Genomic DNA, 72,089 nt, shown 5'->3' on the forward strand with positions numbered 1-72,089 from the left:
TTCAAGACACTATCCATTCCATGCAACTGCTCTTCCAAGTCCTTTCCTGTCTCTGACAGAATAACAATGTCATCGGCGAACCTCAAAGATTTTATTTCTCCTCCATGGATTTTAATACCTACTCCAAATGTTTCTTTTGTTTCCTTTACTGCTTGCTCGATATACAGATTGAATAACATCGAGGAGAAGCTACAACACTGTCTCACTCCCTTCCCAACCACTGCTTCCCTTTCGTGCCCCTCGACTCTTATAACTGCCATCTGGTTTCTGTACAAATTGTAAATAGCCTTTCGCTCCCTGTGTTATACTCCTGCCACCTCCAGAATTTGAAAGAGAGTATTCCAGTCAACATTGTCAAAAGCTTTCTCTAAGTCTACGAATGCTAGAAACGTAGGTTTGCCTTTCCTTAATCTTTCTTCTAAGATAAGTCGTAAGGTCAGTATTGCCTCACGTGTTCCAACATTTCTATGGAATCCAAACTGATCTTCCCCGAGGTCGGCTTCTACTAGTTTTTCCATACGTCTGTAGAGAATTCGTGTTAGTATTTTGCAGCTGTGACTTATTAAACTGATTGTTCGGTAATTTTCACATCTGTCAACACCTGCTTTCTTTGGGATTGGAATTATTATATTCTATTGACGTCTGAGGGTATTTCGCCTGTTTCATACATCTTGCTCACCAGATGGTAGAGTTTTGTCAGGTCTGGCTCTCCCAAGGCCGTCAGTAGTTCCAATGGAATGTTGTCAACTCCGGGGGCCTTGTTTCGACTCAGGTCTTTCAGTGCTCTGTCAAACTCTTCACGCAGTATCTTGTCTCCCATTTCATCTTCACCTACATCCTCTTCCATTTCTATAATATTGTCCTCAAGTACATCGCCCTTGTATAGACCCTCTATATGCTCCTTCCACCTTTCTGCTTTCCCTTCTTTGTTTAGAACTGGGTTTCCATCTGAGTTCTTGATGATCATACAGGTGGTTCTCTTATCTCCAAAGGTCTCTTTAATTTTCATGTTGGCAGTTTCTATCTTACCCTTAGAGAGATAAGCCTCTACATCCTTACATTTGTCCTCTAGCCATCCCTGCTTAGCCATTTTGCAATTTCTGTCGATCTCATTTTTGAGACGTTTGTATTCCTTTTTGCCTGCTTCATTTACTGCATTTTTATATTTTCTCCTTTCATCAATTAAATTCAATATTTCTTCTGTTACTCAAGGATTTCTACTAGCCCTCGTCTTTTTACCTACTTGATCCTCTGATGCCTTCACTACTTCATCCCTCAAAGCTGCCCATTCTTCTTCTACTGTATTTCTTTCCCCCATTCCTGTCAATTGTTCCTTATGGTCTCCCTGAAACTTTGTACAACCTCTGGTTCTTTCAGTTTATACAGGTCCCACCTCCTTAAGTTCCGACCTTTTTGCAGTTTCTTCAGTTTTAATCTACAGGTCATAACCAATAGATTGTGGTCAGAGTCAACATCTGCCCCTGGAAATATCTTACAATTTAAAACCTGGTTCCTAAATCTCTGTCTTACCATTATATAGTCTATCTGATACCTTTTAGTATCTCCAGGGTTCTTCCATGTATACAACCTTCTTTCATGGTTCTTAAACTAAGTGTTAGCTATGATTAAGTTATGCTCTGTGCAAAATTCTACCAGACGGCTTCCTCTTTCATTTCTCTCCCCCAATCCATATTCACCCACTACGTTTCCTTCTCTCCCTTTTAGGCTGGAGGATTTAGTGTATTGCAGAGTGGCTGACTCCTCCCAGTTTTTCCTTGCAGTCAGCCAGCCACTTCCATCTGCTACATTGTTTTAGCTCCCTCTCCCTTTTTCTTCCTGTGTTGTCCATGTTTTACTGCTGACGCCCTGCTTCATCCCACGCTTCAGTGTGGGTGTGCACATATTTTCCAATGATTGTTCCCCGTGTTTTTGGTTCCGTTTTATGTAAATGTTCTGAGTTTTTTTCTTGACACCCGTCTCACTATGATACCGAACGGGCGCTGAAGACCTTGCTGTCGTGCGCCCATAAACCCCTCTTCTACTACTACTACTTCTCTCCCTTTTCCTACTCTCGAATTCCAGTCACCCATGACTATTAAATTTTCGTCACCCTTCACTATCTGAATAATTTCTTTTATCTCATCATACATTTCTTCAATTTCTTCGTCATCCGCAGAGATAGTTGGCATATAAACTTGTACTACTGTAGTAGGTGTGGGGTTCGTATCTATCTTGGCCACAATAATGCGTTCACTATGCTGTTTGTAGTAGCTTACCCGCATTCCTATTTTCCTATTTATTATTAAACCTAGTCCTGCATTACCCCTATTTGATTTTGTGTTTATAACCCTGTAGTCACCTGACCAGAAGTCTTGTTCCTCCTGCCACCGAACTTCACTAATTCCCACTATATCTAACTTCAACCTATCCATTTCCCTTTTTAAATTTTCTAACCTACCTGCCCGATTAAGTGATCTGACATTCCACGCTCCAATCCGTAGAACGCCAGTTTTCTTTCTCGTGATAACGACATCCTCTTGAGTAGTCCCCGCCCGGAGATCCGAAAGGGGGACTATTTTACCTCCGGAATATTTTACCCAAGAGGACGCCATCATCATTTAATCATACAGTAAAGCTGCATGCCCTCGGGAAAAATTACGGCCGTAGTTTCCCCTTGCTTTCAGCCGTTCGCAGTACCAGCACAGCAAGGCCGTTTTGGTTATTGTTACAAGGCCAGATCTGTCAATCATCCAGACTGTTGCCCTTGCAACTACTGAAAAGGCTGCTGCCCCTCTTCAGGAACCACAAGTTTGTCTGGCCTCTCAACAGATACCCCTCCGTTGTGGTTGCACCTACGGTACGCCTATCTTTATCGCTGAGGCACGCAATCCTCCCCACCAACGGCAAGGTCCATGGTTCATGAGGGGAGGAAAGAATATGACATATATCATCAATAGTAACATATCATCGCATATTGGGAAGCCATTAGTTAAACAATCGTATTATTGCATCCTGTTTTCAAAATTCTAAACTTACTCATTCCTTTCTCAGAGTTCTCCTATATTAAAATATTCATACAGCACGCATACTACAGTGAGAGATCCTCATTTATACTGACAGATATAGAATAGTAATAGATAGATAGTAGCACTGAAAGCAGAAAATCGGGAACAAGGCTACTAACAGCAGGAGACCTGCGTTTGCCAGACCCATAATACCCACAGATTGGATACTCCCCTGTGTTTTGCATTAATTCAACATAGATCTTGCTTCCCTCAGGAGCAGCTCTTTTCAATTTACATTAAAAAACCATAAACAGCATTTCACTCGTTCACAAAGAAACCTTTCCTCTTCACATTTGAATCAACCTAAATCCTAACTGCACAAGGAGAGAAAAAAAAACTGCAAACATCACTTCAATCAATCACACAGAAACATCTCTATGATTATTTTTATCAACATATTCAAAATGCATGTGTCACAAATTTAAACTAATCAATTCTTTCTCCTCGCCGTCCTCTCTACTTCTCACTGCCCTTTCTACCAATTTGCCATGTCGCTCATTTGTTCCGATTGGGTGCCTTGTGCGCTGATCATTTGTCATTGCCGGTTATGTTCATTTCCATTTGCTGGATTATGTCTAGGGTTAGCCGGGCGAATTTCAAAATCATGTGGTGCTCCACCTACAATGCTATTCCCACCGTGTTCATCGTAGTATCGATTCTGGTTACCGTAACTGTTGCGTTCATTATCATGTCCACGTCCTCGATCATTTCTGTTTTTCAACCTGTGTTCGCGACTGTTACCCCAGTTTCTATACGGCCGGTCCCGATTATTGTTCCGTTCGCTTCGCGACGACCAGTCACGCCGTTGATTAGTACTACGGCCACGACTGCGATCGCGCTGCTGTGCCGCGTAATAACTTTGTGCCTGATTAGGCGGGCATTCTGCTGTATTATATTCCAACTCTTGGAGAAGTGTCTTAAACGTTTCCACCTCCTCTTTGCATCTTCCGCAAGAATGACGTGGCGCAAGTGCATCGGCAATTTGGTGATGCATATCCTAATTAGTTCCTCTGGTCCATATGGATCGTATAGAAATTGATTTGCCTGCAGCATGTGGTCGAATAGGCGTGCTGGGTTGCCAAAACGAGACTGGTTCAAATTTGGCAGCATAATTATGCCATGCGTGACCTAACTTGTGCCGCTTCCGACCAATAGACGGACAGAAAAGCTTGTCGAAACTCCCGAGTGGAGTTGCAGTGTCGCGCTGCCGACCTCATGCGAATCACCAGTTCGCCTTCCAAATAGCCACACATATATTCTATCTTATGTGAACTTGACCAGTCGGGGGGAAGACAGAATTCAAATTGCTCGAGCCATGCTCATGGATGTATTTCTTTTTGCGAATTTCTAAATATCTCAAACTTTCTCACCATAAGGAAATGTTTGAAATCAAATCCCCGCATCTCCTCCCGTCGAGGCCCTTGAATGTTTCTATTTTTCTCGTGCCTGCCCCTCAAAATACATTCTTCCCTGTCGTCAAAATCTTCCTCGTGGCTGGAGTACCTCTCTGCACTGTTCGTACGGCTCTTTTTAGTGCTATCGGCGAGTTCGGAATCACTCCACATGAGGCTTTCCGGATGCGCCACGCGTTCTTGTAATTCGCCTGTTACAGTTTTGTGCCGCCTGTTCACTTCGAACTGTCCCTTCTGAAATTTAAGAAGCGAACGCACTTCTTCGGTCACGGTGACCACTACTGGTGTAGTATTGTTATCGCTCTCCGTCACCTTCATCGTGCCTACGATGTTCGCTAATGCCGCAATCTTATCATGTATTTGTCTGTTGTCCTCCGCCCCAGTCGGCTTCAATTGTTCTACTTGCTGTTCGAGTGAGTGAATCTTTTGACTGTTGTCCGTTACTGTGTTGTTAACAGATGCAGGCCAATGCGTTTCAGCCTCCTGGACCCTGGAGAGTACCTGCTCATGTTCCCTTTGGCATTCTTCTCTCAGTGCTTGGAAATTCCTAAGCTGTTCCTCGCTCTCTTTCGATTCCGCATTGCGACTTCTCTTGTCCTGTTCTAAGGCTTGCAGACGATCATCAATATGTTCAAATACACGGCCTAATTCTTTCATAATATCACTTTTTATTTCACTTGCTAGATGGTTTATTGTTTGTGAGATATCATCGGACACTCTCTACATCGACTTGTCGACTTTATTTGTCTGCTGGATTAGTTTTTCGTCTATTTGTTCGCCTAGCCCGTGGATCGATTTTTCAGATTTCTGCGTCATTTGTTTGCCTAGCTGTCGGATCGATTTTTCAGATTTCTCCGCTTTTTCTTTATTTTGTTGCAATAAGGCTTTCATGAGTTCTGCCAAATCAATTTGGTTAGTTGGAGGCAATTTAATTTCTGGCTCTGCTGTGAGCCCGTTCGTCCTGTTTTGCATTTCGTCTGAAGTATTTCCCATAGCATTACCGGAACCGTCTGACGCGTTAATATTCGAAATCAAATTATCTTCTTGGTCCATGTTGCTTAAGTTGTTGGACCGCCTACTTTTAGCTTGGTTACGTGTCTGCATTAGTTGAATTTCTACCCGGTATGCAACACACTAATCAGAATAAATATATCCCCCAAAAATAACGACAGTCACACGAAAGGTACCCAACCTAGTATGCACTTTTTCACACGCAAAACAATTATATATCTTTGATCGAAGTCAGTGCAATTTACAAGCGAGAAAAAACACACACACACACACACACACACATATATATAAAACACACAAATAAAAAACACACACACATATAAAACACACAAATATAGAAAACAAAACAACAAGACAAACAACACAACGGGACTCAACAACGCCGTGAATCTTTTGAAAGTCTGTTCAGAAACAACGCAGAAGTTGTTCGAGCGCTGCAGAGAAAAAAATTAATATTATCAACGTTCGCAATCTAACGCTTCAGAGATTCCAGAGTCTAGCGGACTCACAGAACTGGGTCGCCATGTGTAATGTGGTTGCATTAAGTTGTTCTGAAGGCGGCGCTGATATGCAAGACAGTAAAAACGGGTTGAAAGCTCTGAGCTATCTGGGGAAGTTAACATTGCATTATTGAGCAACTGTTTCACTAGGTATCCAGTCTAGCTTACCAAATTCCGAACCAGACTAACATTAATTATAATCTTTTAATAGTCATCTTACGACAACCGGTGACTATATATATATATATATATATATATATATATATATATATATATATATATATATATATATATAAGAGAATTTAAATAAAAAGAAATAAATCAGTTTATATTTGGACATTTGTTTTAACATTAATCATTGTTCCGTTAAAATTTCAGCATATTAAACTTGATTCATAGCTTAACTGATGCCTTATTTATGATTGTGGAAATGTGAGTTTGTAATCTTACAGAACACATTAAATATGGAGCCAAGATTGGGAGACTGCATACAACACTGCATTCATAAAATAACACACGGAGAATGTTGAAACATATGCAAGAGGAAATTAACCACAACCAACCGATTCAATTTTCACCCAAAGAAGTTACGTTAATAGCGCAATCCTGTCCGTCATGAAATTACCACACACTGGTATACTAAATTCATACTAACTCTCTGTGAAATCTTCCCAAAAAGAATAGCTGAGGGCTACTTTGAAGATTACACCACATGCTTCACGTGGTCAGCTTGGTTTACACAAAGAGTGTAACTCCACAATAACTTTGATAATTAAAATAAATTACATCGAAACGCAATTTACAAAAGAAAAAACTCGAACTGGTTACTATCGTCTTACTATTAACCTGATGGGTCAAACGATTGTATAAGCACGTGGTACTGGTCTCACAAATTACAGCCAATGTGGGTTGAACATAAAGAAAAGTTGCTATACTGAAAAATATTGTCTAGACAAGACGTTATAATCTCACGCACATTCACATTTAAGATTGATGATCTTAGTTAGAGTTACGGATCATCAACATGTGGTTCCACTTTACTCACAAAGTAGTGACAAAGCAACTACTGGAAGATATTCTGAACTTCGCACTCGAATTACACTGCTTTGCAATTTAAGATAACATAAGATATTTCGGATCTAAACCTGAAATAAAGGTGATTAAATTTTCAGTTAGGCTGGACTTAAGAAATCCATTGTCCTGCTGACTTAGCAGAGACGCGCTAAGTCTTACCACTTCAGACGCTCGCCGCGGACAGACAGACCTGGGCCCCTATCGAGGGTGCTTCACAGATACAAACGAAAGTGACCAGAGAGGCAGCTTCCTATACCAACATGACAAGGGATGGACAGGAACATACCAAGAATAGAAACCTCTTTGCTTTTAGAATGCGTAGCTACCTGTTCCGACGTTGGTCCTACTGTTGTCTAGCAGACAGACTTGTCTGCTACCATCAAGCATGCAACTAGAAATACATTTGCTCATTCATCCTTTCACACAGAAGGGAAGGGGGATGACAGTATTTTATCATATACAGTACATAAAAGAAAGCGGATGTAGGTTCCGAATGAGACTGTGTGACATGAATTACATATAAGCTGTGTTTCAAAGTGTAGTAGTGTGACAGATTGTTCTTGTTTATGTGTAAAAGTAACACTTTCCACTGCTCAGTCTCCTCCCAGATAGAGTCAGACACACCACAGTAAATTTAGAAGTGGAATTTATGCCGTAAGTGACAACAGAGTTCAGAAATTAACATGAAAGGAGTCCAACAGAGAGCTTTCACAACGTTCACACAGAGTATCTCCCATGAATCGGAATCTGTGTCAGTGTGGGTTAAAGGTGTTGAGAACTGTAAGAAAATTAAACTCGTTGGTGATCTCACCCATTATTATAGAAATTAAATAAAATCTTTCCTTTTTATTATCCTTGCCAAACAAAATATACTAAACAAAGAAAAATAATTGATTAGCCTATTGCATCAGCCACATGGGAGAGATACTCTGTGTGGGCTTTGGCCTATGTTCGCGGTTGTCAGAGCCAAGCAGCAGTCGACGTCGCAGAATGCTGACGTTCACATTGCGGCTGAAGATCGCTGTGTCATCACCGTAAGCGCTCGGTTCGTTACGAGTGTGGCCCGTATACGGTCCCTATGAGACGACATCACAGATGCCTTCATGCAATATTAACGCGGTTTGCGTGCGATCACGGAATACACCATTTTTACTTTTTGGATGATCTGAGAATAGGGTTCTTATCCCCGAAACCTGTCATGAGTTAAGTAAAAGGAACTTACTTTCGCCACTTTGGCTGTTTCCACGTCAAACATGTTGGCACAGATTGCTCCAAATCCAAACGTAGCTATGCGACTCCATCGTTCATACTGGATGAGACTGAAGCCATTATCAGTACATCTGGCATCCCCTAGGCGACGTACTCTGCCAGTGGCTGAAAATCGACATTGTTTTTCAAGAATCTCTAGTTTCTTCCCAGCAGTGATGTCAATTTCAATCGTATTATTTAGGAGCCGTAAACTAGAAACATTGAAGGGGAAGTCCAAGAATGTAACATTTGAATGAGATTATGTAAAATTTTGTGCGTACTAGGAACTATAGACAAAAATATTAGGGAAACTAAAAGGTACATATTAGGAGAAATGTTTATGAAAGTTGTTAATGTCATGAGAAATATCAATTTGTTTTTATATTTGATAATCTGTTCGAAAAGTCAACCGCTATGAGCATCTTTTCTTGACTGAGTACTTGAGTGATCCGCATTCTTTGGCTAGCAGAGGTTGTTTTATTGAACAGAGCTCGGGGGAGCGACAGAGTCAGCAATTGTCAGCCACAATGCGAGAGAGAGTGTTGTGCCACGGCAGAGTGAGCAGTTCGGATGGCTACTGTATCGCACAGAGAACTGAGATGCTACCTAATGGGTGATTGACGATAGAGGATGACATAAGACGATTTTACAGAGAGATGGCTCATTTGGAAAAAAAGGTAACTTGCATAAAGTCTTATTTGCTGCAAGCGCTATTCAGGAGGTATTGTAGTGTAAAGATTTCACTGTATCTAACAATAACTACGTGTTGGTATCCAGGGCGAATTATCAGTCATGTACTGAGTTTTCTAATTAATTTTCCCCTCCACTGTCAGTTAAAGTACTTCATCAAGAAGGGGGAAGAGTGAATATTACGTCATGTATAGATCGTGTAAAAAAAGTAAATTTGACAGCGTATGACAATACTAAGGGAAAGTCAGAAGTTAGGTTCGGACGAGCTGTTTCTTCGTCGTTTAAAACGATTCAATAAAATTTGTAATATCACCTTTCGCCTTTTATAGATATTACATGAAGTTTGTTCCCACAACTAGATGAAAGACAGATTTGGCAAAACCTACACTGTAACAGATTGCACAACCACATGAAAGTTAATCATATCGCCGGAAAGAGAATAAAATTTTAATTTACGGAAGTAAAAATAAAATAAGACAATTTGCCGTGCAGTGATAAATTTAAGACATATGCAGCTAACTGTGTAGACAGTGCAGAGCCAGGTTATCCGTTGCATGGTAAGAGTCTATTGTAGAGCCTAAACGTTTTGAAAGAATGTAAGGAACAATGTTTATTAACAAATTTCATTTTTCTAACAGGGCACATTTTTTTAAGCACCAGTGAACCATTGCTATTTGATCCACATTGGATCTTTTGAAGCCCGTCACCATTAATGGTGGTTGGTGACTGATACAACCAGTCAATACTTTTTAAGTGTTCCAGTTTAGTGCGGTAACCAGTTCCGCGCCACCATGCCTTTTCTAAGATGGCCCATATTTTCATTTACATAGATGATCAACAATGAAACTCTCATCATTCCAATCACAATCCTCATCTTATTCAATATTCTCCTTATTACGTTCTTCCATCACTTATACCCTTGTATTCTCTTCCTGCTAACTAATACTACTATCTTCTTGTTTCTTATTGTTCTCATCTTGATTTCGATCACTGCTTAGCACGCCTTTTACAAGTAAGTACCCTTGTACTTTTTGTACTAAGCTGTCTGCTCCTATACTGCGCAACAATATTAGAATATTTAGTGCCACTTTATAAGCTGTTTGATTATTAAAAAGATGCTGAAGTGCTTGCAGTTCAGGGTACATCGACCCGGAAAAACACAAGAACCACAACAAAACAAATCGCCGTCTACAGGCACTTAATCAGTTAATACAACTATTCCACATTATTCCTAAGCAAATGCAAGCAATTTAGCGTGTTTTTATTGATTATAAAGAGGGAGTAAATATTGAAATGTTCTTGTGCAGTGTAGGAGCAGACGATATGCTGTTGCTCAAAACTTTTATGTAACTGAAAATATTTGACAACTGTAGAGGGCGCGGAAGCCCGAAACCGGTTTTGCTACTAAAATAAAACTTTTAAAAGTATTGTGGCAGGTTGCGTCATTCACGAACTAGAAAGTGTGTGTGACTGTTCCATGAGAAAGTTATTCAGAGTGTTATTAATGATCATTGTTTACTTCCAATTTAGTTTACATATAGTCAGATGCAGTTTAGATTAATTGATGTCGCAGCAAGAGAACACGCACAGCTATGTTCTTGCTTAAAACTAGGGTAGCAAATGGGGTTCTAGATCAGAATACGAGCACAATTCCGTAATCGGAATTCAATGTACTTCCTTTCACTTTATTAGCAAGAGGTTTTGGTGCGCAAAGTTTTCCGTACAAGAAGTTTCAACCCCTATCTATGTTTCACCTGGAGAGGTTGCCAGGATCCGACCTTTTTGATAGTTTTCTGGTTTTACAGTAGATGGAAGGTACTGCTCTGCACTGCATTTACAGTGAAAGATAATCGAGTTGCTACTATCTTCTGATGCACTAATAATATGTGTTTGGGCTATGCAGTATATTATAAGTGAACAGGAAAATTTTTGTGCAACAACATTGAACCAAATTTTTTTTGGTTTACTTGATTTTTTTGGAGAAGGTGTTAATTTTTTTAAGTTTTTATTTCCATTGAACACTATTTTTTGCGCCAAGATGACACATAGCTAAGCAGTGAATTACGTTGGATGTTGTATTAAATATTCATTTTTGTAGTACTGACATTCTGGAGAATAAATGCCAATTTTAGTTGGAAATTTATATTTTGAGATAGAGGTGTTGTTAACATTCTTCTGTGCTCTTGTTACTTCTTAGACTTATTGTGGAGTTAGTGTGAGAATTCTTTTGGGTAATTTTTAGTTTCTGTGTTCCTTAGTATTCAATCCATTTTTCTTTCTTGTTACCGTGGGTGAAACTCCTCAGCCTGTGCATAGCGATCAGAAACGTTCTTATGGAACTTGGCTAATGACAAATCGAGATATGTATACAAAGTTAACTGAAGCTGAAATAACATTATAACTGAAAGGAAACATGTGGGGGTTGGGATATGGGGTAAGGAAGGACATTGCCAACTTGAGGCGAAGAATTAGTGATTTGAGTGAGGGTATTACCGGAGCAGTTCTTTCAGAGAAAAAAATATATGAAGATGCGTAACAAATATGAAATGATTTGAATAGCAGCTTAGTACAAAAAGTACAAGGGTACTTACTTGTAAAAGGCGTGCTAAGCAGTGATCGAAATCAAGATGAGAACAATAAGAAACAAGAAGATAATAGTATTAGTTAGCAAGAAGAGAATACAAGGGTATAAGTGATGGAAGAGCGTAATAAGGAGAATATTGAATAAGATGAGGATTGTGATTGGAATGATGAGAGTTTCATTGTTGATTAATTTGATTAAAGAGTGTACGAAGAGATTAGGGAAATAGTAGCTGAGGGTACCAATAGATATGATGAGAGAAGATCGGGAATATTATTGATTTTACTAATAAGCTAGAGAACAAAAAAGTCTTGAGAGTATTGAACCAACACCTAGCTAAGACCTGAGATACCTGACTATAGTTGTCAGGTAGTATACGTAAATAAATCAGGAACCACTCCAACAGAGGTTGAAATTGTTGATACAATGGTAAGCGAAAATGTAGAGCAGAATGAGAACATTGAGTACAGCTATCAGCTAACGATCACGAACTAATCTGGAAATTCTCCTGCTGAAAGTGAAAAAACTTATACAGTGATAGGTCAGGAGCTCGGACCCAATGAAAATAATGAGAACAGTTGTCAGGCAATGATGGAAGACCAGTTAGTAACCACTCTAGTAGTACGCAAAAGTACCAGTGCATTGGCAGATCAAAAACATGGGGCGAAGTCCGTCAGTGAATGATGATACAAACACAATACAAGATGAAACTTCACCAAAAACAGATATTACAGCTGTAGGAATTTGCCAAGAGGTGTGTGTAGAGTTGGAGGCTGACACAAGTAGTATAAAGATTAGACCTGAAAATGTAGTTGTAGTAACAGTTAAACGAAACACAGTATTCACAGATAGACACAGGTTAGTGGAACAAACTGGCAAGGAAGTGATTTTTGTGAAAAAACGTAATAATGTGTTACCACTTGAACAGAAAGGCTCGGTTTCTGCTAATTGGCCGTAGCTATAACGGTTCTACGGACGAGTTCGCCTCCCCTTCGGGGCACACTGTTGGTGCTGTGGATTTGTATTTGGCAAGCCATTGTTGCACCTTTATTTTATATGAGGAGTGTGCTCTCGTTATTCTTGTGCGATTCATATACAGTAATATTATTTCCAGAAGATGCGAAGATGGCAGCTAAGATCTGTCGAAACCGATCACCCAGGAAATATTCAAACAGGTGATATCAGCTGCAAAAATTCTTATTGTATATTAAGAAAGGCGTTTAACAAGTAGATTTTCGCAAGTTTGGTAAGTGAAGCAGTTTCTTTTTGCATACCTCAATGCACACTTACACTCTCTCTTTTTCATTGAGAAAGTGCAGATTATTACGAAACAATGATATAGGCTATAGGGCACATTTTTAGAGCGTCCATTTCAGATAAAATGAAACATTTTTAATGCGACAGATATATCAGCGGTGCACCGTTTCATGGCTAGGGATCCATGAAAGTTTTGACACTGCTGATGTCCAGAGACGGTGTTCGAGATGCTGTGTGATGAATAGGGTTTTAGAGATTTTGTTGACTTTGCTCTGGATTTCTGTACGAGACATCGACAGACTCTCCAGAAGAGCTAGTCTGGTTGAACCTGCAGCCAGTATTCGAGAAACGCTTGGTTGCTTTGAGTGTGGTAGACAACCACTTGCACCTAGCGAGATGGCGCAGTTATTAGCACACTGCACTCGTATTCGGGACGACGATGGTTCAGACCCGCGTCGGACCCTCCTGACTTAGGTTTTCCGCGATTTCCCTAAATCGCTTCAGGCAAATGCTGGGATGGATGCTTTGAAAGGACACGGCCGATTTCCTACCCTAATCCGATGGCACCGATGACCTGGCTGTTTGGTCCCCTACCCAAACCAACCACCAGTCATTAGTAAACAGATGCCAGTTGCTGATTAATGGAAACGGACGATTTTCATCACTAGCGTCATAACTTCCATGACTATAAGTGTAACATGTTTGTCACATAACAAAGTGTTTATTTCTGTCTCCTTTCAACGCATTGAAACTGTGTACACAGTTTTTCAACACCCTTCATACATGCCTAAATAAATTCCTCGAAGGTTTCAGACCCTTAAAAAATGCCAAATGAGAAGTGCAACCGGAATACGAAACTGCAGAGAAAAGTCAAGAAGGAAAGAGATTTAGAATGATATAAAAAGAAAAAAAATAATAGCAAAAAAAAAAAGAAACCTGAGTGGAATCTCAAATTACTGAATCATAAAGCTTTTCCTATTTCAACAGGGTCCTGTCGCAGTTAAAAATAATAACAGCAATAATAATAGTAACAGTAATATAATGTGATATATAGAGATAAAATTGGCCAGCATGAAGTTGTTCGAGCGTTGTCTGTACAGTTCGATTTGTACGGCTTCCTGCAGGGAGGAAAGAGCTACCTTGTAGATCAAAATCATCGTAATATAATAATGGCAACAAAATAATTAAAAATATTTGTTCATCATGTTTCCGTAAATGTCACTTCCTAGAAGCCGGAATACCTCCTTTATTTCGTTGTTATTTGCATTTCAGTGGCATAACAGAGAACGAAAATGCGTGATATCTGTATTTGCAGTTTTTCATTCCACGCGAGTCAACAAACACAGCCTGGTGGGTGGATGTAATAAACGTGCGGATTTTCGCATATAGGACGTTTCATGTTTCATGGAAACATTATTTCTGACAAGAAGGTGCAATGTTACGAATGAAATTAGAGTTCAAATACTGTGTTGCAGATGTGGAAACAGATATAATTGTTTGCATGAGCGCACCACGCCGTTTTTCACCTCTCCGCAAGCAGGTGTTAGCAGTTGCAATTACCACTCGCTCGCAGTTACGCACCTCCCTAAATGAAATACAATAAATTTCCACCGTGGGAGCGAGAGAGGAGAAATTAGTACGTGAATGCGCAGTTTAATTGGTTTCAGTGATCAGAGTCGTTCCCAAACGGCTGTCCATTTCAATGATTTCAATTATTTACCAGCGGACGCTTTGCCTTAATCTAAATTTCTGTGAGAGGGAGCGCTTTTGGAACTCTGTCATACTCATAGGATATCCCATGATTTGTAAAAAAAATGTCTGTGTCGTGTGCCATACATGTTATAAAAATCGGCTAGCCCGTGTTGCTGCAGAAAAAGATGTATACGCTGAGGACATACTAAATATTAAGACCATGAAAAAGAGTTTGCGTACATTAATTTTTTGATGTCCTTCTGGATAAAACTACGTCTTCACTGTTCAAGTGAAGGAACTAAAATTACGTCAGGGATTCAAACACATTCCGTAAGCATCACCTGCGGCATTCGGGAATACCTAAAACAAACCGTCAGTTTCTTAATTCCATGATTAAATCAACAAATGATTACTATTTGTAATAACTATGCTGTCAGCTAATAAAGTGGTAGAAAGACAAAGTACTTTGAAGTATTAACTAAATTAATTTCTCGTCTTCCCCGATGAAATAAAATGAAAACACATACATGGTTAACAACAGATTACAGCGTTCCCTCCTTGCATGAAACATACACTGATCAGCCAAAACATTACCCACTGCCCACCGTGAAGTTGGAAGCCGCCTGGTGCGTTGCGAGCAAGTGACGCATTAACGAAGGTACGTAAGCGGAGCAGGCACGGACGGGGAATCACCCTAACGAAGATAGGGGCGGCAAATCGGGAAATCCATTTATCTAGGCAGACTATTATCATGCAGAGCCGGTGAACGAGTATCCCGAAAACAGCAAAGCTGGTCAAACGTTCACGTGCTACTGTCGTGGGCATCTACGGAAAGTGGTAGAATGAGAACGAAACCACCACTAGGCGCTAAATGGTTGGACATATACGATTCTTCACAGAAAGTGGGGTTCGGAGGTTTGTCTGCTCTCTAAAGTAGGGTAGATGGTGAGCTGTGGCATCTCTGCCGGAAGAGCACATTGTTGGTACACGCACAAGTGTTTCAGAGCACCCCGTTCATCGTAAATTAACATGGAGCTCCGCAACAGACCACGCATACTTGTTCACACGTTGACCCAACGGCATCATCAATAACGATTGCAGTGGACACAGAACTATCGGGATTCGACGGTCACTCGATGGAAACGGGTGGGGTCTTCGGGTGAATCACATATTTGCTACTCTAGGTAGACGTTCGTCTCCACAAACGCCGTCATCGAGGTGAACGGCGGCTCGAAACGTACAGAGTGCGACGGTGCGACGGACCCAGGCTGGTGGGAGCTGTATTGTGCTTTGGGAGACATTCTCTTGCGCTTGCATGGGACCTGTGGTAGTAATCCAAGACATTCTGATTGCTGCAAACGACATGCATGCCTTCATGCTTGATGTCGTCACCGACGGCGATTTCTTTTTTCAGCGACATAGTTGTCGATGTCCCGGAGCCCGAACGTGCTACAGTGATTGAGGAGCATTATAGTGAACTCACGTTAATGTCTTTGCGCCCAAATTCGCCTGATGTAAATCCTATGGCACCCACCTGGGTCGCTATGGGGCACCGTTACCACGTACACAAATCAGCAGCCCGACTTACGTTACCTGTGCATAGGCATCTAATGCTACATACCTACCAACAAAACGTCGAATCCCTGATACTGAGAATCTATGATGTATTTCGTTCCGAAGATTGGCAAATAAGGCATTAAAAAGGAGACCAAAATGTTTTAGCTCATCAGTGTATATGCCATTGATGACTCCTTTGATATACACAAATAACATGATACACATCAATAGGTGATGGAATCGTACCTACACGTAGATTTACACGTGTATCCTTCGGTTCAGATGGTAATGGCGAAGTGAAATGTCGTGTCAAACCAAGCGCTAACTGCTTCACAACAATTTGACATTCATCCTGTTCGAAAGTCATAAAATCGAAGTATTCACTGTGTGCCTCGTCTTACACACACTAAAATCTAAGAGATACTACAGTTAGATGATGTGTGGCCTAAAAAATAGATAAATATATGGGCAGACAATATTTAGCAGCTTCAGGCTGGGTTGATTGGAAGTACTAGCTTCTGTTTGCACGAAGATTAAACATATAAGAAAACGTATTGTGGTAGTGCAGAAAATGGACATTAACGTGAGACTCTGGACCATATGACTTCGATCTGAAACCAGTTTTGCGAAAACTGAATCTTATTTTCGTTCTGTCTGGAGGAGCCTTCAAAAATCTGTCACCCCTTTATTTCTCTTGTCATTCGAAAGTCTCGCCACACAAAAGCACGGTACATAAAATCTTCCGAGTATTACCGTATCAATACATGCCTTGATGGCTGCACATCACAAGGGCAAGGTAGGTGCTGCTACAGGAAAGAAGCTAACATGAAATTGAATCAGTTATTACGTAGCAGAAGAGGATCTGCCTACTGGAATGAGCAGTCTAATGAGTACACAATAATGTTTGAGAGCAAATAGAAGAAAGGTGGAAGTATTGAGAAGTAGCAGATGTGAGAACAGCGAGAAACTTAACTTCAGGAGTGATGGTCACGAAGTAGATGAAGTTTAAGAACTCTTCTTCTATGGCAGCAAGGTAACCAACAACGGACAGAGCAATGGGGACATCAAAAGCAGACTTCCAATGCCAAAAAAGGGCATTCTAGGCCAAGAAAAGTGTACCATATATTAATATCGGTAGGTATATTATTAAAAAATTGTTGTGTTAAACTCACAATACTTTTGCATAGTTTTGGACGTTGTGGAATTAGGGGAAAAGTTGAAGAATGATTTATCTAATATGTGCAAGGTAGGAAGGAGAGCGTTGTCCTCCAGTATCAAAAAACAGGGAAGATTTTTTAATTCGACTATTGTCTTGTGAAGTGTGGGGTGACACAGTGCTCCATTGTGAAACCACTGGTTTCGTGCCACACATCAATGATCTGCCGCAACATGACAGATGATACAAATATCATTCTCTTTGCAGATGACATGTTTTTGTAAGAAACGTCAATCGTAAAATAAATAATTAACCCAACAGGGTAGTCAGCATCATCGTTAATTAGGTTTCAGAGGAAAGATTAACATTTTTTGACGCGGAATAGTTGTAAAACTAAATTTTGCTGTCGAAACGTGGTTAAACAGTCAGTGATGTGGATCAATTTAAATTCTTACTAGTGAGACTAGATGGAAGGCTTTTTTGTAAGTAATGCGTCCAGGATCTTTTGCAGCAAGTGAATGTTGCTATTTTAACTAAAAGAATATTCTCCGATGTCGCTGAGACGCTAAGACCTATTGGCTTCGCTTATTTTCATTGTGTGATCTCGTATGATCTTATATTTTGGAGCTACTGTGTATCCTCATCAAGAACATTCTTAGCCCAGATACGGACGGTCAGACTGATTTTCGGTGTGAGATACCAAAATTTTTAATAACATTTTTATTTAAATTTAAATAAATATTTTAATACAATAATTAATAACATAATGAAATGGCATTTACGCCGTTTTTCCGGTGCCTTGGAATTCTATCTCGCCATCCCCGTGAACAAATTCCATAATGGGATTTGGTGTTCACAATCGACTCATTCGGAAGGAGCTGCAACATTTACCCAGTGAACACTATATATTACAAGCGTAATCCAATAGCAATGACCAGGAAGACTGCGTGATATGATGCTACTACACGATAACGGCCGCCCGCATTTTGCTGACGGAAAAAAAAAATACTTTGACCTTTTCCGTTCTCTTTCGAACAACCTTCAATAAACTTCCTCTCAGGATGCAAATGCGTTCCGAACATGGCTGAAAGAGTTCGCCTCAAACCATGTGATTTCTTCAGTCGCAGAATCAAAATGTTATTCCAGCGTTGGTAGACTGTTGTATATAGTGAAGAACAATATATTATTGATGACTAGATGACTGAAGTAAAGTCTCTGTTATGTGCATCTGCTGTGTTTCTTAAACTTATGGAGAAACGCTACGAACGTATGTACCAACCCAATATCCACAGACTCGTTCCATGGCCAAGTAACCTGGCTTGCATGGTCCACGGTACATGGCTAATATATAAGCAAATAAGACAGTTCAAGAACGTCCCACAGTCTTCGACTGCTAGTTTATTACTCTTTTTCTGTCAGCGCACAAATTTCAGTACTACAGGGTGTTACAAAAAGGTACGGCCAAGTTTTCAGGAAACATTCCTCACACACAAATAAAGAAAAGATGTTATGTAGACATGTGTCCGGAAACGCTTAATTTCCATGTTAGAGCTCATTTTAGTTTAGTCAGTATATACTGTACTTACTCGAATCACCTCCAGTTGACCCAATTGAAGGTAGGTAATGTTGACTTCGGTGCTTGTGTTGACATGCGACTCATTGCTCTACAGTACTAGCATCAAGCACATCAGTACGTAGCATCAACAGGTTAGTGCTCATCACGAACGTGGTTTTACAGTCAGCGCAATGTTTACATATGCGGAGTTGGCAGATGCCCATTTGATGTATGGATTAGCACGGGGCAATAGCCGTGGCGCGGTACGTTTGTATCGAGACCGATTTCCAGAACGAAGGTGTCCCGACAGGAAGACGTTCGAAGCAATTGATCGGCGTCTTACGGAGCACGGAACATTCCAGCCTATGACTCGCGACTGAGGAAGACCTAGAACGACGAGGATACCTGCAATGGACGAGGCAATTCTTCGTGCAGTTGTAGATAACCCTAACGTCAGCGTCAGAGAAGTTGCTGCTGTACAAGGTAACGTTGACCACGTCACTGTATGGAGAGTGCTACGGGAGAACCAGTTGTTTCCTTACCATGCACAGCGTGTGCAGGCACTATCAGCAGCTGATTGGCCTCCACGGGTACCCTTCTGCGAATGGTTCATCCAACAATGTGTCAATCCTCATTTCAGTGCAAATGTTCTCTTTACGGATGAGGCTTCATTCCAACGTGATCAAATTGTAATTTTCACAATCAACATGTGTTGGCTGACGAGAATCCGCACGCAATTGTGTAATCACGTCATCAACACAGATTTTCTGTGAACGTTTGGGCAGGCATTGTTGGTGATGTCTTGATTGGGCCCCATGTTCTTCCACCTACGCTCAATGGAGCACGTTATCTTGACTTCATACGGGATACTCTACCTGTGCTGCTAGAACATGTGCCTTTACAAGTACGACACAACATGTGGTTCTTACACGATGGAGCTGCTGCACATTTCAGTCGAAGCGTTCGTACACTTCTCAACAACAGATTCGGTAACCGATGGATTAGTAGAGGCGGACCAATTCCATGGCCTCCACGCTCTCCTGACCTCAACCCTCTTGACTTTCATCTATGGGGCCATTTGAAATCTCTTGTCTACGCAACCCCGGTACCAAATGTAGAGACTCTTCGTGCTCGTATTGTGGACGGCTGTGATACAATACGCCATTCTCCAGGGCTGCATCAGCGCATCAGGGATTCCATGCGACGGAGGGTGGATGCATGTATCCTCGCTAACGGAGGACATTTAGAACATTTCCTGTAACAGAGTGTTTGAAGTCACGCTGGTACGTTCTGTTGCTGTGTGTTTCCATTCCATGATTAAGGTGATTTGAAGAGAAGTAATAAAATGAGCTCTAACATGGAAAGTAAGCGTTTCCGGACACATGTCCACATAACATATTTTCTTTATTTGTGTGTGAGGAATGTTTCCTGAAAGTTTGGCCGTACATTTTTGTAACACCCTATATATCTATTCACTTGTTGGTTTATTAAGTCGGGAAACTTCGTATCTTTGGCCACTCTCTTATTTCTGACCACAAATGCAATAGATCAAACTTATACTCAGCATTTCTAGTTTCCAGATTTTACTCATCCTACGTAATACAGTTACATCGTGCGTAATATTTGTGACTAACTTAGCACCTGCTGCTTCGCTCGCGTACATGGTATGGTCTGCACTGATTTTTTATTGTTTAATCCAATTTTTATTTTGTCCACAAATTGAAACCATTTCTAAACTTTTCACGCTAATTAATCCCATACAAGCACCGTCTTTCCCGAATGTGTTTCTGACTTAAGAGCGATTATGGTAGCTTGAGACTTTTCTGTTCTTGTGGTGATATTTGCACAGAAGCTGCCACCCCCTAACACATATTTCATTAGAAGTCAAACACCATTTTTCGTAGATTTTGCTATAAAAATGTAATGAAACATTTTCATAAGTATATTCATCCATTATTCTACCTCCTTAAAGGTTGTATTTCCAAAAACAGTGAAGCACGGAGTTTTTATTAGTAGTCGAGAACTCAAACCCAGTTTTCACAGATGTGGCCTTAAATACCCTTTGAAGTAATTCAATAATAGCCTCAAATTGCCTTAATAACGACATGTTTTCAGAAAATCTTTCAGTCCCTACTTTATCGTCTTAAGAGTAGAGTTTCGAACAATCCCTTACTAATGGGTGCCTACAATATTTAAGATCAACGCCCTCTACATATTTCACACAGTTAGGGACTGAAATTTCAAAATCACTGAACACATAATTTTTTGCTTCAGGCCGAGAATTCCACCAGTTTTTATAGACCCAGCTTTAAACATCTTTTATAATGATTTATTAAGAAAAATCCCATAGGCGTTGAATTTCTTAAAATGTCCAAACTCGTTTTTTCTTGTTTCTGACCAAGAAACCAAATATCAATTTTTCGTAGTTCTGGTTTGAAAATTACCTTAAGAATGACATTTTTTTAAAAAAAAACCTTTCATCCTTTATTTCATCTCTTTAGCGTTGGACTTTCGAAAATTCTGTTGTTAAATTATGCCTGAATTACAAGAGCAACAATCTCTCCAGATTTAAGGTTCCTATCCTTAGCGGTTTGCGTTGGACGATGACCAGTCAGTCAGTCACATTTAGTATAGTATGTATATGTATGTAATAATATGTATATGTAGACTAATATGTAGAATAATAATTTTCATGATAGTTGTAGTTACAATACGAATAAGAGTAATACGCAGGTGAACGAGCCAGTCTACGGGGATCCACAAATTTATTTGCTAATTCTAATATTTTACTCTTAAATTCTCATCTTCAGCATTCAAGAAACAACTATTGTGGCCTACATAAGACGTAGAATCCTCACTTCAGCAATGGATGGTTGTTCGTATAAAATCCTGTGACCTGCAGTCCCCTACGCACCTTTTGTAAACAGCCAACAAAACGATGGGAGAGGACTCACTTGTTGGCTGTAAGACACAGCCAGAGCGTTGTCGAAGGTAACACGTTCTGTCTGGTCCCTCCTTCCACCTAGATATGACGTGCACTCCCTCATCACTCCCCTGATTGTTTTTGAACTTCGTTTCGACAAAACGTCCACCATGACTGAAAATGGTCTGCCATTCTGCCCTGAGCGCGCCTGGCTGTATTCCGTACATTTAGAATACAGGGAAAAGAGTTTCCATACTTCTTTTATCTGTAAAAGAGCTCCCATTCGATGCACACCTCCTTAAAAATTCGAGCAATATGTACCGACACCTGTACAGTGGCAACAACAATAAGAGCATTAGTAAAAATGTATTAATACAGTACATAGAAACACAAAACAAGATTTCAGTAACTACATAAATTTTAAAATGATGTCAACCCGATAGGTAACTGACGAAACATGAAAGAACAGACAAGATTAAAATGGAAGCGGTTGGGAATATCAGTTCTACAGAAGAAAGATTGCATCAGTTGATAACATTGATATTACAGAGAAAATTAAGACGGCTATTTACAAATTTATGGGAACAGCTTATGGATATCAGAGGATTAGTTGACTTCTCTCTATGGGTTTAAAGGTCTTCATTTTCTACGATATTCAGCTGCTTCCAAAGAAACGTGTCTGTTAGATCAATTTCGTTAATTCCATTAGCAAAGGATAGATGCATAAGTGAAGACATGACCCTTACGGTAACGAAAAGCTGTATATAAAAGAAAACACCGGCTGTGTCGCTATATTACACAGTGAATGATCCAGACGGAGTTTAATTTAGATACACAAGGCACAGCCCTCGAATAGATGATCAGTGGTGACACTTGATGCTAAGGTATAGACGCCGGGAGTTATGTGTATTCATTAATTTATAATCATAGTCTAACTTCAGGCCTTAATGCTGCCAACTACCTCCTTCTATTTGAACATCTAATTTAAAAGCGGATTAAAGATGACACTTCACCTTTCGATACTCATTTATGTTATTCACAAACATGTACACTGCAACCTATTCTTATATCTTTAAGACAATTCTCGGACCCATGATAAATGTTGTGTAAGTTGCTACGTCTCCACCATTAGTATCAATTTTACTATTAAAAAAGAAAAAGTTTTATAGCTACTGTGAATCTACAAATCTATTCTTGTATACAGTGGAAGCATGCCACGATTTGTCACTTACCAGAGTATACTAATTTATCCTAACGGCACAAGTGACCATAAATGTTGGTCAGGAAACAACAAAATATACAAAATGATATATTTTGTTGATTCAGTTAGTGACCGATATATATGCTAGATGACGTCTTCTGGATTCGAGAAGAACTAAGTAGAAATCAACCAAATACAGAAAATCAATGCTTTCCATTTATTTATCAGTGTTTCTGCGTGATTCATTGTTCGTGAAGCAAATCTGTATCCCAGAAACTCTGTGATTACCGCTTCCGAATTTCTATTATGCCTAAACTACAATTATTTGCTATTAAAAAGATTCACCAAACGTAAATCCTAAAAATTTGCGTTGATATTCTGCTGCAAAACCAGAACACTCATATCGTCCTGGTACACATGAGGCGTTGCTTGGAGTAATTGAATCGTGATTCGTAATTCATGAATCAGAAAAGTCCAATGCAATACTTGTGGTTGATTCCGAAAGATGTCGCCGGCACGTAGGGGACCTTTTAAGCGAACTGTCTGCACAGTTAGATGTTTTAACGTCCATTTCTAAAGGTATATGATGTGTGAAATTACGTTACTGATTTGATGACATTTTCAGATCAAAAAACACAGTACTTCCATAGAATAATCAAAGAGTTACCCAAAATGTTGAATAGCTTAGAACAATACAATTTCATCATCAAATATTAGAACTTCACTGTAATGATCAGTTGATTAAATAAGACAAAAACTAAAGTTTACCTATTATGGCAGTATGTCTGTGTCTTCGATATAATTTTCTCAAAAAATGGCTCTGAGCACTATGGGACTTAACTTCTGAGGTCATCAGTTCCCTAGAACTTAGAATTACTTGAACCTAACTAACTAAGGACATCACACACATCCATGCCTGAGGCAGGATTCGAACCTGCGACCGTATCGGTCGCGTGGTTCCAGACTGTAGCGCCTAGAACCGCTCGGCCACCACGGCCGGCTCATTTTCTCAGAAAATGTATACCGAAACATGAAAATATGGTCCAAGGAACTTTAGTAACATTGTGAGGTGCCGGGATGGAGAAGAGTTTGTACTTCTTTAATTCAGACGAATTTTACACGAGAACGAGACATGCACTCGACCCCCTCCTTATCTACAAGCTAATTAATTATGTGCACAACGGTAACGGAAGGAAATGATTGTGGACCCTGCTAGACGGTAAAATAAGGAGTGCACACTCACAATATTTTAATAAAACATCGTAAAATACTAAAAAAAGGGAGCTTTAGCATAAAAAACAACAGGAAATGGGATTCTGTCTATATCTACGAAATGATATGCGGATTAAATATTACAATGAAATTTATTATATATCAGAAGATAAGTGCACATGATTGTCGACACACACAGTAGGTTAAAGGATATGGTATACTGAAATACACTCCCGGAAATTGAAATAAGAACACCGTGAATTCATTGTCCCAGGAAGGGGAAACTTTATTGACACATTCCTGGGGTCAGATACATCACATGATCACACTGACAGAACCACAGGCACATAGACACAGGCAACAGAGCATGCACAATGTCGGCACTAGTACAGTGTATATCCACCTTTCGCAGCAATGCAGGCTGCTATTCTCCCATGGAGACGATCGTAGAGATGCTGGATGTAGTCCTGTGGAACGGCTTGCCATGCCATTTCCACCTGGCGCCTCAGTTGGACCAGCGTTCGTGCTGGACGTGCAGACCGCGTGAGACGACGCTTCATCCAGTCCCAAACATGCTCAATGGGGGACAGATCCGGAGATCTTGATGGCCAGGGTAATTGACGTACACCTTCTAGAGCACGTTGGGTGGCACGGGATACATGCGGACGTGCATTGTCCTGTTGGAACAGCAAGTTCCCTTGCCGGTCTAGGAATGGTAGAACGATGGGTTCGATGACGGTTTGGATGTACCGTGCACTATTCAGTGTCCCCTCGACGATCACCAGTGGTGTACGGCCAGAGTAGGAGATCGCTCCCCACACCATGATGCCGGGTGTTGGCCCTGTGTGCCTCGGTCGTATGCAGTCCTGATTGTGGCGCTCACCTGCACGGCGCCAAAAACGCATACGACCATCATTGGCACCAAGGCAGAAGCGACTCTCATCGCTGAAGACGACACGTCTCCATTCGTCCCTCCATTCATGCCTGTCGCGACACCACTGGAGGCGGGCTGCACGATGTTGGGGCGTGAGCGGAAGACGGCCTAACGGTGTGCAGGACCGTAGCCCAGCTTCATGGAGACGGTTGCGAATGATCCTCGCCGATACCCCAGGAGCAACAGTGTCCCTAATTTGCTGGGAAGTGGCGGTGCGGTCCCCTACGGCACTGCGTAGGATCCTACGGTCTTGGCGTGCATCCGTGCGTCGCTGCGGTCCGGTCCCAAGTCGACGGGCAAGTGCACCTTCCGCCGACCACTGGCGACATCGATGTACTGTGGAGACCTCACGCCCCACGTGTTGAGCAATTCGGCGGTACGTCCACCCGGCCTCCCGCATGCCCACTATACGCCCTCGCTCAAAGTCCGTCAGCTGCACATACGGTTCACGTCCACGCTGTCGCGGCATGCAACCAGTGTTAAAGACTGCGATGGAGCTCCGTGTGCCACGGCAAACTGGCTGACACTGACGGCGGCGGTGCACAAATGCTGCGCAGCTAGCGCCATTCGACGGCCGAAACACCGCGGTTCCTGGTGTGTCCGCTGTGCCGTGCGTGTGATCATTGCTTGTACAGCCCTCTCGCAGTGTCCGGAGCAAGTATGGTGGGTCTGACACACCGGTGTCAATGTGTTCTTTTTTCCATTTCCAGGAGTGTAATATGAGAATAAGAGTTGGCTCGAGAACAAGGAGCTCCTGCTCTCTGTGATGCAATAGATCGTGATAATGACTGGAGATCCTAATGAATCAAATAATAATCATCCGACTATATAGCAGTATCGCAATTAGTAGTGAGAGCTCAAATGGGATCACATGGACAAACTATACAAGGTGGACTTGTAGCAAAGCGAGCGCGCGTGCTGCTGAGGGATTCAGTATAAAATTGATAAGGTCCTACAATGCCGGAGCCGCAGAATACTGTACCAGTACTTAAATCTGCAGCACGTCGTCGGTAGGCAGCGTCCTGATGATGTAGGCGCCGACTTCTGCCGTGCAGCGACTCTGTGTCAACCCCTGGCCGCGAAGGCTGTCCGAGAAATCTAAGTTCTTCCGAAAACGAGCGACCAAGTCGCAAGACCGTCCGACTCCAAGGAAAATCAGATCCAGAATCCACTGCCTGCGCAACCCAAGAGGGAAACCAACATTGCTGTACTCCCTACTCTCCTCGAAAAACCGCGAATCAGCATTCAGTTCTGATTCCAGAATTCCCCCACACTGTCTCAGAACATCATTCGCGCCAATAGCGACCGTTCCCTCCAATTTCGAGCAGGATTTTATGAAGTCAACCAGCCTCAGTTTAAGTTGACCAATCATGCCTCTGCCATTCAGCTGAGGGCACTGAACTTGCCGTTTGACCGGCTACGAAAACAACCTGCCTAGACCACCGGCCATCCGGTGCCAGACAGTCGCACTCAGCAGGGCACAGTCCACAAGGTTTTTCCGAATCGAGAGGACAATGCAGTCAGTCGGAACGGTAAACACATGATCTGCGGTGACACTCAGACGTCTCGCAGGTCGTTTCGCTCTGCATACAATAGGCGAAACTCGACCGATGCCAGTCGTTCCGCCAGGTGCTTAAGCCTAATGTATGAACCACTCAGAATTGCAGCCCTCAACCGGAAACGCATTGTGCCGCGTTCTCCGATGCTCGCCTCGCAAAAGCGACCGAGGGAAGTTTAGGAATCGAGTGAAAAGTATTTATTTGAGCTCTCAGTACAAATACTCTCATTACAATAACTATATTCGGTCTGTTACTACCGTGCATTGACATAGAACATTAATAATATTGATGAAAATCAGAGGAGACATGCAAAACAGGGCATGGAACCTCTCATCATCGCAGCTATAAATTAGGAAGAATTAGTGATTACTTCTGTTTTTGAATGGAAAGCTTAAAAACGTCTATGGGAGTGGAATATTTTCCCAGGCCCAAGCGAATGCATGATGGAGAATATATTTTTCATCAGTGGCAGTATCTAGTAGAACATTTGTAGTTCCAGTCATCAACAAGAGGAAAAAGTCTTTCGTTACCTGCCTGAAGGAAACGGAAATCTTTCTCCCTTATTTACATTCATGTTTTCAAGTCATCAATATTTTGATGGGTTGGATGTCGTCTTCCATATTTTACTATCGGAGCCAGTCTATGAATAACCAAATACGACTCCACAACATTTCTTCGCAATGAGTGTATCTTATTATAGCCTTTATTCAACCTTATAGGTTTCCCACCTACTGAACCTACTGGAAACTATTACTATATACCACAGAATATGGCTCACAAATATATCTTTCTGTTAGCGATTTCCTGAAATTTCTGCGTTCTCAGATCCTTGATAATGCATGTTGATTTCGAATTTTATCAGACCGTATCCCTGTGTAATATCAGGTTTCAATTTCAAAAAAGTTTGACCTTTGCTAATTAAATGCGTCTTTCACATTATACAATCCTCAACCTGTAATTTGATAATCTCCACCAACATGCAAGAACTTGCTTCCTATCAGTTTTGAATATAGTTGTTAATAGTCTGTGCAAAGTGTACTGTCAGTTAAAGCCAACAGCTCTTGCCTTCCTTTCCCCCTTCCTTCATTGAAGGTGGACAATTTTAGCATTTCTGCCGCTGTGCGTTCGACAAAAGTCGTGGGGCATCTCCTAATCTCCTGTCGGACATCGTTTTGCACGGAGTCGTGCAGCAACTCGATGGGGCGTGGACTCAACAAACTGATGGAAGTCCTCTGCATTAATATTTGAGCCATAGTGCTTCTATAGCCGTCCACAATGGCGAAAGCATTGCCAGTGAATGACACTACTTGTCATTAAAAATGCTGCACCAAGAAGAAATGCACATGATAAACGGGTATTCATTGGACAAATATATTATACTAGATCTGACATATGATTACATTTTCACGCAATTTGGGTACATAGATCCTGAGAGATCAGTACCCAGAACAACCACCTCTGGCCGTTATAACGGCCTTGATACGCCTCGGCTTTGAGTCAAACAGAGCTTGGATGGCGTGTGCCGGTACAGCTGCCCATGCAGCTTCAACATGATACCACAGTTCATCAAGAATAGTGACTGGCGTATTGTGAGAAGCCAGTTGCTCGGCCACTATTGACCAGATGTTTTCAATTGGTGGGAGATCTGGAGAATGTGCTCGCCAGGGCAGCAGCCGAACGTTTTCTGTATCCAGAAAGGCCCATACAGGACCTGCAACATGTGGTCGTGCATTATCCTGCTGAAATGTAGGATTTTGCAGGGATAAAATGAAGGGTAGAGTCACGGGTCGTAACACATCTGAAATGTAACGTCCACTGTTCAAAGTGCCGTCAATACGAACAAGAGGTGACCGAGACGTGTAACCAATGGCACCCCATACCATCACGCCGGGCTATACACCAGTATGGCGATGACGAATACACGCTTCAATGTGCGTTCACCGCGATGTCGCCAAATACGGATGCGACCATCATGATGCTGTAAACAGAACCTGGATTCATCCGAAAAAGTGACGTTTTGCCATTCGTGCACCCAGATTCGTCGTTGAGTACACCATCGCAGGCGCTCCTGTCTGAGATGCAGCGTCAAGGGTAACCGCAGCCTTGGCCTCAGAGCTGATAGTCCATGCTGCTGCAAACGTCGTCGAAATGTTCGAGCAGATGGTTGTTGTCTTGCAAACGTCCCCATCTGTTGACTCAGGGATCGAGACCTGGCTGCACGATCCGTTACAGCCATGCGGATAAGATGCCTGTCATCTCGACTGATAGTGATACGAGGCCGTTGGGATCCAGCACGGCGTCCCGTATTACCCTCCTGAACCCACCGATTCCATATTCTGCTGACAGTCATTGGATCTCGACCAACGTGAGCAGCAATGTCGCGATATGATAAACCGCAATCGCGATAGGCTACAATCCGACCTTTATCAAAGTCGGAAACGCGATGGTACGTATTTCTTCTCCTTACACGAGGCATCACAACAATGTTTCGCGATGCAACATCGGTGAACTGCTGTTTGTGTATGAGAAATCGGTTGGAAATTTTCATTATGTCAGGACGTTGTAGGTGTCGCCACCGGCGCCAACCTTGTGTGAATGCTCTGAAGAGCTAATCATTTGCATATCACAGCATCTTCTTCCTGTCGGTCAAATTTCGTGTCTGTAGTACGTCATCTTCGTGGTGTAACAATTTTAAAGGCCAGTAGTGGATTTTGTGCACGAAATGACCTCCCGGTTTTGTAGCATAAATGTTAGATGGGATTCATATCGAGCGATTTGGATGGCCAAATCATTCGTTCAAATTGTCTAGAATATTCTTAAAACCAGTCGAATACAATTGTAGCCAGGTGACACGGCGCATTGTCTTCCATAAACATTCCATCGTTGTTTGGAAACACGAAGTCCACGAATGGCTGCAAATGATCTACACGTAACTGAACATAACCATTCCCACCTAACGATGGGTTCAGTTTGACCAGTGGACCCAGTCCTTTCTATGTAAACACTACCCACACCATTACAGAGCTACCATCAGCTTGCACAGTGCCTTGATGACAACTTGGGTTGATGGTTTCATGGGGTTTACGCCACTGTAGAGACATACCATGTGCTCTTACCAACTGAAACGAGATTCATGTGACCAGGCCACGGTTCTTCAGTCGTCTAGGGTCCAACCGATACGGTCATGAGCCCAGGAGAGGCACTGCAGTTGTCGTGCTGTTAGCAACGGCACTCGAGTGAGTCGTCTGTTGCCATAGCCCATTAACGTGAAACTTCACCGCACTGTTGTAACGGAGACGTTCGTCGTGCGTCCCAGATTGATTTTTGCAGTTGTTTCACGCATTGCTGCTTGTCTGTTACCACTGACGAAACTATGCAAACGCCACTGCTCTCGGTCGGTAAGCGAAGTCCGTCGGCCACTGCGTTGTCCATGGTGAGAGATAATGTCTGCAATTTGGTAATCTCGGTACGCTCTTGACACTTTTGATCTCTGAATAATGAATCCCACACAGATTTCCGAAATGGAATGTTCAGGCATCTAGCTCCAATTACTATTCCGCGTTCACAGTCTGTTAATTTCCATCGGGCGGCCAAAATCACGTCGGAAACCTTTCTACGTGAATCACATGAGTACAAATGGCATCTCTGCCAATGCACTTCCCTTTTATACGTTGTGTATGGGATACCACTGCCAGCTCTATATGTGCATATAGCTATGTCATGATTTTTGTTACGCCAGCGTATGTTCTCCTTACCTTTTTACTCCGATTTGTAAACTTCCTTTACTTGTTTTATTGTTTACTAGAAATGAATGTCAGATACTGTTGATAAGGCTAAACGCTGCATTACATGCTCCTTAGGGTGAACCTGCGTTTATTACCTCCACTTGATTTTGTAGATATTGCAGAATACGCCATTTTATCTTATACTACAGCGAACGGGAAGGCCTTTCATTACAGTGTACGCCCCATTGATATTTAGCAATAAGTTCAAATGGTTCAAATGGCTCTGAGCACTATGGGACTTAACTTCTATGGTCATCAGTCCCCTAGATAGCAATAAGTCTTTGAAGAATGGAATAAACCACTGGGGGCTGTAGTTTGAGTCCGTCTGGAAGCCGTGTTCAGATTAGTCAGTTCAACGTGCCCTGCTAGCTTGAAGCAGGTGTCCGTTTTTAAGTCCTGGTATTTTGCTCCGTTTTTAGTCTTTAACAAATCCTTAACATTTATGGCACCTTTTACCATCATTTATCGTTTGGAACAACAGAGTAATAAACGCAATAAAGAAGAGACTGTAACTGAAAATGAAAGCAGTGTTTGAATTTTAATGTTGAATGATGGATGGTATATAAAAACTAAATTTCGGATTAATTAAAATTTTTTACCTGAATTATAAAATTAAAAGCGTGATTGTTTTTTGGACATTGTAGGGTTAATTAAAAGCGTGATTGTTTTCTGGACATTGTAAAGTTGGGAAATGATTATTTCTTCTTGATATCTAGTACGTTACACAAAAAGCAAGCTAAAGAAATCCAAACAGAGGTATGTTTCTGGTATAAGAGCATAGCAAAACCATACAGATTTGTGGTTGTTAACCTTCAACCCCACGGTATTGACAAAAGTGAGTTCTGCAGAAACATTTTCATTTCCATGCGTTTTAGACAGATACGTGCCGAGTAAAACTGTGAGGGACGGGAGAAACCCACCGTGGTTCAACATCAAAATTAGGAAACTACCGCGAAAGCAAAGAGAGCTTCACTGCAAGTTTAAACGCAGCCAAAACCTCTCAGACAAACAGAAGCTGAATGATGTCAAAGTTAGCGTAAGGAGGGCTATGCGTGAAGCGTTCAGTGAATTAGAAAGTAAAAGTCTATGTACCGACTTGACAGAAAATCCTAGAAAGGTCTGGTCTCGAAACAGCATATCCAGACACTCCGGGATGATGATGGCATTGAAACAGAAGATGATACGCGTAAAGCTGAAATACTAAACACCTTTTTCCAAAGCTGTTTCACAGAGGAAGACCGCATTTCAGTTCCTTCTCTACATCCTCGCACAAGCGAAAAAATGGCTGACATCGAAATAAGTCTCCAAGGAATAGAAAAGCAACTGAAATCACTCATCAGAGGAAAGTCCACTGGACCTGACGGGATACCAATTCGATTCTAGACAAAATACGCGAAAGAACTTGCCCCCCCCCCCTTCTAACAGCCGTGTACCGCAAGTCTCGAGAGGAACGGAAGGTTCCAAATGATTGGAAAAGAGCACAGGTAGTCCCAGTCTTCAAGAAAGGTCGTCGAGCAGATGCGCAAAACTATAGACCTATATCTCTGACGTCGATCTGTTGTAGAGCTTTAGAACATCTTGTTTGCTCGCGTATCATGTCGTTTCTGGAAACCCAGAATCTACTCTGTAGGAATCAACATGGATTCCGGAAACAGCGATCGTGTGAGACCCAACTCGCTTTATTTGTTCATGAGACCCAGAAAATATTAGATACAGGCTCCCAGGTAGATGCCAATTTCCTTGACTTCCGGAATGCGTTCGATACAGTTCCGCACTGTCGCCTGATAAACAAAGTAAGAGCCTACGGAATATCAGACCAGCTGTGTGGCTGGATTGAAGAGTTTTTAGCAAACAGAACACAGCATGTTGTTCTCAATGGAGAGACGTTTACAGACGTTAAACCAACCTCTGGCGTACCACAGGGGAGTGTTATAGGACCATTGCTTTTTACAGTATATGTAAATGACCAAGTAGATAGTGTCAGAAGTTCCATGTGGCTTTTCGCGGATGATGCTGTAGTATACAGAGAAGTTGCAGCATTAGAAAATTGCAGCGAAACGCAGGAAGATCTGCAGCGCATAGGCACTTGGTGCATGGAGTGGCAACTGACCCTTAACATAGACAAATGTAATGTATTGCGAATACATAGAAAGAAGAATCCTTCATTGTATGATTATATGATAGCGGAACAAACACTGGTAGCAGTTACTTCTGTAACATATCTGGGAGTATGCGTGCGGAACGATTTGAAGCGGAATGATCATATAAAATTAATTGTTGGTAAGGCGGATACCAGGTTGAGATTCATTGGGAGAGTCCTTAGAAAATGTAGTCCATCAACAAAGGAGGTGGCTTACAAAACACTCGTTCGGCCTATACTTGAGTATTGCTCATCAGTGTGGGATCCGTACGAGATCGGGTTGACGGAGGAGATAGAGAAGATCCAAAGAAGAGTGGCGCGTTTCGTCACAGGGTTATTTGGTAAGCGTGATAGCGTTACAGAGATGTTTAGCAAACTCAAGTGGCAGAATCTGCAAGAGAAGCGCTCTGCATCGCGGTCTAGCTTGCTGTACAGGTTTCTGGATGAGGTATGGGATACATTGCTTTCCTCTACTTATACCTCCCGAGGAGATCACGAATGTAAAATTAGAGAGATTCGAGAGCGCACGGAGGCTTTTCGGCAGTCGTTCTTCCCGCGAACCATACGCGACTAGAGTAGGAAACGGAGGTAATGACAGTGGCACGTAAAGTGCCCTCCGCCACACACCGTTGGCTGGCTTGCGGAGTATAAATGTAGATGTACATTAAGGGATTTCACTTTCGTTTTTCAAAATGTCAATAAATCGTGTTTTACCCAGAGCAAACCGTACTCTCATACTTCGAACAGTAAGTCAAAGTTTCTCACAGAGGTTAATGACCAAGTTTTATTTTTTCTTTAAAGTGCATCGTTTGCGGTTCCGTGGCAATGTAGCGTACATGACACATTCTTCTGAAGGCAAAACCACAAGCATAGTTTCTGTACACGTTATACTAGAAACGAATACATAAGTAAATTTCTTTGCACCACATGTAAGTGTGTGCTTGCTCGAGATACTGTCCAATGTTTTTCCAAACTCCATAATCTGCAGCCCCTCCTTGTATCACTGTTTCTCGTGCTGACATATAACTGATGTCTCACGTTGGCAATATTAGGAATTTCCTGGGGAAACGATTCAGCCTCCTACAGGTTCACCACATCGGGTGTCTTTTCTAAGGCGCTTCAAGAGCATTTTCCCGTATTTCGCCAGATAATTTCAATTTCGTTTGCACAAAAGGTAGCTTCAGTCAACCCAATCAACCACTGCCCTTCACACGAAGAACAGCAACAGTTCCGCCCTGGCCCGCTCTGACTGCTACCGCCACCCGTCAGTACTGCTCAGTCACTCCTGAGGTAGTGGACATTTCTTCGTGTTTTACCGTCAGTAGGCAGTAGAATTTAAGAGGAATGGACATCTCTAAAAAGGGCCATCACAGAAGTTTGGAAGGAAAACATAGGTACAAAGAACGTAATGGCGAAGGAAAGACGGGCAACAGAAGAAGTACTTCAATTGATCAATGAAAGGAGGAAGTTCAGAAATGTTCCGGGAAACTCAGGAATACAAAAATACAAGTCACTGAAGAACGAAACAAATAGGAAGTGCAGGGAAGCTAAGACGAAATGTCTGTAGGAAAAGTGTGAAGACATCGAAAAAGAAATAATTGTCGTAAGGACAAACTCAGCATCAAAACAACCTTCGGCGACATTAAAAGCAAGGATGGTAACATTAAGAGTGCAACCGGAATTCTGCTGTTAAATGCAGAGGAGAGAGTAGACAGGTGGAAAGAATACATTGAAAGCCTCTATGAGGAGGGAGATTGCTCTAATGTGACAGAAGAAGAAACAGGAGTCGATTTAGAAGAGATTGGGGATCAAGTATTGTAATCAGAATTTAAAAGAGGTCTCGAGGACTTAAGATCAAATAAGGCGGAAGGGATAGATAACTGAGCCGTGGTAAAAAATTGCCGTTTTGAAGAGCGCGTCGCAGCGCGTAGTGTGAAGCAGTCGCCCATCGTTTCTGGCTGTAGCGACGCTGTGGCAATCGCAGCTTTGGTGTCTACCTTTGGTGGGAAACGAGAAAGATGGCCTGTTCACGTGCATTTAAGGGGCGCTATAAGCTCGCCATTGAGTCAGTCTGGGTCAGTTTCTCGTCCCCAGCTTGCTAGTCTGTCTCTCGTCCGCATTTGTTAGGCAGTTGGTGTAGGTCTGTCGTTCGGAGTGCTAGTATGTCTGTCGTTCGGATCAACCTTTAAAGCCGACAAAATGAGAGTCTTTCCACTCCACCAGTACGAGAACTCAGCGAGTGGTCGCTCGGTCGGGGCTTAGTTCCTGCATCGAGTCTGCGCGTTAGGCCGCCAGTCTGCTCGAGTTTGCTCAGGCAGTGGTCATTGGCGATTGGATCGATCGGTTGGTCGGTCGCGCACTGAGACACAAGATGACTTGTCCATCTTGAAAGTCGGCGCATGTGAGGTCGCCACGTGGGTCCAGTGGGCCGCGGCGTATAGCGGTTCGAGTTGTTCGGTAATCTCCCTATCGATCTACCGCACGTTAGTAGCTGCCTCTGTCATGTTTGTCGGATTTGGTGTGCTAACGAATTTATTGCTTGGAGTGTAACGGCCTAATACCTGAAATATGTTTTGATCTTTGGAAACTTTGATATTATTGCCTATGATCTTGAGAGGCGGTATCTATGTACTGTAGAGCATCTTAACTATTGTTTGGCCAATCTTGTGGAATTTTATATAAGATTGTATTTCATGGACTTTTATTTAAATGATCATTTTAGTATATAAAGCTGCCACCCTTTCACCATAAGACTTTTCTTGGAAGTTAAAATCAAGTTGCAACTTCGGTGGCAAGGTTAATATTTTAGTTGTTAGTGTTTTGTACCATTTTCATCCCTCCTACGGGGGGTGCATAGTTTGTGTGCTTGTGTAAATTGTTAAAACTCTTAGTTTAGAGTTATCTGGTGTGTTGCAGATTTTCACCAGTGTAGTCTTTCAGAGGCTGTTGTGAGCTGTCGTAACTACGCCCGTGTCAAAAGGGAGAGGCAAGGTTCTCTGCCCGAAAGCTCATACAGTCAAAACTTGTTTCTTTCTGCCTCTGAATAAATTGTAACTTTGATATTTAGAGGGTGCTTTCTGATTATAATTTTAAACCTTTCTTTTAAAAAATGGTTTTAGGCACTATTAAAGTGAATAAAATTTCCATTTTTTGAAAGGAATTTTGTTATGATTTCATCAGTTACTCCCTGGCAATTACTTCCATGCTTACATAGTGTGATTAAATGTGTTAATGTTCTTGATGAATCGCTAGTAAATAAAATAAATTCTTAAGAATATTCTTTGAAAATAAATCACGGTTCAATAACATTCCACCAAAATTTCTAAAATTATTGGTGGAAATGGAAAGAAAACAACTATTCACCTTGGTCTGTGGAATGTATGAGTCTGGCGACATACCATCTGACTTTCGGAAACGCAATATCCACCCAATTCCGAAGACAGCAAGAGCTGACAAGTGCGAGAATTATCGGACAATCAGCTTGAAAGGTCTCTGTTGGAATCCTTTCATGTTAATTTCTTAAATATCTTGTCATTTACGGCGTAAATTCCTCTTCTAAATTTACTGTGGTGTTTCTGACTAGCTGGGAGGAGACTGAGCAGTGAAACGTGTTACTTTTACACATAAACAAGAACGATCTGTCACACTACTACACTGAAAACACAGTGTATATGTAATTCAAATCACACAGTCTCATACGGAACCTACATCCGCTTTCTTTTATATACTGTATATGATAAGATACTGTCATCCCCCTTCCCGTCTGTGTGAGATGATGAATGAGCAAATGTATTTCTAGTTGCATGTCTGCTAGAGAACAGTAGGACCAACGTCGGAACAGGTAGCTACGCTTTCTAAAAGCAGAGAGGTTTCTATTCTTAGTATGGTCCATTCCGTCCCTAGTCATGTTGGTATAGGAAGCTGCCTCTCTGGTCACTTCCGTTTGGATCGTTTAAGAACGCTCGCTAGGGGCCCAGGTCAGTCTGTCCGCGGCGAGCGTCTGAAGTGATAAGATCTCCGGCTAAGCGCGTGTCTACTAAGTCCGTAGGACAATGGATTTCTTAAGCTGAGCCTAACTGAAAATTTAATCACCTTTATTTCAGGTTTAGCACCAAAATATCTAATGTTATCTTAAATTCCAACGCAGTGTAATTCGAGTGTGAAGTTCAGAATATATTTCGGTAGTTGCTTAGTCACTACTTTGTTAGTAAAGTGGAACCACGTGTTGATCAGTAACTCTAACTAAGATCATTAACCTTAAATGCGAATGTGCGTGAGATTATAACGTCTCGTCTTGACAATATTTTTCAATACAGCAACTTTTCTTTATGTTCAACCCACGTGGGGTGTACTTTGTGAGACCAGTACCACGTGCTTATACAATTGTTTGACCCATCAGGTTAATAATAAGACGATAGTAACCAGTTCGAGGGTTTTCATTTGTAAATTGCTTTTCGATCTAATTTATTTTAATTATCAAAATTATTGTGGAGTTACACTCTTTGTGTTAACCAAGTTGACCACGTGAAGCATGTGGTGTAATCATCAAAGTAGCCCTCAGCTAATCTTTTCGGGAAGATTTCACAGAGAGTTAGTATGAATTTAGTATACCAGTGTGTGGTAATTACATGACTGACAGGATTGCGCTACGAACGTAACTTCTTTGTGTGAAAATTGAATCGGTTGGTTGTGGTTAATTTGCTCTTGCATATGCTTCAACGTTCTTCGTGTGTTATTTTGTGAATGCAGTGTTGTATACAGTCTCCCAATCTTGGCTCCATATTTGATGTGTTCCGTAAGATTACAAACTCACATTTTCACAATCCTAAATAAGGTACCAGTTTAGTTATGAATCAAGTTTAATATGCTGAAATTTCAATGATCAATGTTAAAATAAATTTCCAAATATAAACTGATTTATTTCTTTTTATTTAAATTCTCTTTTATACATATATATATCACCGGTTGTCGTATGACTATTAAAAGATTGTAATTAATGTTAGTCTGGTTGGGAATTTGGTCAGCTAGACTGGATACCTGGTGAAACAGTTGCTGAGAAATGCAAGGTTAACTTCCCCAGACAGCTCACACCTTTTAACCCACTTTTATGGTCTTGAATAGCAGCACCGCTTGCAGATTGAATTAATGCAACAAAGTTACACATGGCGACCCAGTTCTGTGATTCCGCTAGACTCTGGAATCTCTGAAACGTTAGATTGCGAGCGTTGTATAATCTTAAATGTTTTTCCCTCTGCAGCGCTCAAACAACTTCTGCGTTGTTTCTGAGCAGTCTTTCAAATGATTCACGGCGTTGTTGAGCGGCGTTGTGTTGTTTGTCTTGTTGTTTTGTTTTCTATATTTGTGTGTTTTATATATGTCTATGTTTTTTTTCTCGCTTGTAAATTTCACTGTTTCGATCAAAGATAAAAATTTGTTTTGCGTGTGAAAAAGTGCGTACTAGGTTGTGTACCTTTCGTGTAACTGTCGTAATTTTGGGGTGATACATTTATTGTGATTAGTGTGTTGCGTACCGGGTATAAATTGAACGATGCAGACACGTAACCAAGCTAAAAGTAGGCGGTCCAACAACTTAAGCAACATGGACCAAGGGGATAATTTGATTTCGAATATTAACGCTTCGGACGGTTTCGAAAATGCAATGGGGAATACTTCAGACGAAATGCAAAAGAGGGCGAACGGGCTCACAGCAGAGCCAGAAATAAATTTGCCTCCTACTAACCAACTTGATTTGGCAGACCTCGTGAAAGCCTTATTGCAACAAAATAAAGAAAACGGAGAGAAATCAGAAAAATCGTTCCGAGAACAAAAAGAATCATCTGAAAAATCGATCCGAGAGCTAGGCGAACAAATGACGCCGAAATCTATAAAATCGATCCGAGAACTAGGCAAACAAATGACAGAGAAATCTGAAAAATTGATCCGTGAGCTAGGTGAACAAATGACGCAGAAATCTAAGAAATCGATCCGCGAGATAGGTGAACAAATAGACGAAAAACTAATCCAGCAGACAAATAAAGTCGACAAGTCGATGCAGAGAGTATCCGATGATATCTCACATAGAATAAACAATCTGGCATGTGAAATAAAGTGATATAATGAAATAATTAGGCTGTACATTTGAACAATTCGATGACCGTCTGCAAGCCTTAGAACAGGGCAAGCGGAGTCGCGATGTGGAATCGAAAGAGAGCGAAGAACAGCTACTTAGAATTTTCCAAATGCTGAGAGAAGAATGCCAAAGGGAACACCAGCAGGTACTCTCGAGGATCCAGGAGGCAGAAACGCATTGTCCCGTGTCCCTTAGCAACACAGTAGCAGACAGCAGTCAAGCGATTCACACACTCAAACAGCAAGTAGAACAATTGAAGCAGACTGGGGCGGAGGACAACAGATAAATACATGATAAGATTGCGGCATTAGCGGACATCGCAGGCACGATGATGGTGACAGAGAGCGATAACAATACTACACCGGTAGCGGTCGTAGAGACCGAAGAAGTGCGTTCGCTTCTTAGATTCCAGAAGGGACAGTTCAAAGTGAACAGGCGGCACAAAGCTGTAACAGGCGAATTACAAGAACGCGTGGCGCATCTGGAAAGCCGCATGGGGTGTGATTCCGAACTCGCCAATAGCACTAAAAATAGCCATACGAACAATGCAGAGGGGGACTCTGGCCACGAGGCAGATTTCAACGACAGGGAAGAATCTATTTTGAGAGGCAGACATGAGAAAAATAGAAACATTCAAGGGCCTCGCCGGGGGGAAATGAGGGGATTTGATTTCAAACACTTCCTTACAGTGAGAAAGTTTGAGATATTTAGAAATTCGCAAAAAGAAATACATCCACGAGCATGGCTCGAGCAATCTGAATTCTCTCTTCCCCCCCGACTGGGAAAGTTCACATAAGATAGAATATATGTGTGGCTATTTGGAAGGCGAACCTGCGATTGGCATGAGGTCAGCAGCGCGTCACTGCAACTCCACTCGGGAGTTTCGACAAGCCATTCTGTCCGCCTATTGGTCGGAAGCGGCACAAGATAGGGTCAAGCATGGCATAATTATGCTGCCAAATTTGAACCAGTCTGGTTTCGGCAGCCCAGCACGCCTATTCGACCACATGCTCCAGGCAAATCAATTTCTATACTACCCATACGGGACTAATTAGGATATGCATCACCAAATTGCCGATGCACTTGCGCCACGTCATTCTTGCGGGACGATGCAAAGAGGACGTGGAAACGTTTAAGACACTTCTCCAAGAGTTGGAATATAATACAGCAGAATGCCCGCCTAATCAGGCACAAAGTTATTACGGGGCACAGCAGCGCGATCGCAGTCGTGGCCGTAGTACTAATCAACGGCGTGACTGGTCGTCGCGATGCGAACGGAACAATAATCGGGACCGGCGGTATAGAAACTGGGGTAACAGTCGCGAACACAGATGGAACACCGGAAATGATCGAGGACGTGGACAAGATCGTGAAGGCAACAGGTACGGCAACCAGAATCGATACTATGATGAACATGGTGGGAAAAGGATTGTAGGCGGAGCACCACATGAATTTGGAATTCGGCCGGCCAACCCGAGACAAAATCCAGCAAATGGAAATGAACAAAATCGGCAATGACAAATGATCAATGCAGAAGGCGCCCAAGCGGAACAAATGAGCGACATGGCAAATGAGTACATAGGGTGTATAGAGAGGACAGTGAGGAGTAGAGAGGATGGTGAGGAGAAAGAATTGATTAGTTTACATTTGTGACATATGCATTTTGAATAATATGTTGGTAATAATAATGATAAAGATGTTTCTATGTGATTGATTGAAGTGATGTTCGTGTTTTTTTTCTTTCTGTGTGCAATTAGGATTTAGGTTGGTTCAAAGGTGAAGATAAAAGGTTTCTTTGTGGACGAGTGAAATGCTGTTTATGGTTTTTTTGTGTAAACTGAAAAGAGGCGCTCCTGAGAGAAGCAAGAACTGTGTTGAATTAGTGCAAAACTCAGGGGAATATCCGATCTGTGGGTATTATGGGTCTGGCTAACCCAGGTCCCCAGCTGTTAGTAGCCTTGTTTCTGATTTTCTGCTTTCAGTGCTACTATCTATCTATCACTATTCTATATCTGTCAGTATAAATGAGGATCTCTTACTGTAGTATGCGTGATGTATGAATATTTTAAGATAGGAGAAGTCTGAGAAAGGAATGAGTAAGTTTGGAATCTTGAAAACAGGATGCGATAATACGATTGTTTAACCAGTGATTCCCAATATGCGCTAATATGTTAATATTGATGATATATTTTTTTTTGTTCTTTATAGCTGAGTAGGTAAAGTGCTGACTGGGGATTTCGTCAGTATATTGATTCCCTTCAAGGTGAAAGAAGAATTGTGGTTTGTGTAATTTACGTGGCCCTGAAATATTATTGTGGTTGTCAAACGACGAGCAGTTTTCCAGCAAATGGAGAATGGAACAGAAATATGGATCCTTTTTGTAGTCTTGATTGATGTTGAGCCAGAGCCTGAAAAATTATTCTGCGTTAATACTTGTCCTAGAAAAGTGACGTTTATGTGTTTTGCTGATGCTGTGAGCATTACAGCTTACTGTTTTCGCTGGTGCGGGATGCACTGTAGCCTAAATGAGTTGAACTGAAGAAATTTCCCTCTTGAAGGTAGAGGAAGATTAAATAATTTTGATTATGGGACCGAAGGAAAGCTTGGTTTAATGCAATAAGGAGGAAGCAAAACATTTGTCATTTAAACTGCAGGAGGATTCAGTTCTTTTGTGTCAGTTGTAAGTTCAATAGGATGTTAAGATGAAACTGTTTTACAGAATAGAGGCGACCACAATTTAGCCATTCATGAGAAATGAATCCAGAATGACCACCACAGGCGAAATAACTGATTTGGAAGCGAAAGGTAACTTAAAGAAGGAACGAAATGGGTAAGAAAATGTAGTATAACCTGTATAATGAAAATATATTTACCCTTCCCAGAGTCATCGGTGTGATTAAATCTTGTGGTAACGTAATCTTGGATGAAACTGTCTTCCTGTTTTATGTATGAACATATGAGTATGATAAATGTATAATTGCGAGTCTCTTATCAGGTGTGTCAACTGGTATAAATGTTTTGGCGTGCAGATAACCATTGTTCTTTTTACTATGTATGTTTAAGGAAAGTTTCTCCATATTTATCATATGACAAGACATATGCTGCGAGCGTCAAGAAGAGGACGAATTAGAACAATGTTGTAGTGGTATAAACACGGTGTTTAAGTAGCATTGAAGTAGCCTGTTGAATTAACTAGTAGTGGATTGAAGTAGAAATTTGAGTAATTCGTGTGTTGGCAAGACTCACCGGAGGAGAAACACCCCTCTGAAGATGTCCAGCGCAACTCTGGACGAAATGTTAGGAGCTGAAGAGTTTCATGGACCACGACCTTACATCCCGGAGGGTTTACCAGAAGATATGGGTAGTTAGTTTGTAGAATAGTCAACAGGTGTGCATGTGTGTGTGTAAATAACATTTGAACCCTATGCTGTCCTGACCTATACTTACACAAGGCATAATCCTATTCATTTTAGTGAACTAATAAGTAACATTTGATTTATTAAAACGCAAGTGAACCTCATTAGTGATGTGAATTTAGATATTATATTGTCAGTTCATTTAATTTTTATTTTTATAGTGTTAAGTCATTTTACTTTTACTTTTTATATTGTCAAGTCATTTAACTTTTATTTTTATATAGTCGATTCATCTAACTTTTTTATTTAAAAAAATTAAGTCCCACCTTTATTATTAAAAATTGTGAAAGACAATACCAAGTGGTATTATATATGACATTGTGTAATCACATAACTATGATGAACAATTTCTGTGAATGCAGTTGAGAACGTGAAAGCGAACTGGCTCAACTCTTATGAGACAGCAGGAAGAGTGAGGAGGAGGACTAGTTGTAAACAGGCGGGTTTCCCAGCAGGACACACTGTCAGCCAGTCCACTTCTGGAGCACGCTCACCAACAAAAGAAGGGCTGCGGCGCAAAGACTTTCCCTTGCACCCGGAGCTAATGGCCGGCAGCACCAGTGCGACCGTGCGTGGCGGTGATGACCTGAGATGGCCAAGTGGTCCACCACGCGGAAATCCATCTGCGGGCAACGCACCACCCGCACACGACCGTGACGAGACGGCCGCGGTGAAACGACAGAAGACAGGGGATAAAGGGGCATGGAGCCTTTTGACAGGTACTGTCCAGAGAAACTTGCAGGCGTCAACGACGACTATCAACATTTCCTGGTGGATGCCCACTGTCAAGCGACAGTAAATCATAGTTCGGTGTTCTCTGGTTACTAAGGGTGGCACAAAGAAGAGCCACTAAGTGTCATCCTTGCCCAGGAATATCAAACCGGCGAGCCAGTTGAGGAGAACTCAAGAATTTAACAACACAAGGGGCGTGGAGCCTTTTCACACATACTGTCCAGAGAAACTGGCAGACTTCAACGAGCCTATCAACATTTCCTGACGGATGCCCACTGTCAAGGGACAGTAAATCATGGTTCGATGTTCTCTGGTCGCTAAGGGTGGCACAAAGAAGAGCCATTAAGTGTCATCCTTGCCCAGGAATATCAACCTGGTGTGCCAAACGAGGATATCGCACGAATTTGACAACACAAACATGGAACCAAATCGTGATGACATGACACGGGCCACCAAGAGAAACTTCATGAGAGGGCAGAGACGGCGAGATTGCACGCTACAGATGGACAAAAAAGCCTACTGGCAGCTGCGGCGACGAAACCCCCCCCCCCCCCCCCCCTCACCCTTATATTGTGCCTCGGAGCAGTGGAACTACTGAGTGTGTCAGTGAACAGTGATTATACGGTACTTAGTCCAATGCATATACGTGTGTTTCTGTCAGAGAAACTTTGATTTGTGGGTTTTGGAGAGGTTCGATTTATTGGTGTTTATTAGACTGACTCTTGTATTTTACAGGTGTTTTATTTATTGTTTTTTTTTATACGTTGACTACTGTACTTACAGAGCTGTTTTATTTCCCAATGTTTGTTTGTGTGTGTTATATTAGATTTGTGATATTTTGTTTCGTAAATTCATTCCTGTGGCATTGCTTCGTTTATCAATGAGATAGCTATTCATGCTCATTGGACTGTGATCGATTAGACTTTGCATGGGGCATATATATATAGTGAGGAACCCCTTAAGGGTAACAATCACATAATTAATTGTAGTTTCAGTATAATGACACAGTGATCATTGTTTGCTAACTGAAATATAGTAGAGTGATTAAATTAGTGCCACAAAGTTATTTTAATTCTACAAATTATTAGTTTTATAAGATATAGAATTTTTTTGCGATAACCACTTTGTAAAACATGTTTTTTCTCTTATCATTTTTTTTTTTGCTTTTGCGGATTGTGCGTTATAATGTTCTGCTTTATAATACTGATGTTATTTTCACTTTTTTTTATTTCAATTGCTGTGGCATCTTTGCTATTTTCATAAATTTTACTTGTTAATAAACAGTCATAAATTTTCCTGTGACCAGTTGGCTGTTGCAATGAGCAAATGCTGGTGAACTCCAGAAGGGTAAAATCCAGAAATTGTTTTCATATTAATGAGACAGGAACCATTGTTTTTACTTGCTGACCGAATTAGTTCTACACTATCTTTTAAACAGATGTCACAGATTGTTTTTTTCTCTTTGAAATTGGTAGATTCTAAACATGTGTTGAAATTAATGTGGTTTAGCAAGTAGCTGGTGACCTTTTGCCTTTTCTTTACAGTTTTGGTTTAAGTTGGGTGTGAGAAGCCTGCTTGGGAATGTCGTAGCATGGCCAGAAAATTCCCTGCACAGTCCTTTCCCGGAGCGTTGGGGTTATGAAAGGTCTCTGTTGGATTCCTTTCATGTTAATTTCTTAAATATGTTGTCATTTATGGCATAAATTCCTTTTCTAAATTTAAATTTCAGACTATCTGGGAGGAGACTGAGCAGTGAAACGTGTTACTTTTACACATCAACAAGAACGATCTGTCACACTACTACACTTTAAAACACAGTTTATATGTAATTGAAGTCACACAGTCTCATACGGAACCTACATCCGCTTTCTTTTATATACTGTATATGATAAGATACTGTCATCCCCCTTCCCTTCTCTTCGGGAGGACGACGGTTCAATCCCGTCTCCGGCCATCCTGATTTAGGTTTTCCGTGATTTCCCTAAATCGCTTCAGGCAAATGCCGAGATGGTTCCTTTGAAAGGGCACGGCCAATTTCCTTCCCCATCCTTCCCTCACCCGAGCTTGCGCTCCGTCTCTAATGACCTCGTTGTCGACGGGACGTTAAACACTAATATCCTCCTCCTCCCCCTTCCCTTCTGTGTGAGAGGATGGTTGAGCAAATGTATTTCTAGTTGCATGCTTGAGGGTAGCAGACAAGCCTGTCTGCTAGAGAACAGTAGGACCAACGTCTGAACAGGTAGCTACGCTTTCTAAAAGCAGAGAGGTTTCTATTCTTAGTATGGTCCTGCCCATCCCTTGTCATGTTGGTATAGGAAGCTGCCCCTCTGGCCACTTCCGTTTGTATTTGTGAGCCACCCTCAGGAAGGGACCACGTCATCCGGTCCGCGGCAAGCGTCTGAAATGGTAAGATCTCCGGCTAAGCGCGTGTCTGCTAAGTCTGTAGGACAATGGATTTCTTAAGTTCAGCCTAACTGAAAATTTAATCACCTTTATTTCAGGTTTAGCTCTAAAATATCTAATGTTATCTTAAATTGCAACGCAGTGTAATTCGAGTGTGAAGTTCAGAATATATCCCGGTAGTTGCTTAGTCACTACTTTGTGAATAAAGTGGAACCACGTGTTGATCAGTAACTCTAACTAGCATCATCAATCTTCAATGCGAATGTGCGTGAGATTAAAACGTCTTGTCTTGACAATATTTTTCAATACAGCAACTTTTCTTTATGTTCAACCCACGTGAGGTGTACTTTCTGAGACCAGTACCACATGCTTATACAATTGTTTGACCCATCAGGTTAATAGTAAGACGATAGTGACCAGTTCGAGTTTTTTCTCTTGTAAATTGCTTTTCGATCTAATTTATTTTAATTATCAAAAATATTGTGGAGTTACACTCTTTGTGTAAACCAAGTTGACCATGTGAAGCATATGGTGTAATCATCAAAGTAGCCCTCAGCTATTCTTTTCGGGAAGATTTCACAGAGAGTTAGTATGAATTTAGTATACCAGTGTGTGGTAATCTCATGATGGACAGGATTGCGCTACGAACGTAACTTCTTTGGGTGAAAATTGAATCGGTTGGTTCTGGTTAATTTCCTCTTGCATATGTTTCAACGTTCTTTGTGTGTTATTTTATGAATGCAGTGTTGTATGCAGTCTCCAAATCTTGGCTCCATATTATATGTGTTCCGTAAGATTACAAACTCACATTTTCACAGTGGTAAATAAGGCACCAGCTTAGTTATGACTCACATTTAATATGCTGTAATTTCAATGATCAATGTTAGAATAAATTTCCAAATATAAACTGATTTATTTCTTTTTATTTAAATTCTCTTATATATATATATATATATATATAACTCGCCGGTTGTCGTATGACTATTAAAAGATTGTAATTAATGTTAGTCCGATTGGGAATTTGGTAAGCTAGACTGGATAGCAGCACTGCTTGCAGAATGAATGAATGTAACAACGTTACAAGCTTAACAGCTCATACATCAAAGTTGCTTACAAGAATAATATACAAAAGAATTGAAAAGAAAACTGAGGATGCACTAGGTGACGATCAGTTTGGCTTTAGGTAAGATAAAGGGGTGACAGAGGCAGTTCTCACGTTGCAGGTAATAATGGAAGCTAGACTAAAGATAAATCAAGATACGTTGATAGGATTTGTGGACCTGGAAAAAAGTTTGACAACATAAAATGGTGCAAGATGTTCGAAATTCTGTAAAAAGTAGGGATAAACTATAGGGAGGACGAGTCATATACAATATGTACAACAGCCAAGAGGGAATAATAAGAGTGGATGAGCAAGAACGAAGTGCTCGCATTAAAAAGGGTGTAAGACAAGGATGTAGCCTTTCGCCCCTAGTGTTCAATCTGTACATCGAGGAAGCAATGATGGAAATAAAACAAAGGTTCAGGAGAGGAATTAAAATTGAAGGTGAAAGGATATCAGTGATACGATTCGCTGATGACATTGCTAACTTGAGTGAAAGTGAAGACGAATTACATGATCTGCTGAACGGAATGAACAGTGTAATGAGTACACAGTATGAATTGAGAGTAATTCGAAGAAAGACGAAGGAAATGAGAAGTAGTAGAAATGAGAACAGCGAGAAACTTAACATCAGGATCGATGTTCACGAAGTAGATTAAGTTAAAGAATTCTGTTACCTAGGTGCAATAAAATAACTAATGACGGACGGAGCAAGGAGGAAATTAAAAACAGCCTAGCTATGGTGGAAAGAGTATTCCTGGCCAAGAGAAGACTACTAATATCAAATATTGGCCTTAATTTGAGGACTAAATTTCTGAGAGTACAGCTTTGTACGGTAGTGAAACACGGACTTTGGGAAAACCGAAACAGAAGAGAATCGAAGCATTTGAGGTGTGGTGCTACAGACGAATGTAGAAAATTAGGTGGACTAATAAGGTAAGGAATGAGGGGGTTCTATGCAGAATCGGAGAGGATTTTAATATGTGGATAACACTGATAAGGAGAAGTGATAGGATGATAGGATATCTGTTACGACATGAGGGAATGACTTCCATGGTACTGCAGGAAGCTGTAGAGGGCAAAAACCTCAGAGGAACCCTGAGATTGGAATACATCCAGCAAATAATTGAGGACATAGGTTGCAAGTGCTACTCTGAGATGGAGACGTGAGCACAGGAGAGGAATTTGTGAATTTGTGGCGGGCCGCATCAAATCCGTCAGAAGACTGATGTACAAAAAGAGAAAAAAAATATCGTAACTTGCTCACTTTTCGTGTGAAAATCCTGTAAAACAGTACTGAATGGGCTATATTTTCTCTAAGTATTCTCTTATCGGCTAAAAAAAAAAAGTCTTCATATATGCTTCATATCTGCTGTGCCCCGCATTAGAGGACTAGAATATTAAACTCAGTTTTTGCTCATGATGTAGTGCAAAGAGCGTGAACTTCGTCTGTGACAGGTTGTCCCCTCGCTTTTGAACTCTCTTAAGGTAGTCAAATGCCTCGGCACTCACAAAGACTAGTAAGGTAATAGCACAAAGGAACTGTAAATATCAGGTTAATACTATGTACCATTATACATTCGGTAACACAGTAAATTCGGTAATATATCAGATTTTACTTTGATGGCCAACCCTTCCTGTGCAGGTAGGAGATTGAAATTTTGTTGAAAGAAATAACACCTGATTACTGCTCCAGTATCGGTGGAACTCTCACTCTCGCTTCCATATAATTGGCAGCACGTCATTGATATCAAACTGATTGACTAATTAAATTGATCATGGGAGTCCCTTTGCACGGTGATTTACTTTTTCTTCCAGCAGTATGCTTACACTCTCCAGATAACTCAAATGGGAATCATTGGATGGAGAGCAATGTTCTTTTCGAGGAAGATTGTCGAGAAAATTTGGAGAACCGACATTTGTAGCGTGAGAAATACAAAGATGATAGAAATTAACGCTTATGAAGAAGCCTATGGACCGGCCTTTTCTCCCTCACTCTGTGTGCGGGTGGAATAGGAAAGAAATGACTTGTAATGGTACAGGGTACCCACCGCCATGCACAGTATGACGGCTTGCAAAGTATGCGGGTAGATGTAGACGTAACTTTAGTCTACCTGTTAAGACCTCAGTACATTCATTTATAAGCATACAAAACTGATGGAAGAATGTTGTCTCTTATTTAACGAGGAAACCACAGACGAAACTTCTACTGCTGGCTGTCTTTTAGTAAAAACCGTATTAGCTTCTAACTTTCTCATTTCAGTCACTTCGTGAGACGCACGTGAGAGGTTATAATATGTTTGCCCACAACACAGAGAAGAAGCAGTACAGAGCGCACCTCTCAACTACCGTCAGAAAGTTGCTACCCGCCATATTTCACGAATCTTGCTGTCTTCGATACATAGCATTTCAATTGGTCTGATTTTGAAGAGCAAGAGATGTCCCCCGCCAAATTAGAGAGTGCTGCTAATTTTGTCGAAATACCATCACGTTACGACAGCAATGCTCTGTTAGTTGAAGGTTGTTTAGCCCCTCACTCATCACTGACTAGGTAGAGAGCTATTACAACGAGAAAAATAGCATATCATTTGTTTTCCTGAAACCATATCGCAATGGCTGCCCTGCAGTTCCTATTATTCTCGTTCCAAAAGTATTTATAAAACCGTATTACTGTCTTTCCGTGAGCATTTTTACAGTCACTTCAAGTGTATGTGGGAGGGAGTAATATATTTGACCACAAAGATTAGAAGAAACTTTGGAAATATCACATCTCAGTCTCTCTTTTGTCAAAATATCGCTTACCCCTATACTAACACCAATCTTCCAGTATTCGGTACATAGCTATGTGTACCCACAAAAAGTCAAAAATCCTTGTTAATTCTCTTGAAATCCCATCACGATACGACAGCAGTCTTCCATTAGTTAGAGGGCTGTTTAACCCTCTGCACGTCACGGACTATGTAGAGAGCTATCACAACAAGGGGAGAAAAGACAGTAAAGTTCAGGGAGAAATTCACGATCATGCGGATGCTTGCATTTAGATATTTTTTAAGACTGATAGCACTTCTAGTGATATGTAGACAATAGCGCAACAGAACAGTAGCAGGTCTCTTGGGCTATTTGAGATTCAATAGTTACATTTATCTGCTTTCAGCTCCAACGCCCACCAATCCTCAATCTTCTGCAAATCGCTACAGCTTACCGGTGTCGCCACGTTGCTATAGTCAGGAGCCTACATCTAAATATGTATTCCGCAAAACACTGCACAGTGAAGACCCTGTGGTAGCAGTATTACCTATTCCTTTTCTAGTCACATGCGTAATCATCGAATAAAAATAAATATATTTATGCCTCTGTATATACCATAATCTCCTCTATGATCGCTACGCCAGATATAGTTATTTTTAATGGACAAGGCAACCTTACAGCTGCACCTTTACTATAAGAGGACTGCAGAAAGAAAATCTGAGAGTTTTGCATTTCGTCTGTATCGAATTATTGTCTATAAATACGTCCCTGTACGTGTCCTAATCTGCTTCATTGTATTACAATGATCACTACGCTAGATATGTGACGGCAAAATGGCATCAGAGCCTTCGTTGATGGCGTAGAGTTTCATTAGAAATACGTCGCCATTTATTGAGCTGGGATATCCCTCGATGATACAATTATGACAGTATCATAGAGCTTCCAACACGCACACTATCCATTGGATAATTTACAATAGTACGACAGCCTTTACAATGGCACAACAGCTTCGCACCCGCATGCACAATTCAGAACTACTCGAATAATAGGGAAAGATGAGGATTTTAATCGCAGCATTGTTCATTTTCTCCCATGCGCTCTTCGGGAATGGACTGACCGTAATACTGTATTCCATCTAGAGCAAAGTACATCCACATCAGTAGTACACATACGTGTGGTGTAGTTACTTTTTTAGGAGCCAACCCAGTAGCTACATGCTTATCCAGCTATCGTACATCGAGAGTCAGTTAACCAGCAAGTAAGCCAGACCAAATCAGTATCGATGTTAAAGTTTTAAACATAGCTGCATGGTTAGCGACCGTTTACAAAGCAAAATTAAAGCAATAACAGCAATCAGTCGCAAAAATTAAGTGTTTTGACCTGGTTTCGGCACTACTATGAGTGCCTTCATCAGAGGTAAAACATTCAATCTGGCACTTCACGTACAAAATAAATATCAAGCGATAGAGCTGCTATGAGTGCCTTCATCAGAAGTGAAATATTCAAACTGGCATGTCACGTATAAAGTAAATATCAAGCGATAAAGCTGTGGGTTGTGTCCGTAGACGGTCTTTGCTTGCCGGTATATATCCGTGGTTCACTGACCTGAGAGGGAGAGGAACGAAGGTTGGGGACTGGCGGTAGGGACGCGAAAAGAGGTGGTGACGAGGTCCGAGCGGCCGAAGCGACGAGCAGGACAAGGAGTGCCTTCGCAGAGTGCAGATACCAGAGTACTTAAACGGGGCAACGTCGACTACAAGTCAGGTTGGTATCCAGTCGCACCTCGGTTGCCGATTGAAATTAAGAAGTAAGCCTTGTCATTGTGATATTGATCCCTAATCTCTTTAACCTTTAAGCACAGGTACGCATCTTAACCCAGAACCTTTCGACGTACACCTCTCAAACTAAAAGTTACGTCATCTGTTCTGAGTAACTGAATCACTCTTGTTATCAATGGTGCTTATATAGTTTTCGTGTGTTGCAGAAGGGCATTTAATAAGAGAGAGACTTTGTCCAGAACGGTAGTAAGCACCGCTGTTTGACCCGATATCGGGAGAGTTGCAGGTCCGGCCGTCTTTTGATCTTTGTCATATTGTTTGCTGTCTTAATTTCTTTCGCAAAAATTTATTCATCTTCGGGCTTAAGGTCAAAAAGAATCCGCAAAATTGTTCACTGTATTAAAAAAAGACCAAAATGTTTATGATTATATATTGTTAAATAAACAGGTTGTATGATAAGAAGTTATATTGTTGGGTCCTCCCTTCCACGTTTTCCTTGATTCCAGTAAATACCACGTATCACGGCTCCTGAACCTTTCTTTTATTTCCATCATTGATTCTTCAAGGTACAGATTGAACAGTACGGGTAAAAGACTACATCCCTATCTTACACCCTTTTTAATCCAAACATTTCGTTCTTGGTCGTCCACTCTTATTATCCCCTCTTGGGTCTTGATCATATTGTATATTACCCATCCCTCCCTCTAGCTTACCGCTATTTTTCCCAGAATTTCGAACACCTTGTACCACTTAACATTATCGAACGCTTTTACTAGGTCTACAAATCCTATGAACGTGTCTTGATTTTTCTTAGGCTTGTTTCCATTGTCAACGGCAACGTCAGAACTGCCTCTCTCGTACATTTCTCTTTTCTAAAGCCAAACTGATCGTCATGTCACACATCCTCAATTTTCTTTTTCATTCTTCTGTATATTATTCTTGTAAGCAACTTGAATGCGTGAGCTGTTAAGCTGATTGGGCGATAATTCTCACAAATATCAGCTCTTACAGTCTTCGGAATTGTGTAGACGAGATTTTCCCGAAAGTCAGACATTCTACTCACCAACGGGGATAGCCGTTTTGTTGAGATTATAACACTACAGCTTATTAATTAATTTTTTGAATTTGACCGTGTGTTACCTAACAGACAAATGGAACCGAACGTGAATTTCGTAATGGCAGCAGTTAGTTGATAATAGAAAGTCTAAAATTTTGCTAGAAGTTACAGTAACAGAGTTCTTGTAAATGAAAAATAAAACGGTCGCCAGCCTAATTAGGCATAATAATGTGGAAACAATATTTTAATGAATCTTGCCAAAATAATTTTAATAAAACTTTTCTTAATCAAGTGCAATGAGCACCTACAATAACCCAGACGAACTACACAGACGGTAGCGGTAGTTAACAACAGCATAGTTAAGCAATCACTGAAATGGAAAAGAGACTTTATCCCTGTTAACGACAATCTTCACTTCTACCTTTCACTAATTTGGCCCATGAATTGCTCCCTAGGGCATACACAAGACTAAGTGGCATGTGGTAAGAATTAAATTTTGACTAACACATATATACACGTAACAACTGCAGTAAGATAACACTGTACACATACCTTTTATGTGTACTCTTTTAAATAATCACTTCTGATTTCTTTAGCTAGAAAATAACTATTCATTTTGGTTTTTTCCTGATATAACAGATTGGAAAGGGGGAGATCACAAATTATTCTTCTTTGTATATGCAAACGATACATACTTCTCATAACTTTTTAGAATTATGATGAAAGCTGAATTACTTCCCCACTTAAGATCATTTCTCTTACAATATTTCAACACCATTTGCACTGACAATACCCTCTACAAACTTTAGAGAAGACTTTAATTAAAAGTTAACTTTAAACTGGATTAAAATTTAAGTGCCTCATAACATCACTTGTGAAGAAAATGGTTTTAAACTAACTTCAGTTTTGTTCATCAATACTATAACTTTGGCACTTTCCAATTATAGTAACTCATAGTAAATTAAAAACTTTTCATCTGATAAATATTATGTGCCCCTTACATTACTCGTTAAGCGAGTAGTTTTCACTGACACTTTTAATGTTCCTACACATTAAGCAATGGCACTTGTAAAATAGAAACTACTCAGAGTACCTTCGATCTTTTCATAAATTCAACGTAAAATGAAATGGATTACTATCAGTCTTTCACAAACAAGTTACTCGGACTTAAATACTTTGAGGAAAGGACCCTGCTTGGTACCATGAATGGAGTAAATTCATGGTTCGAACACAAAGTTCAGCAATATTTGAATTATTATTGGAAAGTAAATCATACAAACACTCTGGTTCAGACTGTTCTAACCTCTCGAATCTGATGAAGTGGTGGCACAATAGTGGTGGCGAGCAAGTGGCGGCTACCTGGTCTCTCCTTTAGCAGTAATATGCTGTATTTAGTTCTTCTTGGCGACGTGACTATCATGTTTAGAGCCATTTCCAATGTGAGAGCACCATTCTACAGCCATAATTACACCTGAGGGCATTCCATCTCAAATTAGGTGCTGGATGCCTCGCTCGGCACCTGCGCTCTTGACTGGTCGGCGGCTGCTGCTGTGCTCTCTCGCTCCCCGCACAGATCGAGAGCCAATTCCACCTTTTAGCTCGCGCTACACCATTTTCGTAACGGAAATGTCTTTTACGTTGTCCAGTATAAAATCCGTAAGTAATCAGTTTTTGCATTGCAGTTTTTCACACATAATCAAACATATTTAAAAAAATTCCATTATTTAAACACACTATTACGTTAAACAATTTATACATCATAAAGTACACCTCCCTACAATGATCCAAAGAACTTAACTAGTCTCTCTCTCTCTCTCACCTTTTAACTTTCCCCTCCTTGAGGAAGTATTTTGCGGAGTGTGTAGCCCGTTGGCTTTTACTCCAGTTTGTGCGTCTTGAGTGTGTGATTGTCTTTGACTGTTTTATCTGTCTGTGTGTTGTGTTGGTGTTCTGGTGGTGTCTAGTACTTGCCTGAGGTTGGCGAGATGTTTAGTGTTTTAAGGATTAAGGATTAGGATTAGGATTTGGGGATTTTTGGGATTTTCTCTTCGATTTAGTCGTCAAACATCGTCATGGGGCGTTTGTGCTTGGCGCGGGACATGTGATACCCACCTAGGGATTGGACAAGGTTATTTCCAGATCTGGAACAGCTCACATAGAAAGCCCTTGCCTGATCCTGGAATCTTTCTTTGAGGAGTGGGATATCAGCAGCGGCGTGCAGATAGTCAGTGGGGAATCCCATGGGTGGGTGAAGTGCCCTCCTGAGGGCCCGGTTCTGCAGCCTCTGGAGTTTGTCCAGGTGCTGCTTTGCCGCGTATCCCCAGACAGGGCACGCATACTCCATTACTGGCCGTATGAGGGCCTCATAGACATTTAGTCCTACAGGGCAGGGAAGGGAGCTCGTTGTGTTGAGGACTGGGTGTAGGATGGACATTCTGGCGCAGACCTTCCTGTGGATTTCGCCTATATGGGGTTTCCACGCTAGTCTCGAGTCCAAGGTTACGGCGATATGCTTGGCGGATCTGCGCCAGGGGAGTCGGTATCCATGTAGGTGCAGGTGAAGGGGGGAGGGGCGTTGAGGGGGTCCACGTCTCCCGAGTCTCTGGGTGATCAACATAGCCTGTGTCTAGTAACAAATAAACACTTCTTAAATAAAGTTGCACTGTACCGATTGCCCATAATTGATTGTGATGTTACAGAGGGAACAGACGCCATGAATCCTGCAGGCCTGTCCATAAATCCATAAGTGTACGAGGGCTGGAAACTTTCCTCATGTCAGCCACCGGCGCCTACCTTTTAGTGGCCAGTAGTGTACTTAGTAAATGCTAGAATGGTAATTAGGAGGGGGAAAACGCCTTTCTGGAACGAATAATTTCATGAATTCAACTTTGGCAATCAGTGTCTTCAGATTACGGAAACAGATCAGAATGCTAATAATGTAACTACCTGCCTATAGGCTCCTTGTCTTGAATCTTCGCCGCGCGGGATTAGCCGAGCGGTCTCGGGCGCTGCAGTTATGAACTGTGCGGCTGGTCCCGGTGGAGGTTCGAGTCCTCCCTTGGGCATGGGTGTGTGTGTTTGTCCTTAGGATAATTTAGGTTAAGAAGTGTGTAAGCTTACGGACTGATGACCTTAGCAGTTAAGTCCCATAAGATTTCACACACATTTGAACATTTTTTTTTCTTGAATCTTCGCCAACCGTAGTCACTTGTAACTGTTTCATGTTCTTGTGATAATTTGTCAATGATTAGGATGTTATTAAACATATTCGTGTTATACTTCAGTGTAAGTACTACACTCGTTTTGTGTGAGCAATCAATATAATTTCGGTTGGTTCGATTTTAATTACATACGTATCTCACCTGGTCACAGAATTAAATTACAGCGGCACTATTCTACTAGCCTTCTGATGTCTGTAGGGCCATAATTTAGCGTTAATAAAAAAATTCTTGAGTAAGAAATGAGAGCTTGTAGTCTTCATTGGGTATCTACATGCTGTAACAGGCTAATTATCTAAAGAGTAGTCGATGGGATACTACAAACACTGTCAAAAGCTTTTTCCCAAATGTTGTAAATTTAGGTTTGCCTTTCTACGGTCGAAGATAAGTCTAAGGGTCGGTATTGCGTGTTTCTACAAATCAGTAAGGAGAAATACGTACAGAACGGTGACTCATTAAAGATGCAAAGAAACTTCATCAGTGCAATTTGCGATTTGAAGTGGAGGGTGATCGATGTCGCCTACATTAACAGAGAGTGGAGTCAGAAATGGTAATCTCGGGTGGTGAATAACTGCCGGGTCGCTTTGACTGCTACCCAGAGTAGCCGTCACCACTCGGGTTGCATTGCGCGTGTACTGCCGGCCTCAACTTACGCGCTCGCCCCTGGGACGCTTGCAGCAGTCTAGCTTCCCGTGTGGGCTGCATGCATATGCTGCAGGCGCGCTCCGGTATCTGAGCCGTCGCGACGGCGCGCACGTAAGGCGACGCCTTATTGCTGTCTGCTAATGAAGGGTAATGAAGAGCGCCATTAGCGCTGCCGGCAGCCACGGGGCACCTGCTGCGGTCATCTTACCTGCAGGCGAACTCGGCTGCGATATAACGCAGTAGGTAGCTCTCTGCCGAGTTAGTCGCTTGCTGACTGTGTCACAACGAAGTTGGCGATCGCTAAATATAAGAGTAAGTTGTCACCAAAACGTGCTCAGTACGTTATACAAAAGACTCTCGATGCTATATCAGCGTCAGTTTGAAACCTCATCTCTGTCCTCACAGCTGAGATTGTTGTTCATAGCTGTTCAAATGGCTCTGAGCACGATGTGACTTAACTGCTGAGGTCATCAGACCCCTCGAACTTAGAACTACTTAAACCGAACTAACCTAAGGACATCACACACATCCATGCCCGAGGCAGGATTTGAACCTGAGACCGTAGCGGTCGCACGGTTCCAGACTGTAGCGCCTAGAACCGCTCGGCCACTCTGGCCGGTTGTTCATAACCGTGTTGCAATAGGCATTGTTATACACTGTTATCAAACGTGATGAAACTAGTTTAACTAAGCAATGTTGGTGAATAACGCAACCAGCAATAAATACTTTTAAAAATGCTGTGTTTCAGTGCTACAAAGAGTATCGGGCTATCATACGCATCTTCAAACGGATAGTGTTTCTGAATCGTTAACCCTTAATATGAAATGAGTAACATCTTTGCTTAATGGATGCTCTTTGTTTTATAAGCAAGAACATCAGATGTAAGGCACGTATCTGAGACCTAAACTGCCGTGAAGAATATTATAAAGTGTTTGGTGTGCCTAAGTGATTTACACCACAGGCCACTAAAATTGTTACACCACGAAGATGACGTGCTACAGACTCGAAATTTAACCGACAGGAAGATGATGCTGTGATTTATAAATGATTAGCTTTTCAGAGCATTCACAAATGGTTGACGCCGGTGGTGACACCTACAACGTGCTGACATGAGGGAAGTTTCCAACCGATTTCTCATACACAAACAGCAGTTGACCGGCTTTGCTTGGTGAAACGTTCTTGTGATGCCTCGTGTAAGGAGGAGAAATGCGTACCATCACGTTTCCGACTTTGATAAAGGTCGGATTGTAGCCTATCGCGATTGCGGTTTATCTTTTTGCGACATTACTGCTCACGTTGGTCGAGATACAATACTATTAGCAGAATATGGAATCGGTGGGTTCAGGAGGGTAATACGAAACGCCGTGCTGGATCCCAACGGTCTCTTATCACCAGCAGTCGAGATGACAGGCATCTTATCCGAACGGATGTAACGGATCGTGCAGCCACGTCTCGATGCCTGAGTCAATAGATGGGGACGTTTGCAAGACAACAACCATCTGCAGCGGCATGGACTATCAGCTCGGAGACCATGGCTGCAGTTACCATTGGCGCTGCATCACAGACAGGAGCGCCTGGGATGGTGTACTCAACCACGAACCTGGGTGTATGAATGGCAAAACGTCAATTTTTCGGATTAATCCAGGTTCTGTTTACAGCATCATCATGGTAGCATCCGTGTTTGGCGACATCGCGGTGAACTGTATTCGTCATTGCCATACTGGCGTATCACCCGGCGTGATGGTATGGGGTGCCGTTGGTTACGGGTCTCGGTCACCTCTTGTTCGCATTGACGACACTTTGAACAGTGGATGTTACATTTCAGATGTGTTACGACCCGTGGCTCTACCCTTCATTCGATCCCCGCAAATCCCTACATTTCAGCAGGATAATGCAAGACCGCATGTTACAGGTCCTGTACGGGCCTTTCTGGATACCGAAAATGTTCGACTGATGCCCTGGCCAGCACATTCTCCAAAGGTGGTTGTTCTGGGTACTGGTTTCTCAGGATCTATGCACCGAAATTGAGTGAAAATGTAATCACATGTCAGTTCTAGTATAATATATTTGTCCAACCAATACCCGTTTATGATCTGAATTTCTTCTTGGTGTAGCAATTTTAATGGCCTGTAGTGTATTTATAATATGTGTCCTCTTTGCGTTGCACCTCTTTGTACAGTGTTCTGAAAAAAGGATAATGACCAAAACAAGAGAAAGCGCTCTTCAGTGGAACATACTCTGGTCAGCCCGAACATTCTGATCCCCGATCTAAACCCGTGCAGGCGAAAGCAGCGTCACCTAGAGAGTAATGACTGCTAGGCAGACAAGCGCACGGTGTATGTAACACCACCGGGCGTGCTGTCCGTGTGTAGAATGGGGAAGGCGCGCGATGTATCTGACTTTTGTTCGAGGGTAGATTTCGATGGCCTGGAGACTTGGGACGAGCATTTCATAAACTGCACGACTTCTCGGGTGTTCGAGGAGTGCTGTGGTAAGTGTTTTCTACAAGTGGCAAAACCAAGGTGAATCCACTTTCCCACCCCCCCGCCACCCCTTACAGATATCGGACGCCGGAGGCTGGACAGACATGTAAAACAGAAAAGGTTGCAAACTGTGGCGGAACTAACACTAGACTTCAATGCTGGGCAGAGTACAAGTGTGTATGAACACGCAGTGCACAAAACACACCTAACGACAGGCCTCCGCAGCCGACAACCCGTCATGTACCAATGTTAACACCACGGCTACGACTGAAATGGTTACGTGGCCATCAGCGCTGGACGTTGGCGCAGTGGCAGAGCGTTTCATAGTGTGATGAACGCCGATACCTGTTTCATCATTCGCATGGGAGGGCGCGAATCCGTCGTCTTCCAGGGAACAGCCGGTTGACACCTATACTTCGTGATGAAGAGAGGCTGGACCGGCTCCATTATGCTCTGGGGAACATTCACGTGGGCATCGGTGGGTCCAGAGGATATCGTGCAAGGCATCATGATGGTCAAGGAGTATGATACACTGGTTGGAGACCACGTACACGCCTTCATGATGACCATGTTTCCCTACGGCACTGGCATTTTTCAGCAAGATAATACGGCATATCGCAAGGCCAGGAGTGTTTTGGAATGGTTGTAGGAACACAGGGGCGAGTTCCATTTGATGAACTGGCGCACCAATTTGCCCGATCTGAACCTGACCGAACACATATGGGATGTGACTGAACGTGGCGTCAGAGCCTATCGCCCTCCTTCCCGAAACTTACGGGAAATAGGTGGCAGCAACCCACCAAGACCTCACCGCTTCCATGCCACGACATGTCAGCGCTGTTATCTGTGCCAAAGGTGGGCATACCGGCTATTAGGTCGGTGGTCATTGTGTTCTGGCTGATTAGAGTGTAGGCAGCTGTTTCATCTTATATCCAAACAAATTCCGCAAACTATCTGGTTGTTGCTATGGAAACCGCATATACAGTGGCGCTACATATTAAAATATTATTGCTTAGTGTAGGTGCGGACGACATGCTACTGACGAAAATATTAACATAATCAAAAAGGTTAGCCATCAGAAGATGGGTATGGAAGGTCGAAACCGGTTGTGACGCTGAAATTAAAACATTTGTGGTTGGTTCCGTTACTCATCGACAATTATTAGAGCCTGTAGGGTTTACGAAATCAGGCGTAGATAAAATGAAATTGATTAATTTTTCTTTCGTGAAATACAATATATACAGATGCGAAAAGGAAGTTTTGATAATGACGATAGAATGGTTGGAATGCAAGTCTCAGAGGCCTTTAGCACCTGTTCTGAAGTCTGATGAGCCTAAATTGGTTAAAACGAGCAACAGTGTTAATAATGGCAAAATAAAAAGCTCCTTTGTTACACACACACACACACACACACACACACACACACACACACACACACACACACACACACACACATACGCACAAGATATAAGCTAGGCATGTATCAGTTGTTAAAAGCATGGCATAAAAGGAAAAAAGAATTCCAAAAGGCAGAATTAAAAATCACAGCTAATAATTGTGATTGACTGATTGCTAAATAAAAAGTGGATGTGTCAGCCTGTCAGCAACACGCTGTAACCTTCGTCCTAACAGTATTGATTGGTGTCTGTATAATTCACAAATTCTGAAAGTGGGAACAACACACAGCTCGTCATCGCATAAAATAGGGGAGCAGTCTCCACGTAAACTGACTGCTGCTCTCTAAGCAAACTACTCTCAAAGAAAGAAAAAAAAGACGCACCGTTAAGGAATTGTTTGAAAGGGACGGAAATCGGTGGATGTCATGTGCTTTTACAGACAGAGGAACAAAAAATTTCAGAAAAATTGCATGATGTACTCGTGAGAAAGAGCTTTACAAATTGAGAAAGTCAATAACGCGTTGGTCCTCCTCTGGTCCGTTTGGAAGCAGTTATTCGGCTTGGCTCTTTGATAGAGTTGTTGGACCTCGCCGTTGTCCCGTTAGATCGTAATAATCCCGAGGTGGTTGTAGGGCCCTGCCCATAATGCTCCAAGCTTTCTTAATTGGGGAGACATCCGGCAACCTTGCTGGCGAAGGTAAGCAGTAGAAACTCTCGCTGTCTGTGGGCGGGCATTATTTTGCTGAAATGTAAGTCCAGGATGGCTTGCCAGGACAAGCAACAGAGCGGGGCCTGGGACATCGTCGCCTTACCGCTGTGCTGTAAGGGTGCCGAGGTTGACAACCAGAGGGGTCCTGCTATGAAATGAAATGAATCTTAGACCACCACTCGTGGTAGTCGGACTGTATGGCGGGCGACTGTCATGTTGGTATTCCAGACACGGCTTTGTTGGTCATTAGGGCTCAGTTCGAAGCGGTAATCATCACTGAAGACAATTCTACTCCAGTCAACGTTATTCCAGGCCGGATGTACCCAACGCTACTGCTAACTAACGGGCTTGTTAGTGTGCAGAAGTCAATGGTAGAAGGCACAATGGACTCCGTGTGCTCAGCCCCTTTCTGTCAACGGCCTGTTAGCGGTACTGGTGGTCACTGATTTACCAGTTACACGGTGGATTGATGATAATGATGAAATCGGGACTCTGAGTGCCTCTTTGACTGTTGCTCGGTAGTCTCATTCTGTCATTTCTCTAGGTCCACCGCTTCCTTCTTCACGCTGTTTTCGGCCATGGTTCATCCATTCCTACCATCATCGTCGAGTAATGTGACATTGCTCCTCTTCAAGTGTGAAGCTACTCGCCGATTACTACAACGGCTTCTTTGATCCCAACTACACGTACTCTTTCAAATGATGGCATCTGTGTAGTTCACACACCTGTCTGTCAGGCATAATTATTGTCCTGCTGAGTGCACGGAGTGAAATCCGCTAAGAATGCCATGGTATCGACATGTCTCCCGTTTACTATCCTTGTCGTTGTAGTGTCAAAGATTAATCTTTTCTTTTTTTTTTTTTTTTTTTTTTTTTTTGTCATCAGTCTACTGACTGGTTTGATGCGGCCCGCCACGAATTCCTTCATCTCAGAGTAGCACTTGCAACCTACGTCCTCAATTATTTGCTTGACGTATTCCAATCTCTGTCTTCCTCTACAGTTTTTGCCCTCTACAGCTCCCCCTAGTAACATGGAAGTCATTCCCTCATGTCTTAGCAGATGTCCTGTCATCCTGTCCCTTCTCCTTATCAGTGTTTTCCACATATTCCTTTCCTCTCCGATTCTGCGTAGAACCTCCTCATTCCTTACCTTATCAGTCCACCTAATTTTCAACATTCGTCTATAGCACCACATCTCAAATGCTTCGATTCTCTTCTGTTCCGGTTTTCCCACAGTCCATGTTTCACTACCATACAATGCTGTACTCCAGACGTACATCCTCAGAAATTTCTTCCTCAAATTAAGGCCGGTATTTGATATTAGTAGACTTCTCTTGGCCAGAAATGCCTTTTTTGCCATAGCGAGTCGGCTTTTGATGTCCTCCTTGCTCCGTCCGTCATTGGTTATTTTACTGCCTAGGTAGCAGAATTCCTTAACTGCATTGACTTCGTGACCATCAATCCTGATGTTAAGTTTCTCGCTGTTCTCATTTCCACTACTTCTCATTACCTTCGTCTTTCTCCGATTTACTCTCAGTCCATACTGTGTGCTCATTAGACTGTTCATTCCGTTCAGCAGATCATTTAATTCTTCTTCACTTTCATTCAGGATAGCAATGTCATCAGCAAATCGTATCATTGATATCCTTTCACCTTGTATTTTTATTCCACTCCTGAACCTTTCTTTTATTTCCATCATTGCTTCCTCGATGTACAGATTGAAGAGTAGGGGCGAAAGGCTACAGCCTTGTCTTACACCCTTCTTAATACGAGCACTTCGTTCTTGATCGTCCACTCTTATTACTCCCTCTTGGTTGTTGTTATATTGTATATGACCCGTCTCTCCCTATAGCTTACCCCTACTTTTTTCAGAATCTCGAACAGCTTGCACCATTTTATATTGTCGAACGCTTTTTCCAGGTCGACAAATCCTATAAAAGTGTCTTAATTTTTCTTTAGCCTTGCTTCCATTATTAGCCGTAACGTCGGAATTGCCTCTCTCGTCCCTTTACTTTTCCTAAAGCCAAACTGATCTTCACCTAGCGCATTCTCAATTTTCTTTTCCATTCTTCTGTATATTATTCTTGTAAGCAGCTTCGATGCATGAGCTGTTAAGCTGATTGTGCGATAATTCTCGCACTTGTCAGCTCTTGCCGTCTTCGGAATTGTGTGGATGATGCTTTTCCGAAAGTCAGATGGTATATCGCCAGACTCATATATTCTACACACCGACGTGAATAGTCGTTTTGTTGCCACTTCCCCCACTGATTTTAGAAATTCTGATGGAATGTTATCTATCCCTTCTGCCTTATTTGACCGTAAGTCCTCAAAAGCTCTTTTAAATTCCGATTCTAATACTGGATCCCCTATCTCTTCTAAATCGACTCCTGTTTCTTCTTCTATCACATCAGACAAATCTTCAGCCTCATAGAAGCTTTCAATGTATTCTTTCCACTTATCTGCTCTCTCCTCTGCATTTAACAGTGGAATTCCCGTTGCACTCTTAATGTTACCACCGTTGCTTTTAATGTCACCAAAGGTTGTTTTGACTTTCCTGTATGCTGAGTCTGTCCTTCCGACAATCATATCTTTTTCGATGTCTTCACATTTTTCCTGCAGCCATTTCGTCTTAGCTTCTCTGCACTTCCTATTTATTTCATTCCTCAGCGACTTGTATTTCTGTATTCCTGATTTTCCCGGAACATGTTTGTACTTCCTCCTTTCATCAATCAACTGAAGTATTTCTTCTGTTACCCATGGTTTCTTCGCAGCTACCTTCTTTGTACCTATGTTTTCCTTACCAACTTCTGTGATGGCCATTTTTAGAGATGTCCATTCCTCTTCAACTGTACTGCCTACTGCTCTATTTCTTATTGCTGTATCTATAGCGTTAGAGAACTTCAAACGTATCTCGTCATTCCTTAGTACTTCCGTATCCCACTTCTTTGCGTATTGATTCTTCCTGACTAATGTCTTGAGCTTCAGCCTACTCTTCATCACTACTATATTGTGATCTGAGTCTATATCTGCTCCTGGGTATGCCTCACAATCCAGTATCTGATTTAGGAATCTCTGTCTGACCATGATGTAATCTAATTGAAATCTTCCCGTATCTCACGGCCTTTTGCAAGTATACCTCCTCCTCTTGTGATTCTTGAACAGGGTATTCACTATTACTAGCTGAAACTTGTTACAGAACTCAAGTAGTCTTTCTCCTCTTTCATTCCTTGTCCCAAGCCCATATTCTCCTGTAACCTTTTCTTCTACTCCTTCCCCTACAACTGCATTCCAGTCGCACATGACTATTAGATTTTCGTCCCCCTTTACATACTGCATTACCCTTTCAATATCCTCATACACTTTCTCTATCTGTTCATCTTCAGCTTGCGACGTCGGCATGTATACCTGAACTATCGTTATCGGTGTTGGTCTGCTGTCGATTCTCATTAGAATAACCCGATCACTGAACTGTTCCCAGTAACACACCCTCTGCCCTACCTTCCTATTCATAACGAATCCTACACCTGTTATACCAGTTTCTGCTGCTGTTGATACTACCCGATACTCATCTGACCAGAAATCCTTGTCTTCCTTCCACCTCACTTCACTGACCCCTACTATATCCTGATTGAGACTTTGCATTTCCCTTTTCATATTTTCTAGTTTCCCTACCACGTTCAAGCTTCTGACATTCCACGCCCCGACTCGTAGAACGTTATCCTTTCGTTGATTATTCAATCTTTTTCTCATGGTAACCTCCCCCTTGGCAGTCCCCTCCCGGAGATCCGAATGGGGGACTATTCTGGAATCTTTAGCCAATGGAGGGATCATCATGACACTTCTTCAATTACAGGCCACATGTCCTGTGGATACACATTACGTGTCTTTAATGCAGTGGTTTCCATTGCCTTCTGCATCCTCATGTCGTTGATCATTGCTGATTCTTCCGCCTTTAGGGGCAATTTCCCACCCCTAGGACAAGAGAGTGCCCTGAACCTCTATCCGCTCCTCCGCCCTCTTTGGCAAGGCCGTTGGCAGAATGAGGCTGACTTCATATGCCGGAAGTCTTCGGCCGCCAATGCTGATTATTTATCAAAATTTAGGCAGTGGCGGGGATCGAACCCGGGATCGAAGACGTTTTGATTAGACTACGGGTGCAAATCTGCAAAATACCAGATAACTTTAAACTAAGAGTTTTAACAATTTACACAAGCACACAAACTATGCACCCCCCATAGGAGGGATGGAAATAGTATAAAACACTAACAATTAAAATATTAACCTTGCCACCGAAGGTGCAACTTGATTTTAACTTTTAAGAAAAGTCTTACGGTGAAAGGGTGGCAACTTTAGATACTAAAATGATCATTTAAATAAAAGCCCATGAAATGCAATCTTATATAAAGTTCTACAAGGTTGGCCAAACAACAGTTAAGATGCTGTACAGTACACAGATACGGCCTCTCAAGATCATAGGCAATAATATCAAAGTTTCCAAAGATCACAACATACACTCCTGGAAATGGAAAAAAGAACACATTGACACCGTTGTGTCAGACCCACCATAGTTGCACCGGACACTGCGAGAGGGCTGTACAAACAATGATCACACGCACGGCACAGCGGACACACCAGGAACCGCGGTGTTGGCCGTCGAATGGCGCTAGCCGCGCAACATTTGTGCACCGCCGCCGTCAGTGTCAGCCAGTTTGCCGTGGCACACGGAGCTCCATCGCAGTCTTTAACACTGGTAGCATGCCGCGACAGCGTGGTCGTGAACCATATGTGCAGTTGACGGACTTTGAGCGAGGGCGTATAGTAGGCATGCGGGAGGCCGGGTGGACGTACCGCCGAATTGCTCAACACGTGGGGCGTGAGGTCTCCACAGTACATCGATGTTGTCGCCAGTGGTCGGCGGAAGGTCCACGTGCCCGTCGACCTGGGACCGGACCGCAGCGACGCTCGGATGCACGCCAAGACCGTAGGGGCCGTAGGGGACCGCACCGCCACTTCCCAGCAAATTAGGGACACTGTTGCTCCTGGGGTATCGGCGAGGACCATTCGCAACCGTCTCCATGAAGCTGGGCTACGGTTCCGCACACCGTTAGGCCGTCTTCCGCTCACGCCCCAACATCGTGCAGCCCGCCTCCAGTGGTGTTGCGACAGGCGTGAATGGAGGGACGAATGGAGACGTGTCGTCTTCAGCGATGAGAGTCGCTTCTGCCTTGGTGCCAATGATGGTCGTATGCGTGTTTGGCGCCGTGCAGGTGAGCGCCACAATCAGGACTGCATACGACCGAGGCACACAGGGCCAACACCCAGCATCATGGTGTGGGGAGCGATCTCCTACACTGGCCGTACACCACTGGTGATCGTCGAGGGGACACTGAATAGTGCACGGTACATCCAAACCGTCATCGAACCCATCGTTCTACCATTCCTAGACCGGCAAGGAAACTTGCTGTTCCAACAGGACAATGCACGTCCGCATGTATCCCGTGCCACCCAACGTGCTCTAGAAGGTGTAAGTCAACTACCCTGGCCAGCAAAATCTCCGGATCTGTCCCCCATTGAGCATGTTTGGGACTGGATGAAGCGTCGTCTCACGCGGTCTGCACGTCCAGCACGAACGCTGGTCCAACTGAGGCGCCAGGTGGAAATGGCATGGCAAGCCGTTCCACAGGACTACATCCAGCATCTCTACGATCGTCTCCATGGGAGAATAGCAGCCTGCATTGCTGCGAAAGGTGGATATACACTGTACTAGTGCATGCTCTGTTGCCTGTGTCTATGTGCCTGTGGGTCTGTCAGTGTGATCATGTGATGTATCTGACCCCAGGAATGTGTCAATAAAGTTTCCCCTTCCTGGGACAACGAATTCACGGTGTTCTTATTTCAATTTGCAGGAGTGTATTTCAGGTACTACGCCGTTACACTCCAACCAATAAATTCGTTAACACACCAAATCCGACAAACACGACAGAGGCAGCTACTAACGTACGGTGGATTGATAGGGAGATTACCGAACAACCCGAACCGCAGGTTGCAATAACCCGCCCCTACTCCATAAGGGAAAAATGGGCCACCCAATTTATAAACAACCACCTTCCCGCATGTTGGCAAACGGAGAATAATGGTGGGACGACCCCAAAGCAAAACGGCTCGTGACTTTACCAAGAAAACAAGTAGAATTTAACAAGAGTAAATCAAACAACATATCCCCAACCACTTAACTTCTAAATAAACTGCGATTTCTCGAAAAGACCTGGCGCAGCACCCCCAAATCGCTCTCCCGAACCGTCCGCTGCCAGCCGCTTCAACGGACGCAGGAGTGGGCGCCGTTCTCCCGTCTGACGGCGTCGCAGCTCCCATCGGCCAGACTGATGTTGCTCTCGTGTCGACCGCGAAGTCACTACCCCTCGCTATACGCCGCGGCCCACTGGACTCACGTGGCGACCTCACATGCGCCGACGCTCAAGACGGACGAGTCATCTTGTGTCTCAGTGCGCGACCGACCAACCGATCGATCCAACCGCCAATGACCATTGCCTGAGCAAACTCGAGCAGACTGGCGGCCTAACGCGCAGACTCAGATGCAGGAACTATGCAGCGACCGGGCGACCACTCTCTGAGTTCTCTTCCTGGCGGAGTGGAAAGACTCTCATTTTGCCGGCTTTAAAGATTGATCCGAACGACAGACATACTATCACTCCAAACAACAGACAGACACTAATTGCCTAACAAATGCGGACTAGAGACAGACTAGCAAGCTGGGGACGAAAGACTGACCTATACTCACCGACTGGCGAACTCATAGCGCCCCTTAAATGCACGTGAACAGGCCATCTTTCTCATTTCCCACCAAAGGTAGACACCAAAGCTGCGATTTCCACAGCGGCGCCACAGTCAGAAACGGAGGGAGACTACTTCACACTACGCGCTGCGGTGCGTTCTTCAAAACAGCAATTTTTACCACGTCTCAACGTCTTTGTAGGTCATCAGGGCTCATTTCGAAGCGGTATTCATCACTGAAGACAATTCTACTCCAGTCAACGTTATTCCAGGCCGAATGTGCCCAACACTAATGCTAATTAATGGGCTTGTTGGTGTGCAGAGGACAATGGTAGACGGCACAAGGGGCTTCGTGTGCTCAGCTCCTTTCTTTGAGCGGCCTATTAATGGTACTATGGGTCACTGATTTACCAGCTGCACGATGGATTGATAATAAGAATGAAATCGAGACTCTGAGTGCCTCTTTGACTATTGATTGGTAGTCTCGTTCTGTCTCTATGTCCTCCGCTTTCTTCTTCACGCTGTTTTCGGCCATTGTTCCTCCATTCGTACCAACATCGTGGAGTAGTGACATTGCTCCTCTTCAAGTGTCAAGCGATTCGTCGATCACTCCAATGGCTTCTTTGATCCCAACTACACGTCCTCTTACAAATTATGGCATCTGTGTAGTTTACGCGCCTGACCGTGAGGCATAATTATTGTCCTGCTGAGTGCACGGAGTGAAATCCGCTAAGAATGCCATGGTATCGACATGTCTCCCGTTTACTACCCTTATCGCTGTAGTGTCAAAGATTCATCTATCGGCCGCCAAAGTCTACAGATTTGTATTTTCTTTCGATATCTGTATGAACCTCAATTTCTGACCAATTTGTATAGCTCCTTCGTGGTTCAAATGGTTCAAATGGCAGTGAACACTATGGGACTTAACATCTGAGGTCATCAGTCCCCTAGACTTAGAAATACTTAAACCTAAATAACCTAAGGACAGCACACACATCCATGTCCGAGGCAGGATTCGAACCTGCGACCGTAGCAGCAGCGCGGTTCCGGACTGTAGCACCTAGAACCGCTCGGCCACAACGGCCGGCTCCTTCGTGGTGTGCCTCTTTTTTTGTCTTAGTTTATATGAAACACGCCATTATCGTGTGATATACTGAAATGCACACTGTGCAAGCTCTACAGTTTTATGGGTCTTCTCGTCGGAGAAAGTGGCCTTGGGTCAGAAGAGAATAGACAGACAAGGGGCAACGCCAGTTCATTCCGTCTCTGTGCCCAGAATGTGGCTCGCAACGGCCGGACCGTCGGTTTCACATACTACAGATTATTTCCAGAAACTACCAGCTACCCTGCCTCCGAATAGCTTCTGGATTTCTGACTCAACAGCGAGGAAATGGCACGTAGGGAACAGCACACGTTTCTGCAGTGTCTCCCTGACAAACGTCCATGGCTGCAGTGTCAGTTTCCTCAATTCCCTGGGTTCACACTTTCACCGTCACCCACCTGAATACAACATCCTTCTCCTGGTCATGGCAATGCATCAGTGAATCTCTACTGGGTACATCAGTGAAATCGCATGAACGGTCCTGGAGGAATCGGAACAGATAATAAAATTCTCTCCACTTGCTTTCAAGATTGTACTTTAGGCTGTAAATTATTTAGTTGAACCAGGATTAAGAATGACATTAGAAGTGCTTTTTTTTTAAGAATAATATGTATAAACGTGGGATTCTGAAGAACAAAAGGCGGTGACTTGCACGAACTTAGATGTAAAACATTAATATTTGTCACAACAATCTCTGAAAGGAAGCTCTTTCCCTGAATTCAAAAGCAACTCGTTGTTCTCAGAAGATTATTAAAAAGAAGGAATAGTGTACAGTCGATTGCGGTAGGGAACTATCTGTGCCATGTACGTGGTTCTTCCCCAGCTTCACCACAAATATTCTGAAGGGGGTTGGTCATAAATGACCCTGTAACTAAACTGCTTCCCTGGTGGTGAATCGCATCGAGAACTTCCATCCTGGCCCGTCAGACATATAAAATGTACAGAAATCATCTACACGGATAGTAAAAAGGTCATATAGAGTTGTAGTATACGTTCTTGTCTCACGGTTATGTCTTGTTGGTTGTACATTTTGAAATGCTGAGTGCATTGAGAGACCGTGCCTTCAGACGCGTCAAGTGTGGCAACCAGCATGGTTTTCAATCAAATACGAGATCAGTAACATTGCCGAATCTTTAAAATTTTCGATAGCGTCCCTTATCTTAATGTTCTGGACTATTAAAAACGCTGTAGGAGCGGTTCAAAAGAACGCAAAACAGAAATTCAGTAGAAAATTTAAAAACCGAAAAACGGTTAGAAAATTTAAAATTTTCTCAGCAGTTAGTTGCAACTGTCTTGTGATTGCTAGGAGACTGGAAGAATAGCAGAAAATAAAAATAGATCCTCTAGAAACGGGGAATCCTTATTAAGGACCAATACCAGTAATAACTTTTAAAAAACGGGTCACACTAAACACTACGTTGACAGTCACCACTCTCTTCTTTAAAACGATCTATTAGGACGTTATCAATTATGAATTTAGAAATAACGTGAGGACAGGAAGGGCCGTAGAAGAACTCATCCAAAACCAAATACGTAATTTATCGAGGAGATATTGCCTTCAAGTAAAATCTTAGACTTCTAGAGGTCGAAAAAGGAGGCACCAGCATAGGAAATCATGTCGTATAGACATCTTCAGCAGAGTTAGTTTATCCATGACAGTGTGTGTCCGCTGATTCTGCAGTAAATGAAGATCCGGAGAACATCCATTTTGCCTTGCTATGTTCCCATCTTGACGGCTGTCTTTCGGGAACTACTCTCTCTGGTAGGTGTATCAAGATCTGGAAATGGTCACTGGAACTTAGTTCGTCAACCAATTCCCACAGGGCAGTGTCCGCGAGACCTGAGTTCATAACGAAATACTAATGGCAGAGAATGACCGTGGGGCAGTGTTAAAAGTGCGTACTATGCCCGAAATTCAGACAACACAAAGCTTCTGCTAACAACAGACGCAATAATTTTATCAAATGACAGGTGGGAGATGAGCCACATAGCAGATGGTGTGCATTAAAATTCCCACAGAGGAGAAAACACCAACGGAGTTGTGTGACAGGATTAGTGGAAGTCTCTCGGTCAGATGCCACTTAAGGAGGCTGATATAGGGAACGAACAGTAACACTACGTCGCGCATGCAGTGTCTCAATAACTGCTTGGACGCTGGTGTTGAGATGGAGAGCTCAGGAGTTGTTCGTATCATCTACAAAGATGGCAACTACTCCATTAGTCCTGTCCCTCCCTACATTGTCCATCCTGAGTGATTATAACCCTTTGTTGCAGGGGCGTCAGATTTAAAATGAGCTTCTTGTAAACACAAACACAAAGGCCTGCCCTGTGCTTAGGAATCGGTCTTCCCCCATCTGCGTACAGAATCCATTTACGCCCTATTGTAAAATGAGAGGCATGTTAACAGCGTGGTTGATCACATACTTTGCCCTTATCTCTCTGCGTATATGGGGAAACTTCGACAGAAAGAGTGTCAACGTGAGACTACCGTGATCTATTACACACTCATGGAGTGACCGCAACGGCTGTGTAGTCCAGTCACTTACAAAAGAACAGTCTTTCATTACTTGATAATATGTGTGCATGTTCACATTAATTACAAATTACAAATCCTATCATAGTAATCACGGAACAACTAACTGTATAATTAACAATTCGAAAAACTTACGAATGCTCTGCCCTTCTGGTCTCAGACGAACCAATCGGAACTGACCGACCACCGTGACATACAGAGGAAATGTCATTTGGACGAGGTTTGGAGGGGCTTATCCCACCGCCCTCCTTGCCATTGTCGGTTTTGCAAATCTTGAGGCCACTACTTATAATTCATGCAGCTCCTCATTGGCATGAGGAGATTCAATGGAACCTATTCCAGTCCTCTCACCGAGGAAAAATCCCAGTCAATACTGGGAATCGTATCCAGATCTTCCACATGGCAGCACGTCACTTACATATGGAGTTGGACGAAAAACTTTATAGGGAAATTTATATGGTACAGTGAATTTTCCTCAGCCTTCTTGACTCACCGATATGTTGCCTAGGTACAGGGCTATTTGCCGGCGGACGCTAATGACTGTAATTAATCAATTAATTTAAGAAAGCGATAGGATGGCGTAGATTGTTAGAGGTGGGGGATATTGAGTTCAAATCATGACCCCAGACACGCTAGTGAGGATGAAAGCGTTTTATTCCCAGTTTTCATTCTCGTGGCGCCATCACAGAGTGCCAAATCTATGCAGCTGGGTGTGTACGCGCCCGACCGGCCAACAAGTCATAGGAACGTTCAACGCCGCCCCTCAGTAAAGTTTTCAGCAGGAACTACCTTTTCTCAGAGTAGCCACTCCACTGGGCGTTCTCGGAAACCATAAAACGACGGAGAGACGCTCTCTGAACACATTCGCGTAAAGCATGGGCATCCACAGAAATTTAGTCAAAACTGAGCAAAAGAATAAAATGGTCATCTTTTTGTACAAGTGTTTCGGTGAGTTTGAAACTGTGTCGTGCACCAAGCAGCAATTTTGCCGGGAAGTAAACAAAACCAATTGGATGACATACGATTGATAATTGTCTGCTTATGTACATTAAAACAGAGTATGCAATACTTCAGTGTGAATATGGACGCTACCGCTTTTATTAAACAACTTGAGATAATATCATCATATGATTACATCCACGGCAATCAATGAGCTGCGAAACACCGACAGAAAATATTCATGCCGGCACGATAGCTCAGCGTGTTCGGTCAGAAAGATGGTTGGTCTCTGTAATAAGAAACTGAGTGAAAGGACCAACAACGAACTTGAACGGATTTCATGGACGTCCACAA

Source organism: Schistocerca serialis, chromosome 6, assembly GCF_023864345.2.
Source record: "Schistocerca serialis cubense isolate TAMUIC-IGC-003099 chromosome 6, iqSchSeri2.2, whole genome shotgun sequence".
NCBI classification, from domain to species: Eukaryota; Metazoa; Arthropoda; class Insecta; order Orthoptera; family Acrididae; genus Schistocerca; species Schistocerca serialis.